This window comes from Culicoides brevitarsis, chromosome 1, assembly GCF_036172545.1.
Source record: "Culicoides brevitarsis isolate CSIRO-B50_1 chromosome 1, AGI_CSIRO_Cbre_v1, whole genome shotgun sequence".
Lineage (NCBI taxonomy): Eukaryota > Metazoa > Arthropoda > Insecta > Diptera > Ceratopogonidae > Culicoides > Culicoides brevitarsis.
The window spans coordinates 10,120,274-10,177,991 of record NC_087085.1 but is presented as its reverse complement, the minus strand read 5'-3'; the positions used below and the strand labels follow the sequence as shown (position 1 = coordinate 10,177,991).

General features: G+C 25.7%; 2 protein-coding genes across 2 annotated transcripts; one reads left to right on the top strand and one right to left on the bottom strand.

The window, feature by feature from the left end:
* The first annotated feature begins 21,837 nt into the window (after window positions 1–21,837).
* LOC134828506 (inositol oxygenase) lies at window positions 21,838–24,593 on the top strand. The gene is made up of 4 exons (XM_063841489.1): window positions 21,838–22,142; window positions 23,397–23,742; window positions 23,860–24,090; window positions 24,163–24,593. The coding sequence occupies exons 1-4, from the start codon at window positions 21,950–21,952 to the stop codon at window positions 24,269–24,271; spliced, it is 879 nt and encodes a 292-aa protein (XP_063697559.1). The 5' UTR covers window positions 21,838–21,949; the 3' UTR covers window positions 24,272–24,593.
* Window positions 24,594–29,017: 4,424 nt separating this feature from the next.
* LOC134837247 (uncharacterized) lies at window positions 29,018–41,751 on the bottom strand. Its single transcript, XM_063852614.1, has 11 exons — window positions 41,688–41,751; window positions 36,121–37,313; window positions 34,968–35,145; window positions 34,672–34,898; window positions 34,399–34,552; window positions 34,179–34,318; window positions 33,280–33,409; window positions 32,742–32,870; window positions 32,328–32,528; window positions 30,211–30,389; window positions 29,018–29,356 (listed from the first exon to the last, which is right to left on the bottom strand). The coding sequence occupies exons 1-11, from the start codon at window positions 41,749–41,751 to the stop codon at window positions 29,018–29,020; spliced, it is 2,934 nt and encodes a 977-aa protein (XP_063708684.1).
* Between the last annotated feature and the right edge of the window lie 15,967 nt (window positions 41,752–57,718).

The following is a 57,718-nucleotide window of genomic DNA, read 5'->3' as shown; positions in this document are numbered from 1 at the left end:
AGTACGATTTTATCATATGAGGAGCAAAAATCGTACTTTTTTTCTCAAGTCAATTTTCAACCAACTTTTGATGGGTTTCAAAGCTAAAAGTTAATAAATATTCATTCTAAAGTTGATTTTCATTGATATCTGATCGATTTTTGATCAAATAAAAAAAAGTACGATTTTATCATATGAGGAGCAAAAATCGTACTTTTTTTCTCAAGTCAATTTTCAACCAACTTTTGATGGGTTTCAAAGCTAAAAGTTAATAAATATTCATTCTAAAGTTGATTTTCATTGATATCTGATCGATTTTTGATCAAATAAAAAAAAGTACGATTTTATCATATGAGGAGCAAAAATCGTACTTTTTTTCTCAAGTCACTTTTCGACCATTTTTTGATGGGTTTCAAAGCTAAAAGTTAATAAATATTCATTCTAAAGTTGATTTTCATTGATATCTGATCGATTTTTGATGAAATAAAAAAAAACGATTTTATCATATGAGGAGCAAAAATCGTACTTTTTTTCTCAAGTCAATTTTCAACCAACTTTTGATGGGTTTCAAAGCTAAAAGTTAATAAATATTCATTCTAAAGTTGATTTTCATTGATATCTGATCGATTTTTGATCAAATAAAAAAAAGTACGATTTTAACATATAAGGAGCAAAAATCGTACTTTTTTTCTCAAGTCAATTTTCAACCAACTTTTGATGGGTTTCAAAGCTAAAAGTTAATAAATATTCATTCTAAAGTTGATTTTCATTGATATCTGATCGATTTTTGATCAAATAAAAAAAAGTACGATTTTATCATATGAGGAGCAAAAATCGTACTTTTTTTCTCAAGTCAATTTTCAACCAACTTTTGATGGGTTTCAAAGCTAAAAGTTAATAAATATTCATTCTAAAGTTGATTTTCATTGATATCTGATCGATTTTTGATCAAATAAAAAAAAGTACGATTTTATCATATGAGGAGCGAAAACCGTTGTTTTTTTCTCAAGTCAATTTTCAACCAACTTTTGATGGGTTTCAAAGCTAAAAGTTAATAAATATTCATTCTAAAGTTGATTTTCATTGATATCTGATCGATTTTTGATCAAATAAAAAAAAGTACGATTTTATCATATGAGGAGCAAAAATCGTACTTTTTTTCTCAAGTCAATTTTCAACCAACTTTTGATGGGTTTCAAAGCTAAAAGTTAATAAATATTCATTCTAAAGTTGATTTCCATTGATATCTGATCGATTTTTGAAGAAATAAAAAAAAGTAAGATTTTATCATATGAGGAGCAAAAATAGTACTTTTTTCCTCAAGTCAATTTTCAACCAACTTTTGATGGGTTTCAAAGCTAAAATTTAATAAATATTCATTCTAAATAATTAGAAGTAATGACAAATTAAATTTTTGAAAAAAAAATATAAAAAATTATTTTTTTTTATTTTAAGCGTTATTAGAAAATGCCTTTGGATGTCTTTAAAATGGTTCTCAAGCTTGAAAATTGAAAAATAAAAAATACGTAAAAAATATTATTTAATAAAAAATTAATTCATTTTCATATATTTTAATGAAAAAAATAAAATTATTCAATTTTTAATTAATTAAAAATTTTAAAAAATTATTATTAATTAAAAATTATATAAAATAAAATTTATATACTAAATTTATAAATTTTATCAAATTAATTTTTTAGCAAAAATTATTTATTCACAAAATAAAATTCTAATAATTAACAAATTCCAATTTAAAATTTATTTTTCTATAATTGAATATTTTTTTTTTAAATTTTATTTTCCTTTGACTCTAATTCTATTTCAATAATTATATAAAAAAAAATTTCGATAAAAGAAAAAAAAATAATTAAGCTTGATTAAGTATGCAACTTTTCCTCATTAGGAACGAAAAAAAAAACTAAAACCAAAGAAAAATAAATTTATGACGAAAATCCCAATGAAAATAATTAAAAATCAATTACGAACTCTATATTTTATGATTATTATTATTATCACTTTATTAACTTAAAAAAAAATAAAATATCTGATTATAATTGAGGCAAAGCTATGTGAACTCACGACCGATATTGGTTGCAAAATAATGACGATATAATTATTTGAATATTTAATTGGATAAAAAATGCAAAATTTTAAGCGCTAGCTTTAATTTTCATCAAATTCACATAAATAATAATCTTCGTGTCGCGCTGTTTCTGCTCCTGATTATGACAACAAGAGCTTTTATTTATCATCATTATGGCGATAATTTGCATTAAAACACACAGAGAACAATATTGATGCATTTCGTGTTTTATTTAAAAAAAAAAAAATTAAAAAATTTTAAGAGTTACGAGCATCATGTTCATTTAATTCTTTCACTTTTCTCTCGAGTGCGCATTTTTTATTTATTTTTTTTTTTTATTTAAAGTTAAATAAAAATTCAAGAGAATGATAACTTTTGAACAAAGATAAAAACATTAATGCGTGTGTGTGTGCAGCCTTCGTGAAAATAAACTCATTTCAACAAAATACTAAGTGCATTTTACATATTTCGCATCATCATTATGCGATATTCCTCGGTGCAATCTGTATGTACCTCATTTGATAATGTGTGTCATCAAGCGCGCAAAAAATGAAACGAGTGAAGATGAAAAATGTAACTTTGATAATTAGAATAAAATTTTTAGTCGTTTTGCATATTTCATAATTAATTGTGTAAGCAAGCACGTTTCACTGAAATTTTTGTGTCTCTCTCGACACAGATATTTTATTTTTTGAACGCAAAAGATGATGATAAGTATACAGTTTTAATGTGGTAGCAAATATTTGAACAACATTTATTTTTCATAGTTTTTTAGTGGAAAATGTTTCAAAAGTGCCTCGTTTTTGTCTCTCTTTTTCAGAGGAATTTTGTGGATGTCGCTCACTTACGCAAGCATGTAAATAACATTTTTTGAAGTGTTTGTTAAATAAAATTCATGTTGTGCCGTTATATAAACTCCGGTGACGCAAGGAAAGGTTAAAAAGTGTTGTGTAATTCCATTCCAGAAGGAGCGACGACGACGACAACGCATCAAAAGTGAGTCATAACGAGAAAAATTTGTTACATTGACGGAGAGAAGCAAGATAAAAATTACGGAAAAGGGTCGCCTTTCACTCTTAAATGGCTCAGAAGAAATTAAATTATGGCCTGAAAAATACTCACGCTCCTCACAACGAAACGTTTCGTGGCCAAACGCACACAGTTATAATATGAAATGTGTTGAAAAAAAAAACAAAAGGATCAGACAAAAATTGTTTCAAAAGACTCGCTTCGTTAGGAGAGTTATGCAAGTAAGTGTATTTTAACGAACTTGGAGATAAGCTTTTACTTTGTGAATTATTCTTGATTTTTTTTTTTTATGAAAATTGCATTTAAGACTAAAAATATTAAATAGCTTAAATTTATTTTCTTAAAAACGTTAAAAAATAATCAAAGAGCTGTAAAAAGAGGTAAAATTTCATTTATTAAAAAATTATTTAATTAAATTTTATTTAATTTAAAAATTAATTAAAAATTTGAGAAAAAAGAAAATTTTTTTAATTAAAATTTTTTTTTTAATTTTCTAAGATTTTAAGTTATTGAGTTGTATTAAATATATTCTCAAAATAATTAATAATTTTTATAATTTCGATTTATTAATTTTTATTTGATTATTTTTTTTTTTTAAATTATTTATAAAAATATTTTAAATTATAATATTTACAATTTTTTGTAAAATATTTAAACCGAATTTTTAAAATTAATCAAAGAAGAGAATAAATAAATTAAATTTATTAATTTAACTAAATTAAATTAAATTATTATTTTTTTATTTTATAATAATTTATTTTATTTATTAATTTTGTTTTTTTTTTAATTTAATTCATTTTCTTTCTTGATTATTTTTGACTTTGATTTAAATATTTTACAATTATATAACAATTTTATAGTTTTATAGTTAAAACAATTTTATAAAATTTTATCAAAAAATGGTCAAAAACTTTAGAATGTTAGTATTTTTAAGATACTTAATTTAAAAATAAATCATAAAAAATCTACATTTTTAATTTTTTTATGAAAAAAAATTGGAAAAATTAAACAAAAGGTTAAATTTCTCATTTTAATAATCTCAGATTTTTTAATTTTTCTAAATATATAATAAAATTTTAATTAAATAATATTTTTACTTATATTTTAATTAATTTTTACCACTTATTAAAAAAAATAGACAAAGTAGTCGTCTAAAGAACGACATACTGTACCGCATTTCGATCTTTTTTGTACTCCTCAAGTCACATGTTCATTCCTCTCATTTCACATTTATGTACTCCTCATGACCATTTCACGGTTACATACACCTCACAACCCAAGAGACTGCCCACAGACCTTCAGGGTCCTCAAATAACTAAGAATTAGGTACCAATTTTTGAAAATTGAGCTAGATCACGGTTCTCCGATTCAAAATGAAGGTTTTGGCATTAGAAACAACTTTTGTTTTGGACTTTTTCTAAATTTTGCGTTTCCGATGTACAGGAGCCATTTAAAGATGTTAGCAAAAAAAATTGATGAAAAAAAAATTAAGTCAAAATCCTCTTATTATGAGGGCTCACATACCGATTTTTCAAAATTTTTTCAACTTTTGTAGATCACGGTTCTCCGGCTCAAATTGAAGGTTTTGGCATTAGAAACAACTTTTGTTTTGGACTTTTTCCAAATTTTGCGTTTCCGATGTACAGGAGCCATTTAAAGATGTTAGCAAAAAAAATTGATGAAAAAAAATTTAAGTCAAAATCCTCTTATTATGAGGGCTCACATACCGATTTTTCAAAATTTTTTCAACTTTTGTAGATCACGGTTCTCCGTCTCAAAATGAAGGTTTTGGCATTAGAAACAACTTTTGTTTTGGACTTTTTCTAAATTTTGCGTTTCCGATGTACAGGAGCCATTTAAAGATGTTAGCAAAAAAAATTGATCAAAAAAAATTTCAGCCAAAATCCTCTTATTATGAGGGCTCATGTACCCATTTTTGAAGATTGAGTTAGATCACCGTTCTCCGTCTCAAATTGAAGGTTTTGTCTTTAGAAACAACTTTTGTTTTGGACTTTTTCCAAATTTTGCGTTTCCGATGTACAGGAGCCTTTAAAGATGTTAGCAAAAAAAATTGATGAAAAAAAATTTCAGCCAAAATCCTCTTATTATGAGGGCTCACGTACCTACTAATAAAAATTTTGGGGCACAGTGTTACTGACACACACACACAAACACACACACACGACAAGTCGAGTTTAATACCGCATTTTTTCTTCGAAATGCTGTAAAAATAAAGATATAAAAAAAATAATTAAATTTAATTTAAAAAAAAAAAAATTAAATTCAATAATAAACTTAAAAAATGAACAAATTTCTTGACTTTCCTTTACAATTTTTATTAATTAGAATTATTCATTATTTTAAATTTTATTATTAAAATTTTAATTTACCAAAAATATTCATACAATTCTGAAAAAAAAAATCACAGACAGATCCAATTCCAGCATATCTCATTTTTCCATCGTAACAAAAAAATTCAAAATAAAAAAAAATGAAAGAAACGTAGAAACACAACGGAAAACCACATTAGATAAATAGCTTTTGCTCTTTCTGTGCCAACCTCTTCTTTTCACATTACCGTCCTCTCAGGCGTTAAAAAATTATTCAAAAAATCTTGTGCATTCTCCCTCCTCGCTGTGCGAAACTCTTCGTATTCATGCGAGAACTGGCCATGCGTTATTTGTTCGTTCGTGTAGAGATGCGAAGGGACCAAAATACCAGCAAAATAGCCTATTTATTTGCATAGGAGAGTCTCGCTAGTTAACACAGCATAGCACACATTTTGTGCGATTGTGGCAGAAATACGGCGAGAGAAGTTACTGAATTTGCCAAGCATTTAATGTTCAGTTTTATTGTTCGCTCGAATGATACAAACAGCAGCAGCAGTTTTTCGTTCAAGCTATTATTCTTTTTGTTGATTCTTTTGTTTGTTAACACGTTTACTTATGTTTTTAAAAAATGGCAGAAAAAAATTGTATTCATGTATTTTTGTGATAGTGAATTTTTTTTGCGTTTCTTTTTTATTTTCCCATTTATTTTATTTTATTTTTTGGAAATCTCAGTGATGGAAGTCATAGAGTGGAAAAAATTGGTTTCACATTCAAACGCACACACCGAACATAAAGTAACAACAGACAAGTCGGGAGTAAAACCAAAGACCGGAGAGCGCAGAAAAAAAGTGGCATCACACAAAGAAAGCAAGACGAGGCCAGAAACGTTAAATATCATGTTATATTTATGAATGTTTAAACGGCGGCATGGCATGGCAGCAAAGTTGCACAAACATTTACCGAATTTTTAATGAGATATTTATTATTTGCAGAACGTTCGTCGTGCAAATGCCCGAGTAAACCTTTTTGCTCATCTCCTTTTTTTTCGCTACCCGTCGCCCTTCTGACATAATAGAGCGATGATAATAATAATTTTAAAACATTTACCTCTCATTCTCGCTGTTTGTACATAATTCTCCAACGGCGATAAGCGAAAGTTGTGATTACATTGTTTCTGTTACAAATTTCAAAACTCAAACTCGAGAATGATACGACAGAAAAGACGGCGGCGGAGGAATGTAGGTAGTTAAAATTAAATGTTGTGCTGATAACCTTTGATGGAACTAGGTAATAATTTTTCATTTAAATTCTACATTTTGTACCATTTTCAATTTTCGTCTCTCGTTTGTACTTTTTTGCCTCTTTTTCTTTTCTTCTGCGTGATGAAAGGATTAAAAGTCATCGTCAACGTGATTATGTTTTAGGATTTTTGAGCAAATTGGTCAAAAGTTACTTTAATGTGGCTTTTGAGGCAGTTTTGTTCAGTTTGAGTCATATTTGAGCCTGAAAAAAAATAATTTATTTTTTTTAATTAAAAATTTTTATTTTAATTGAATTATTTTTAAATAAGTAATTACCTAATTCTAAAAATTAATTCTTTGAGATTAAAAAAAAACTAAATATAAATAAATTATTTTTATATAAATTAAATTTTAATTTAAAAAAAAAAATTAAAAATTAAATTAAATTAAATTTTTAAATTAAATAAATTAAATTTAATTAAATTTATTAAATTAAAAATTAAATAAATAATTAATTTTTTTTATTTTTGTATTTTTTTTTATAGTCCAAAATTAATTAATTTTTTATTCTTTTGTTTAATAAAATCTTAAATATATTAATTCTTAAAATAATAAAAAAATTAAATAAATAATAAATATTAAATTATTAAAATTTTTTTAAGGTAAAATATTTTAGATTTTTTAACTCAGTTGATTTTTTTTTATTTCAGTCTTAATTTATATTTGTGAATGTGAAGGGGCCTAAAATTATATTAAGAATCTTATAAATTGAAAATTTTCTCTCGTTAATAGAAACATTAATAGTAATTCTAAATTCTGAATATTTTTTAACATAAAAGCAAAAGTTCTTAAATTTACACAAAAACATTTAAATTTAAAAAATTTTTTAGATATTAAACATTTTTGTCGAAAAATTTTTGGTTAAAGTTGAAAAAATTTATTAATTTTAATTTTATTAAATTAATTTTTTTACGATTCTTCTTTTAGTTTTAATTTTTTTTTTAACAATTTAAAGAATAATTTTAATTTTAATGCTAAAATTAAAATATTTTTTTCTTTTTAAATATTTATTTGAATTTCCTCTAAATTACTTTTAAAAATTTGATAAAATTTAAAAAAAAAATAATAATAATAAAATATTTTTTAATTAATTAAATTTTTCTTTCAAAATTTTGTATTTTCAATAATTTTTTTTAATTAAAAAAATAATCAAATAATTTAAAAAAAAAAATTAAATAACTAATTTTTATTTTAATTAATTAATTAATAATTTTTTTCCATTAAAATTTTAAAAATTTTATTTAAAAATTTTTTTTAAAAATAATACTTACCTAATTTATTCCAGCTAAAATTCCTCAAAAGCGATTTTTCACCTCTTTTGCTGAGTAGAAATGCATTTGAATAATATTCTCCGCACAAAAAAGCCATTTCAATGAGAAATGCACGACAAAATGATTCGTATTTTATAAATCTGAGCATCACGTTTTTTTTTTTATTTTTGTATGCAATTCTGTAGCCATTGTCATTGCATTGTTTGTACAAATCACATGCAAAATGAGCAAAAAAAGATTCTAAAATGAAAAATCTTCCCTACAAAAAGGCATCACACACACAACACAAGACATAATGAGGCACTGGTAGCTACTGTAAATTTCCCGCATCTCGCACCGAAAAAGAGGATAATACACGACATCACGATGCTTTTTGGACCACATGATAATGCAAATACACCCACTTTTATTATTAGTATTATGCTTTTTTTGGGAGAGAAGCGGAGAAGCCACGTGCATATCGCACCAGAGTGGATAAAAACGTGTGCGGAATAATTTAAACACAAGATGAGAAACGAAGAACATGCTTATCAAGATCTGATTTAAATGTTTAGCCATAAATTTGAATTAATCGTTATGTCGCTCGTCGTTTCTTTCTCTCTGTGGATGAACGCATGAACGAGAGATGAACATTGTTTTCATTGACAAACAAAAGGATATATAGCCATTAAAAGCTATTTCTCATTTAAATTGCGCCATCTTTTTAGCGTTATCTCGTCGTTCGGTAGCGCTTTGCCGAAAATAAATAATGAATTGGCATTATTTCGGAAATTCACTTAATTAAGGACATTATATCCGCATTGCATTTCCTTTTTGCTGATTATTTGCCGAAAATGACACGATTTTAACGAGAAACTTTTTAATTAGATGTGTCCTAGCAACTTCTTATTGAATTTCGCTTTGATGGCGATGTCGCGCAATGAACTAATCAAAATCCTTGTCGAACAACAACGAAAATAAAAAATGCAATTGCATTTGCTAAATCGAATTAGAAAATCTCACGGAACGCATCGCAACGATAACGACATGCATATAAAGAGCAAATAAATTAAATTTTGTCTCAATACACAAGGACAGCTTTTTTTTTTATCACATCGCATTTATTTTGTCCCGAAAGCTTATCCAATAACATTGAAGGATGAATGTTATCCTATTATTGTGTCACAAGCATTGTGTGAGATGTGGAATCATGTTGTCGTCGTCTACTTCGGCTTCGTCGTCGTCGTCGTCGTCGAATGAAAGACATGCATAAAATCTAATTAAAAGTTTTTTCTCTCCATTTTATGGCATTCCGCACGTTTTTAAGCCGAAATCTCCAGGAGTGTGTCGCGTATGTACGAGAGACAGAGATAAAAACCGAGATAAACTCGGTCGTTGTAGCCCAAGTTTGTTTGTAAGATGTTTTGCAAAAAAAAAAGCAAAATAGGGAGAGAAAGAGGAAGAAAAACTATAAATGACTTTTTTTTGCGTTTGCTTGCATTAAATAATGAGGAAAAGTCGTATATTTTACGTATTATCTGGGTTAAATCAGGAGGAAATCCATGGCAATGTGTGTCAATGAGGGCAATCGCTTGGGGCTCACTTTCTATTGCTGCTGTGAAAAAAAACTCAATTTGAAAAAATGCAAATATTTGGGCAGGTTAAATTTTTTAAAATGTTTCACCTTTTCTTAAACCCCCAAAATATTTAAAATTATATTTTTTTTTAAATAAATAAAAAATTAAAAATAAAAAAAATTGAGTGAATATTTAAAAATTTTTGGGATATTTTTAATTTTTTACAATTTTTAACTATTTTTTTTTTGTTAAGAAATTAATTTATTTTCATAAACTTTCAAATTTAAACATTTAAATTAATTAATTTTAATTTTTTAATTGAATTTAATTCAGTAATTAATTTTAATTTTAATTAATTTTTAAAAAAAATTGTATATTAGATATTTTATAAAAATTAAATTAAATTAACTGTCAACAATATTTATTAAAAATTTAATTTTTTTTAAAAAATAAAAAATAAAAAGTAAATAGAACATAAAATATATAAAAAATATTTAATTAAAAAAATAATATTTTAAAAATTAAAACAAACTAAAAGTATTAAAATTAACCAAGTATTTAAAAAAAATATTTAGTTTATTAATTTTTATAAGATATTTAATTTTTAAAATTTTTTAAAAAAGTATTCAATTCAAATTAAGTAAATTTAATATTAAAGTATTCGATTTTTAAATAATTTTTTATATCAAATAATTTTTGAAATTTTTTTTAAATTAACTACAATTTATCTTAAGGTTATTTTACAAATTTTTGTCAATTTTTTGTAAGATATTTCATTAAAAATATGTTTGAAAAATTTTTTCAAACAAATTTTTGAAAATTCAAAAATAAATTCAATTTAATTTAATTTTTTTCTATTAAATTATTTTTTTAATTAATTTAAAATTAGAATTAATTTAAATTAATTAATTAAAATTAAATTAAATTAATTTTTAATTAATTTAAAATTAAAATTTAAAAAATTTAAAAAAAAAAATAATTTAATTTAGTATAATTTAGTCAAAAAATTATTAAAAGATGAAAAAAATTTTTTTTACAACTTTTTCAATTTTTATCAATTTTTCTTTAAATTTTCAACAACTAAAAAATTTGGTTGAATTAAATTTGAAACATTTTTAAAAATTGTACTTACCTCAAAAAAAAAATCACCAAAAAAAGCGATAAAATCTAAATAGCAAGTACTTCAAACCATCACTTCCTTCTCCTCATGTTCGAAGGACTCTCCATCCTTTTTTCCTCCGATTTTCGAGTGATTTCGTGTCAATATTTTTTCCACTCATTCCTAATCCATCATCGCGAGTGTGAACCCAATTCCTTGATTGATCACCGTTTTTATTGGATATCCGTACAAATACAAGAAAAAAAAACAAACTTGTCTTTGTCTGTACAAATTCCAATATAATGGCTGCTTGTGCTGCTGCTCAACTCACATAATAAAACATTATTTTAATAAAGGGCCTCTTTATATATGAAAATGGGGGGAAATCCATTGTTCAAGTCCCGACTTTTATTTTTTAATGTGGAAGCAGTGTCATTCCATATTAACGTTCCATTATTTTATGGCAACACAGAAAAAAAAAATAAAAGGACAAAAGGAATGTGACAACTTTTTAATTAGCATGAATAAAAAAAAATTATGCTAATTATGGCAGGGGATTTGAGTCACAGTATTATTAACTCACTCACTCTCATTTACTTCAAACTCTTGCAAAATTTCACATAATTTTAAATAATCTCTCGAGGAATTGAATTATTCATTTGTGAAAACACACATACCGCCAGCGATTCACGGGAAAAATGGGGTAAAATATTTTTACGCATTTTTAATCAATAAATGCCAGCAGTCAAATAAGTTGTTGTTGTTCGATTTCATGTCGTCGTGTCGATGTGTGGCAGAGAAAAATACGACAGAAAAACTTTTTTTTTTTTTTTGGTTCGAAAGATGTTTTACTTTTCTTGTTCAACATATCTTGACTTTTGTTTGAGATTTCTTTCTCCAACACTTGTTTTGCGACAAGCAAGCCGAGCAACAGCGACAAGAGCAACGACATTAGACGACAAGGAAAAAAAAATCGTAGAATGAGATTTTTATCTTCGCTCATTGAAATACTTTCCGAAAATTGAAGTATATTACACAATTGATATCATTAAACTTTAGTAAATTACACAATCTTTACACATTTCAATTCGACAGCACAAAACTTTTTTCCCTCTCTTCTCTCCGCTTTTCGTGTTTCGAAGGTGCTCCAATGTATTTTTCCATGTTCCCTGTCATGATTTGAACACATTGTGCTTGTACTTATGTGCCAACTTTTTTTTCCTCGTTTCTCACATGTGTACAACCGAAAAAGTTTTAAGATTTTACACGGGAAATTTTTTGGGGTAGAAAAATTGCTGGAATGAGCTCCAAAAAAGTTTCAATGTGGATTAAATGACCTAAAATTGTTTTTTTTAAATCGTTTTCTGAGAATTTTTTTTGCCTCGAGGTTTTCTACAAGTCGACACCTAACAAGAGACGACACCTACGTTTTTTTTTTATTGGATTCGATTTTTCGTGATTTATGAAAGAAAAAAAAATGTTTTATGAGCATTTAAATGTCTAAAAATTTTCAGATGAAGTTTTTAAAGTATTTATAAAAATTTTAGAAAACGTTAAAAATTTTAGAAAAGTCCAAAATTTTTTTTAAGTCATAATTTTTTGAAAAAAAATTTAAAAATTTCTTTTTAGAAAAATTTTTCAAGAAATAGATGAAGTTCGAAAAAAGAGAAGTTTAAAAAAATATTATAAAATTAAGTTTTTAAATATTTGACCTTCAAATGTCCTTTGTTTAATTTTATAAATTAAAAAGTGACAAATCAAAAAATAAAATTTTTTCTCACTATTTAAGTTTGATTTACTCCAAAAACTAAAAAAAAAAATAAAAAAAATCATTAAAAAAATTTTTCAAATATTTTTTATCAATAAAAATTATTTTAAATTAATAAAAAAATATAAAATAATTTTTTTAAAATAAATTTTACAGCTTTTGACAAAATAAGCCTCTTAGAATCTGAAAAGATGAATAAAGCAAAAATCATAAATTTAAATTGAAAATTTTTTTGCTTTACTAAACTTTTATATCCTGTTATAAGTAGAAGCTTATTTTGTCAAAAGCGATAAAATTTATTTAAAAAAAATAATTTTACATTTAAAAAAAACTGACCAATTTTTTCACTTTTTAAATTGTGTTAAAAAATATTTAATTTTTTAATTTTTTTTTTTAAATAATTGTGTTAAAAAATATTTATTTTTTTAAAATAATTTTTTATTTAATTATTTTATTTTTAATTTATTTTAAACCATTTTTTTTTTGAATTTCTCTATGTTAAATTTAAAAAAAAAAAAAAAAATTTTTTTTTCAAGTCCAATTAGTTCAAGTTCATATGAAAAGCACTCTCATCTCCTACACTCGACGAGTTTCCAACTGTTATTTTTTGTCACCGCCTGTGCTTAAACAATCATGTTCTTTTTTTCCTCCCGTGTGTTTTCCGTCGCGTCGTCGTTTCCATTGTCAACTAAGGGATAAGTACACACTTAGGGAGTCCCACACTGCGAGCAAATACGCAAAGCGACATTTAAGGAATGGTAAGTACGTTGTTTTCACAAACGTAAATGTTCTTAAATTATTAATCAAATGGTGCTTCTTTCACCTTACAAACAAACAGACAGCACACTTGTTAATGACATGTAAAAGTGTGTTTCGTTTCATTATTTTCACGTAAATACAATTTTTTTCCTCTCTTTTATCGGGCGCGAGTTTCTGAAAAAAAAACACGAAAACATATTATTATGATGTAAGGTGAAACTGTAAACATATTTTGTTAGTATTTTCATGTTTATCTCGACATAAAAACACGACGACGCAAGTAGTAGTAGACGAGTCGAGAAGAAAAAAAATATGAGAAAACCCCCGCCAGCTATTTGGTGTTCTGGATAAGGATTCGTAGCAACAGAAACTTTTATAGTGCCTCGTTGTTGGTTGGATGGAGCAAAGTTTTTTGTTTGACGTTGTTCCCTCTTACATTTTTTATATATTTTTTTTTCGAAAAGTTGTTATTGTATTAAGCTCTTATACAATTGTAAGGGCGCTCGTTTAAAATTAGTTTTCATTTAACAGGTAAGTGGTTGCTAATTATTTTATTTTTTTTTTGTTGTGACGTTTGGGTAATGCATGCTTCAAATGGCAAACCAAACCGCTGGAAAAATTAAATAAAATGTTTTTATATGATGTTTCCTTTTTATTTCGTCCTCGTGCGGTTTTTGTTGTTGCCCATGCACGTAAAAAGTAAACGCAATAAAAGTAACAGAAATTTTAATTGCGTTGCACGGTAATTATTAAAAGGATAATAATTACATTAAATACTTGAAGCCATTAAAAAAAGAATGAATTGACGCAGAAATTAAAAGCCTTTTATGAGCAACTGGTCATTCCTATTGTCGCACAGAGACACCCGAATCTACGACGTCATTTCAAAGGAAAATTGTCTATTGTTCAACTTTTTATCTAATTTCACGATCTAATATAATTTTTGATTGATATAGACTCCTTTCTTCGCACTCTAATCTAATCTTGTGCCACATCATTAATCCTTGTTAAGGTTCTTCATTGTTAAAATAATAATAATAACAATTTTTGTTATCTCCCGTTCCCATTTAGGTCTTGTCTTGACGATGCTGCTAAATACATATACGTCGGCTTGCATCAATTGGCACACAATAATAATAAAAATAAAAAAGGAAAGACGGAGAAGAAATTTAATCAAGTGAGACTCAAAGGATTCGTCAAACATCACTGATTGACATAAATTGAATTATGTGTTGCTTTGCCAGCTACCTATATTAAAACGAACATGTCTGCACGACAACGACGACGCGGCATGTGAATTATGTGGATGAGGATGAAAAGTGGAAGAGAATACTACCGTATATTTGGCACAAGGAGACATTTTGCCAGCGAGAGAGATCTATAGAAATGTAATGACGTTGAATGTTGGCTTGTCTATTTCATCTCATGGCTTTGTGTGGTGCGCTTTCAGAAGAAACGTTTTGTGGCATTCAAAAAAAAATTTAAGGGATGAACTGGATTGTCTGTCCGAGGACCTATTTAAAGAGTATCATGTCAAAACTAAGGTAAGAATATAAGTTTGAACTGAATTTGAACTAATATATATTTTATTTTATAGGTTGAAGAATTTTTTTGACAAAAGTTTCAAATGTAAGACCACAGAGAATTTAACTATATTTGATTCTAAAAGCTAACATTGAGCTGAGGAAACTATGCTGTCAGAGGCAGAATCTTAAGAACATCCAAACAATGAAAGACATTCTGTGATATAAACCCAACCAAATTCGCTGCTTTCTATGAGAAGAAGACTGCCATTGATAAACAAGTTAAATGCAAGCAATTTTTATAACACGTTACAAAGCTGCAAAAACACTGTGTACGCCAACCAATTTTCTAAAATATATATTGTGAGCAAGTATTATTCTTGTTAGCTTAACAAAGAGTCAGTTAGAAAGAAGCTCTAAAGAATCAACAAATCAATCATACGTCACAGCTTTAAAATTTAAAAATATTTGTATTCGGCGAGAAGTTTTCATTCATTTCTACAAAAGAAGCGAAACAAAAGTAAATTTAACTATCTTACTTAAATGTTGGACCAGCTGAAGGACTGAAAATATATTAAACAAGTATTTCTTTCCAAAAATTTTTTCCGACAATTATCGACTTTCCATAACTAAGACATTTAAACAATTTGTTCGGGTTCAGTATCGATTTCGATGAACTCAAATTAAACATAAGTTTTTAAGCAGCTTATAAGATATGAACTTAAGCATAGTTTTTCAAAACCTGAAAGATTGCTTTTATTCGAAGTTTTTAAATATTTTCATAAAATTAAGAAAATTTATACTTAGTTGAAAATTCTAACTGAAGTAAAAGAAGTACTTCAAATGTTCATTAAAAAAAATGCGCTCACGTAAAAATTCCAAAACATCAAGTCTTTGTGGCAATTTTTTTCCAATGCACATTATTTTAGTTTATCCTTGATCAAGTATGTCGACAATTTAGAGTGAGTGAGATTGTGTCTTTTTCTCATCTGAATCTATGTCAAACTCTCCTACACATCTCATGCACAAAAAACTAACATTGCCTCTGACGAAAATTCCTACCGATACAAGAAACAAGTAAATCGAACGTTTGCTCACAACTGTGTTTTACTTTTATTGATATCATCGGTTTGGAAAATGGTACAAAATAATGTTGTTTGATATCGTTCTACATTTTCCCTACAAATCGAAAAGAAAAAAAAAGTACATTCAAAACTCTTGCATAAACTTATTTTATTTTACTTATCTTCGTTTTTTTGTGTGTGTATCTGATCCATCCAAAACTATATTACGTCGTGAATCAAGTTAAATGGGATACAATTTTTATCAGTATTTTTTTTTCGTGTATTCGAGACAATTGAACATCGTTGTCGTCATACATGGTTTTTTTCCTTGTACAATTTTTTTCGAATCTCCAGCTATGTCATGTTGAACATTTTAATGACAAGTTATTTCACATAATGTCGAGTTCTTTTTTTCCCGTGTAGATACGCGTCAACTGCAACACTTTCCTCTCTCTTTCGCATACACTTGAAAAGTACTTGAAACTTGATGATGTCAATTTGTCTCCGTTATTAGTTTTATTAAACATCCCCGGAACAGCAGCAGCAGCACATAACGCGTTCAATATACATTTATCGATGGCTTTTTTATGCGTGTGTTCGTTATGTTTTGACATTTATAAAAATTTAAGGAGATGTCAAGAGCAGTGCAAAGTGGTAATTCTAAATAAAATCATATTAAACGAATAATAAAAAGAGGGTTCACAATCAGTACGAGTTTAAGTGCTTTTACAAAAAAAAAAGAAAATATTATTATTATGCTTTTATGAAATCCCGCTTTTTGATTAATCATGTAAATTAACGGAAACACGCAGGGGATGAAAAGTTTTTGATTTATCTTTCATCTACGCACGTCGTCGTCGTCGTCATCGTCGCTGGTTGTCGTCGTGACATGGGACAAATTACAGGAAAACTCTTGTCTTTTATGTGTGTTTAAATTTCCATCATCCGTTTGTAAGTTGTTTTACGACGCCACGAGTCGCAACTATCTCGAGTGTTATTTACCCGAAAACTTTTTGGCACACGAAAATGTATTCAAAACTATCGCATTATGTGTCATAAAATAAAATTATAACAAGCACAATGATGTTGTTTCAGAAATCACATCACCATAAACAATTGTTAAGATAAAATAAGAATCGCTTTTTGCTACTCCTTCGTCTCCATTTCGTCACATAGGCTGTCCATATTGCTTCGGGGACCCATTTGAGGCAAATTTTGTAATCGTTTCGCCCTAAAAAAAACTTATATGTCGTACGTTATTATTATTATTATTGTTATTGCCATTGTCTCCGTGCGTCGCTTGGTGAGGAGCAAAAGAAACAAGACATTTAAAAGTAAAATATTCAGAAAAACATGACATCAAAAAGTCAGAACAATAGCAAGTTCACCATTGTTCTACTTATCTCTCCTTACATATATTTTATTTTTCTGCCATATAATACTCTCAAGTGCAATTTATTTTCTCCAATATATTTATATTTTACACACAAAATTATATAAATTTTAATAAAACAATAGCAACTCACAATGGTAATCAGGTTTTCAGACTTTCCTAAAATGTGTTAATTATATTAAAATGGGGCGGGCGTAAGACATTCTCCAGGCGAAGAATTAAACGCAAATATAAAGAAATAAAAAAAGCAATTTTATATAAACATGATTCTCGTTTCTCTCAAGGCCCACAAACATAAAATACATGATTTCAATCTAATCCAACAGCAACAACAACAAAGCAGGGTCGAAAAAACTTTTTAAAAAACTAAATGCTTTTGCTTAAGTAAAAGTCAAAATTAAGTTCCAAAAATTAAAATTTTTCGAACTTCGAACAAATTTCTTGAAAAAATTGAAATATTTGGAAAAAAAAGCTTTTATTTTTGAATAACTTGACTTTTTGACTAATATTTTTTTTTAATTGACTGTTTTTTTAAAGTAAAATTTTTAAGTCAAATAAGTCAAAAATAAAAGCTTTTTTCCAAAAATTTCAATTTTTTCAAGAAATTTGTTCGAAATTCGAAAAAATTTAAATTTTTGGAAAAAATAAAGTTTTTAATTTTGACTTAATTGAATTAAAACTATGACTTAAGTAAAAGTAAATTAGCTTTTACTTTTGATTTTTAAGTCAAAGGTCAACTTAATTTTGACTTTTACTTAAGCAAAAGCTTTTTTGACAGAAAGTATTTTGAACCCTGCTACAAATACGTTCAAGAGAGTGTGCGAGAGAAACAATGAAAAAACACCCGAAAATTTATATAAAATGAATAAATAAATAAACATTGTCCTAATCTATTATTCCCGAACGTATTGTTTCAAAAAGAGCAAAATTAAATTTATTTTATGTATTCAACAAAAATTTTGGTGCATTAGTTTTATTTATTTTTTGTTAGTATAGTTTCGGTATACAAAATATTACAAGGCACGAAGTCGGCTGCTGCTGCTGTTGCTGCACTCAAAATACCAACAACAAGTTACAATGCACCGATTATTATTAAAATTTTGATAAACAGGCAAATATGCATGGAAGCTTCATACAAACTGGCAATTTTATAATAATAATGGAGGATAATCTAATAGAGTGATGCTCGGCAACAACAATAAAAGCAACATTATTAATGCGGCTAAATATTAATAGATTGCCGTATACTTGATGAAATAGTTTATCTTCGTAATGAATGTCATTGTTTTTTTCGCACAGCATGGCGATGGCGGTGTTTGGTTACATTTTAATGATTTTTGATAAATAAATAGTCTCTCTACCTACACAGGTTTCGTTATTAAAAGATTATCGCGCGCCACAAAAGAGATGAGAAGCTTTGTTCGTAATCAAAAGCTGTAAATGACTTTTGTGGCCTCAGGTAATTAAGATCTTTCACGATGATAAGGTTATTAAGGAGAAAAACTATGGAAAATTTTCTATGCGCTTTCAAAGTTTTTGCTTTTTTTCTGCTCAAAGGATGGAATCATTTAGGAACAAAAATAGAAGAGTAAAGGTCATTTGCAGTACCTTTTATTTTTCTTCTGATTACAATTTCTTTTTTTTTCTTGTGCATAAAAAGAAAAATAAAAGAAAATTGCTTCTTGGTAACTGAAGGGAAAAAATTATAAAATTTATATTGTAAGAAGATTTTGCAAAAAGGAATATTTTCATTGTATTTTGAAGGAGTTTTAATTTAAAAATTTAGCTTAAAAAATATTTTTTTAACAAAATTATTAAATTATTTTTATTAAAAATTTTATTATGAAAATAATTATAAAAATTTTAAAATTATTTCGATAGAAAATTAAAATTTTTTTTTATTAATTTTTAATAATTAATTTATATATTATTAGGTAATAATAATTTTTTATTTTATTTTTATAATTTTATGTTTTAAAAATTAAAAAAAAATATTTCATTTTTTAAATTTTTTTTTTTTAAATTTAAAATTAATTAAATTTTTTTTATTTATAAAAATAATTTTATATTTAAAAATTCTAAATAAATCTTAAAAAATTAAAACATTTTAATTAATTATTAAAAATTTTGTTATCAAAAAAATTATAAGAATTTTGAGATCATTTCTATAGAAAAATAAAAATATTTTTTATTAATTTTTAAAATTTTTAATAAATTTTTATTTTAATTAATAATTTTATGTTTTAATTAATAATTTTTAATTTAATAAATTTAAATTTTATTATAAAAATTAATATTTAAATATAAATCTTAAATAATTTTATTTAAAAATTTTTTTATCAATTATTTTTTAAAAAAAATTATTTTTTATTAAATTATTAATTAATTTTTAAATTGATTAAATTAAAAAAATATATAAATAATTTTTACAATTTTCTGACAATTATAAGGAATATGAAATTTATTTTTTAAAATAATGTGCAGCATTTGAACGATATTTATTTATTCATAAGTTTTTTTAAATCACAAAATTTTTTATTTGAATTAAAAATCCTTTATTTAAATTTATTTCAACAATTTTCGCATCAAAAAATAATCGGACTTTGAACTTTTAATTCAAAATTATACATCATAAATAACAAATAAATACTACTCACAATCGTCACAATATAGCCAAAACATCAATTTTTGTCATCATTTGTCATCCATCGTCGCTTTTATTTATTCCGCTGCAAAAATTCACAACATTCATTAATTAGCATTCAGTAATTTCTTTGACCCGTTAACGTTATCACGAAACTTACACACTTCTCATTAACTTGTAAAAATAATAAGCATAAATAACGAGATCGAAATCACGTTTTAGTCCATCAGACGTACCACGTGCACCAGAAATTTCGCAAATTCATTGTAAATATTTTTAATTTTTCAAGTTTACCGACCGTCATTCACAGTAGCGAAATTCATTAAAAAAAATTATTATCATTTGTTATGACATTCATATCACACAAATGAAATTAATCATTCACGAGAAATTGCTAATTGGGTTACAAATATTTCTGAATTACTCCCGAAAAACTTCATTAACGGAAGTTTTATTGACTGTCTTTGCCGAAAAATTGCTCAAAAATTGATAATTTTATTTTTCGATGACTTTCTGTAATATTCGCAAAATTCATTGTTCTTCGTTTCGCGTCGTCGTTGTCGTCGACGTTCGCATTGTGAATTATTCGAACGGAAGTTTTTCCTTAATATTGAAACAATAAATGTCATGCCTGACTGGTATCACCAACAACGACGACGTTTCCCAATTAATTGGTAAAAAACCGACGGAAACAACGAATAATACGCTAATTTGTTAAATGGTGACAATAATTTGATATTTAAAAAAAAAAAATGAGTTGATTAAACTTTGTTCGGGCTTTTACGGAGAAGACGAAAATTTTTACTTTGCGCACAATAGAAGTTTGATTAAAATTAATGATATCGGATTTACAGGCAACAAAAAAAGGGAAAGAAATCTTATTAAAAAAATCAAAATATTTAAACTAATTTAAATTCCTTTCCGTGCGATGGAAGTGCTGAGTCATTAATGACAAATTTGCAAACAGTTAGTTACCCCCTTGCACCGTGTGTCAGCGACACGTCTTCGTGAAAATGCGGAAAACACTTGTGTAAATAATTGATAACACGTAAAATATTGAATGTATGTAAGGTAGGAAGCATAATGAATTTTAAAGCTCGAAATTTTTAAAACTCGAGCTTCGAGCTTTAAATTTAAAAATTTTCAAATGCATTTTTTTTTCATTTTTAAGTAAAATTTTTGTTTAAAATATTTTTGTAATAAAAAAAATTAAATAAAAAAAATAATAAATTTTAACAATTAAAAATATTTAGGTTTATTTTTATTAAATATTTTTTTTATAAAATTTTTTTTTTCATATTAATAATTTTTAATTAATTTTTTGTTATAAAAATTTAAAAAAAAATATTTAATTTTTAATTTAAAATAATTTTTTAAATTTTAAATTTGTATGAAAAAAAAAATAAATTTTTATGAAAAAATCATTTTTTTAAATAAAAAAAAATTAAAAAATAATTATTTAATAAATATCAAATTTAATTTAATTTTAGTTTAAATTTATTAAAATACTTAATTATTATATTTATTAAAATAATAATTTTATATAAGCTTATAAAAGAAAAATAATTTACTGAATTTTTTAATATTATTTTTTTTTCATAATTTTCAAATAATTTGTAATTTTCAACATTTTCGGATAATTTTGCATTAATTAATTTAAAAAAAAAATTATTTTTAACGCAAAAAATAAATAAATATATTTTGAATAAAATACTTAAAAAATAAATTTATTAAATAAATATATTTAAAATAATTTAAATAATTAAAAATACAATTTTGTAAAGTTAAATATTTTTATATTTTTTTTAAAAATTATTTAAGTTTAAAAGTTGACTTTAAATTCTCTTTTTTTACGTGATCGAACAATAAAACAAAAAACTCGAGCTTCATAATCACTATCGGTACATTAGATGTCGACAAGCAACGACTTATTATCATCATCAAAATGTAATAAATGACGTACACATAAAGCACGAGCACATCAAAATAAGAAAACGATGAAATGTATAAATGTTGATTAACAAAATAAATTACGTTCAGTTCAAAATTAAATTTTGCCCGTTACAGATTCCTCAAAAAAAAAAATATAAATAAAAAAAAACCAAATCCGCAAAAAATTAAATTTATCACGAACGAAAAAAAAATAAAGAATGCGAATAATTTTAGAAGAACATCCCCATTTATTGGATCCATCAGAACTTCTTCGTCCGGAACCGCTTTTTGCTGACAAAGAATTATCCAAATTCCGTGATTATTCGGTGGATGAAAATGATCCGATAAAAGAGCGTGTTCGCCGGACTTACCGCCTCATGCATAAAAATCAAACGGTGGACTTTGTGAAGAGTAAGTTGGCAAAAAAGCAAAAAAAAAAACAGTTTTAGCGGAGTGAGTGTTTTCGACGCACGTCAATCTGACGGTAAACAAATACACTTGTTTATGGGAGATTAAAGGCTTGGCTTCGAAACGCACGTCATTCCAAGTGAGATATGGGGAGATTGATTGAAAATAATCTCCAGTTATATTTTTTTATGGAGTGTGCAACGGAAAGAGCCCGGGTAGATAGATAATCTAACGCCATAAATTGTTATCAGCTTATCAAAACGACCTTGTTTGTGAAGAGACTTTTTAATTTGTTTATTTTTCAAAATCAATTTATGTATGGAGTACGGAAAGAAAATAAAAATTGGGTTATGCAACTTTGTTTTCTCTCCCAAAGGTGAAGTTTTTAATGAAAAAATTTTATGTTTTTCTCAGTGCCTGATAATCCGGTCTGGATTTATGGAAAGAGAAAAAATAATAAATTTTACACAAAATCTGAATTTTTTATTCTTTTGAATAATTTTTAACATGCAAAACTAAATTTAAAGTAATTTTAAATTTATTTTTAAAGATTTTGAAAAAAGTTTAAATTAATTTTATTTTATTTATTTATTTTTAGTACTTTAAAAAATTAGAATAAATTTTTTTGAGTTCTCAAGAATTTTTTTTAATAATTTTATAATTTTAAACATACCGACTGAATTTTTTTAAAATTAATTTTTAATGAATTTTAAAAGATTTTTATTCAAAAAATATTTTTTTTTTAAATAAAATTTATTTTTATTTTTAATTCAATCATTGTTTTTAAAAGAATATTTATATATTAATTATCTAACGTATTTTAATAAAAATTATTTTTTTTTGATTTTGATTTTAATACTTAAAAATAAAATAATTACTTAAAATAAAAATAATAAAATAAATAAAAATATAATTTAAAATTATTTTATTAAAATTAAAATTAAATTTAAAAACAAATTAATTAAAAAAATAAATTCAAAATTTTAATTAAATTTTAATTAATTATTTAATTATTTTTTATTTTTAATTAATTAATTTTTAAATAATTTATAAGAAATTATTTTAAAAATTATTTTAGGCAAAAAAATTTTAATCATACTTCTCTTAATATTATTTTTAAACTTTTTCACGTTTTTAATTAAAAAAAATCAACATAGATTTGAATGTGTGTCAAAAGTTTATCTCTCACCTAAATTAATTTCCGCATTTGCTGAAATTTGACCTTCAACTAAAAAAAAATTTTTTTTTCAAAAATAGGTCGACATGATGAATGGCTCTCATTTGATCATTGGGAAGGCACAATTCGCGAAGGTCTCGAAAAACTCAATGAACTCGTCGACGAATCCGATCCCGATATCGACTTACCGAACATAATCCATGCATTCCAAGCGGCAGAACGTGCACGAGACGAATTTCCCGAATTAGATTGGCTCCATTTGACAGCTTTAATTCACGATTTGGGCAAAATTATGGCATTTTACGGCGAGGAACAATGGTCTGTGGTAGGAGATACATTCCCGGTTGGTTGCTTGTGGTCCGACAACATCGTGTACCGGAACGATAGCTTCGATGGCAACGACGACGGAGAAAATCCAAAATATAAGTAAGTAATTTCATCTTTTTTTTTATGTGTAGACAAAAGAAATTAATGGCTGAGGTAAACTTACTTTTTATTTTCCAACTTTTCAACACACAACATCATCAACAACAAAAAAAAAAGTACAAAATACGGGATGTACGAGCCAAACTGCGGCATACAAAATTTAATTATGTCTTGGGGTCACGACGAATACATGTACAGAGTTTTAAAGCACAATAAATCAACGTTGCCAGATATCGCCTGCAACATTATACGTTATCACTCCTTCTATCCGTGGCATTCGTCGGGCGACTACCAGCACTTTTCCGCACCTGAGGACGAAGAAATTAAAAAATGGGTGTTGATTTTTAAGTAAGACAAACTTTCTTCTCGACTCACACACACTTAAATGCTTTACTGATTAAACATTTCAAACTTTTGCAGTCGCTACGACTTGTACACGAAGAGTGCAAAGGTGCCAAATATTGATGAACTATGGCCTTATTATCAAAGTTTAATTGACAAATATTGTCCGGGAATCATCAAATTTTAAAAACACACACAACTCTCTCGTGTGTTATTTAATACTGTTGACTATATTTAAGCTTTTTTAACTTTATGGACTACGACGACATGTTCGGGTGATGTTATTAATGTGTAAAATTAAATAAAATAAAATAAAATGAAGACTTGAACAAACATTAATTTTGTTGGAAAATTAAAACAATGCAGAGCTAAATTAAAAATTTGATCTCTGAAGAGAATTTTGGGGACGACTATTTTTTTGTGTGTTTGTTTTCTATCTCTCGATGGGTTTTCAGTTCATTCATTCATTAAATTGAATTTTGGATTTGAAGTTTTTTTTGGTGTGTGTGTGACATTGTCAGTTTGAAATGAATGTTTCGTTTTTTTGGATTAAAAAAATATATTTAAAATTTTTATTTGAATTATTTATTTGTTTTAATTAATATTTTATATGTTATTTTATAAATTAATAAAAATAATAAATAAATTTATTAAAAAATAAATTTAAAAAAATTTAATAATTTTAAAAAATTAAAATAAATAAAAAATAATAAATTTATTGATTAATTTTTAATTTTATTTTTTATTTTGAAAAAAATAATTTTTTTTTTGACTAAAATAATAATTATTTTTATTTAATTTGAGTATAAAATATTTTTTTTTCAAATAATTTTTTTCAAAATTATATTAGAAATTTTTATTTACGAAAAAGATTTTTATGGGAATTACTTATTATGAATATTATTTATTATTTAATTATTTAAATCGTATTAATAATTTAAATTAATTAATAATTAAAAAATGTTATTTAATTTTTTAATTATAAATATTAATTTTTGCTTGATGATTTTATATTTTTTTTAAATTTTAACCAAAAAAAAAATAATAATAAAATTAAAAAAATTAAATAAAAATAAAAAAGTAAATTAAAATAAATAAATATGAATTAATCAAAAATAAAAATTTCATGAAAAAATTTTTTGGATTGATCGGCATTTGGAAGTACATTTTTTTGTTTTGAGTCTAATTAAATTATAAAAAAATAAATAAAAATATTTCTTAATTTTTTTAACGAAATATTTATTTTTTTAAATATATTTTTACTCAATATTTAAAATATTTGATACCTACCTATATTAAATTTTTAACAAAATTAATTTGTGAAAAATTTTAAAGTTTAAAGGTATAATTGACTCACCTTACACTTTTAATTAAAAAATCAATAAAAATACGCTCAATTTAAATTTTACACCCAATTTTCTAAAATTTCTACATTTTTATGTTTTTCGTTTAAATTCCGTTAATAAAGAGTTTTAAAATTTCCAAGCCATAAAAAAGGTATCAATTTCGGCATCAGCCTCTGCATCAGTGGTTAGATGCGAAGGCGCACGAAAAAATTTCACTTATCACTCTTTTTTCGGCTATTGAACGTACGTCATACAAACCGAGAGCTTGCTTTATTGTCGAAACTGTTGATGAAGCGAAAATAAATAAAAGCTCCTTTTATGTCTCTATGTGAGCCATTACTTTTTTTTTGTTCTTCTTTGTGTACGGAGCAATAAATAGCATCAGCTCGGAGGGAGCATAGACCAAAATACATGCCATAAATATAAGCAAAAAGACAGTTAAAATGCTGGTTGCCAGACAATAAACTTTATATTGCACTTTCGTACGACTCGCACACACACAGAAAAAAGAGTCATTTTATTATACGCGACACGTGTATATATTTATTTTTTCACATATCGAAACTGTTTGCAATAAAATGAAGTTTGGCTTTTTTTATGGGTGGCACATATTATTGCGATACAGCGATACACAGATGAGAGGTATTAAAAAATGGCTTCTGATAAATTGTTATTTTAGTTTGATTTTATTTATTGCTTTTTCATTTGCAGTTCGGTTTATCGTACACAAACACACACACACACACACAGAAAGCAGGACACTATTTGCCAAGAGCAAATTTTCATATTTATAAATTAAATTTAATAATAAATAAAAAAAATGTACAGAGACAACACAACAATTAACAGAAAAACATTTAAAAAATCTGACTCTGACACCAATCACGTGTGTGTCGTCTCTGTTGTTTTCACAAAAAGTTTTTTTTTCTACTTGCCCAGTTGTAAAAATTTTTTAATTAATTTTTCCTTTTCAGAATATTTAAAAAAAAAATATTAAAAATAATAAAATATTAAAAATTTAATTTTTAAAATTAATATTGAAATTATAATTAATGAATTTTTTAGTATTTTATTAATTTTTATAAGTTTTTATTAACATTAAAGTATTAAATTTATTTAATAAAATTTAATAGAATTAGGTATTTCAGTTTAAAAATTTTTTAATAATTTGATATTAAAAATACTTAAATATTAAAAAATTATTTTTTAAAATTAATATTAAAATTTTAATTAATTTTCATTTTTTTAATTTTTATGAATTTTCATTAACATTAAAATATTAATAAAATTTAATAGAAAATTAAATAAAATTAAAATACTAATTTTTTTTATTATTTTTTATTTATAAAAAATTAAATATTTAAATAATTTATTAAATATTTTTATTAATAAAATTTAATTTAAATAAAAATTAATAATGAACTGATTAAAATTTTATTAATATTTTTTTTTATTCACTTTTAAATACTATTTTATAATTTTAATTCTTTTAAAATTTATTTTTAATTTTTTATGTTAATATTTCTTAATATTTTTTTAATATATTTATTTTAAAATTTTTTTAATTTTTAATAAAAAGCATTGTTAAAGTTTAAAAATATTAAAAATCCAGCTAAAATCGTTTTTAAACGAAAAATTCTAAAATTAAAATTAAAAATATAAAGAAAATGATAAAAAGAAATATTAATTTAATTCACTCAATTAGATAAATTTATTTCAACCTTTTGTCTCATTATTTTAAATTCAATCATTTTTCCCCAAATTTTTTTAACTGGATTCGATAGGTAAAAACTATCATCCTGAATTTCATAAAATACAGTATACAGCGATTTTTTTTCACATTTTGTATATATTTAATTATTTTGTGATCACTCCGTGAATAATGTTGATACGATAATTTTTCTCTGCGTATTTCATTGTGACTCCGTGTGTCACAACAACAATTTATACAAATTTTGGTGGTTTTTAAAATAAAAAAAAAGTATTTTTTTTTTATAAAACTGATCAATGTAAAAAAAATCGTTGAACGTCCAATTTATTCATGTTTTCTGGTGAATTAAATTTTATCGAGGTAATTTCAATTTAAATTGAGGTTTTTCATGCACAGTTGACTTTTTTCCGATATGCCGCGCCGCCGCTCGTACACATGTAAATTGCAAATCATAATTTTTTGATGGAAACGTGTCACATCCCATTTATTATTTTTTTTTATTAGGTTTGGGTCAATAAAAAAAATATTTTTTTTTTTATAAAAAATTTTGTGACTAATTTTCTTCCGCTTTTCCGAGAAAATTGCATTTTTTTCTACTGTTATTATTTTCGCATATTTTCCCCGAGAAATACGAGGAGCTAATGTACGAGAATTGCAACAAGAGAAAAAAAAGTAAGATTTTCTTCAAATCATTTTCCGCCATATGGTGCCAGCTCATCAATTATTTAAAAATTCATACTTTTTTATGAGATATTTCCTCACATTATATATTTTTCTGTCTTAACACGAAGTCGACGAAGATAAAAATATAAGAAGAAGTAGAAATGCTTGCGCTCGCAAACTTTTCACGTACAAACCTATGCATTTATTTAACTTTTTTTTTGTCTCAACGATGAATTTCTCGATGTTTTTAAGTAGAAACGTCAACTTATTTTGTATATTTTGCAAGGTTGGGGAGCATCAAGAACCAACTTACGATTTTTCTTCATTTTTTGCCTGCAAAAGTTGTTCGTTTTTTTCTATTTTATTTTTTTTTGTTTTTAAACAGCAGCATGTCGGTTGTTTGAAAGGAGGGAGAATGGAAAATCTTCGCCATTGTTTTTCTTTTTAAAATAAAGAATCATAATTTATTTAAAAACCTTAAGTAAATGCGCGTTGGCGGTCGTTTACATCTCTTTTAGCTGCAGACAAAAGGAAAAGATGCGAAGTTGCGGGAGTAACAGCGCGGAAATGAGCTTATAATCAAAAGGAAATGAAACACAATCAAGTAATTTGTCACTGCATTTTTCATTTTTATTATTTCTTTATTTTATTTCGAGTATACATCACACGCTTCTTTTATTTATTTATTTTTTTTTGTCTTGTTTGTTATTATATTTATTTATTTTTATTTGCTTTTCGTTCAATTTTCAAACCAATGTTTTTTTTCTTTGTTTGTTTCTTGTATGTATATAATGTATAATATATATATAATTTTTTTATATATGTTAATTTTTTTTATTCGCTGTGTTGTTTCTGCGTATTTTTGTGTTATTTTCTCCTTATTTGTTTATTTATTTATTTATATCTGGTTGGTGTATGAATAAAAATATCTACAAAATAATCTTCTTGGTAATATTGCGATTTACCAGTTGTTGTTGTTGTTTTTTATTATATTTTATTTATCTAAATGTCATTAGAACGAACTTTACTTTAATTTATTATTATTTAATAATAATTGGTAATATATATATATTTATAACTACTGTTCATCTGTTCTGTCATTTCTCCATTTTTTTTTTATGAAACTATAAATATTTTTATGATCAAATCACGTTTAATATTTTTTTTATATTTATTTATATTTATTTAGTACACTTATACGTAATATCTTGAATTAACCATATAAAAACACGTTAACAATAAAAAGATAGGATAATAATAGTAACGTTGATAGTACATAAATAGTAGGATTTTTGGGGGAAGCGGAGAGACCGAAGCCGGGAATTTCGTGAATTTCTTCCGGCAGCGATAACTGCTCATCCTGATCCACGGAATTGTGCAGTTTATTCGATTTCTTGTTGCCGTTGTTTCCCTTGTGTGTAAAGTTAACATTGAATATGATTTCGGCGACGCCAGTTGGCGATGATACGACAAAGAAAAACTGTCGCGGAACCTTTTCGTGCATGTGAACATATGTTAGACGTGCCTCCTTGCAATACGGCGTAGGGAGATCCTGCGAAAAATTTTGTCGAATGAAATAAAATTAAATTAAATTGGACGTGAAAATAATCGGGAATGGGGTCGGTTTGTAACAAAATTTCAATTCTCGAAAAATATACCGTAAAGTAAGTAATTCTAATGGAAAAATATAATTTTTTCTGTTAACATTTTTAGGTAAAAATATATTTTTTTACAAAATTTTGATTTTTTAAAAATATTTTTGATTAAATTTATGAAAAAAAATATTTTAATGAATTTTTGTTATTTATTTTATAATTTTACGAGAATTTTAAAAAAATTCAAAAAAAAAAATCTTAAATTAAATTAGTTTAATTTTTTTTATATAATATTAAAATTATTTTAAATATTATTTTAAATTTCTTTAGAAAATTTCCATTTAAAAATTTAAATTAAAAAATTTTTTAATTATTATTTTTTAATTTAATTAAATTTAATTATTTTAATATTTTAAACATATTAATTATTTTAAATTTAATTTAAAATTTACATTTTTATTGTATTAATTTTTATTAAATTTAAAATTATTTAATATTTTTTAAAAAATTTTTAAAAAATATTTCAAAAAAAAAAAAATTAACTCTAATTAAATTAATTATTTTTTTTATTTAATTAAATTTATTAAAAAATATTTTTTTAAATAATTTAATTAATTTTACTTTATTTAAATAATTTTTAATTAAATTTAAATTAATTTTTAAATTAATTAATTATTTTTTTTTAAATTTCATTTAATTAAAATAATTTTTTTAATTTTTTTTAAATTTCGTAACGAATTTTTTCCATTATCTACTTTACGGTAAAAAAAAATAAAAAAAAACGACTTTAAATAACAAGTTAAGAACTTACAATGAATCCGTAGGCCAGTACATCGGCACCATACTGCTTTCCCGGATGATAAATTCGCTCGCCATGCAACCAACGTGCCGCGTATGCCGGCGGATTTGCACAAAACTCCACAGTCAAGTGTAACGGAGAGCCAGGATGTGCAACTGGCGTAACATTTTTAGCACTCACAGTTGGTGGGCCTGTAATTTAGAGAACATTTTTGAACGTACGAACGTAAAACACCCACAAATTTTCAACAATATCATTGTAATTATGGTTCTCCTCATAATACCCTAAGGATCCATAAATTTATCATCAATGCTTTTCTTCTCTTCTTCGATTCGATTCGATTTATTTTATTTTTTTCTGTGTACTTGTAAATTCATTTCCGTAGCCCCCAAAAGTAGATGTCAAGCGCACTTTAACTAACCAGAATTGACATACTCTATTAACGCATTTTATTTTTCTCTTTTTATCAGATTCGATGTTGTTGTTGCCATGTTCGAACATCGGAAAGAGGAGACAAGTGTGTTCTATGTTGGCGCAAATACGAAATAATAAAAAGAACACGATACGTGGGTCTTTGCGAAAAATCTCTGTAACAATATGTACATTTTAGCGATTTATTTGAAATTATCCCCTTGGGCATATTCACTTTATCAAATGTGATGTGCTTAATATTAAATGTGAATAGAATTGAAATTCACTTTACTTTTGCTACGAATTTTTCGGGCAGCAGAAAATATAGTGTGCCAGACATTGGGGAGATGCGAGACAACCGGATTGGATTATTTTAGGGATTAGAATGGACAACGTAAAAAATGAGGGAAATCCATGAAAGAAAGTTAAAAGTTCTTCTTGGAAAAATGTATCGACTTTCGATTGTGTTTCTTGGAAGGATTTTGTATTTTTCTTGAAAAAATTTACTTTAATAGGTATAATATTTTATAAAAAATACAAATATTTATTCTTTTTTTTACTAAAATTTAAATATTTAATGATATATCATTTCTTTTAAATATTTTCTGAATATAATTTATTTATTTTTTTTGCAGTATTTTAATTTAAAATATTTTCAGAAAATATTTTTTAACATTTAAAAACAATTTTAATATCATTAAAAAAATTAAATTTTAAAACAAAAATTGTTTTAAAATATTATTTTTTTTAATTTAATGATAAATATTCTTAAATTCCATAAATTGGCAGAAAATATTTAAAGACAAAAAAAAAGACGATTTAATTTTCTTTTTTTTGTTATTTACATAAATATTTTTTTTCGTCAACAAATTTTTGAAAAATTAATAAAAAAATTGATAAATAAAATTTAAAAAAAATTGACGTTAGATGGCGCTTTAAAATAAATGAAAATAATTTTTGAGTATCAATTTTAATTTATTTCATATTTTGAGTTCTTTTAAAAATTTAATAAAATGTCTAATCAAGTAAAATTAATTAAGTATAAATTAATATGAATTCCAATTTTGGGTTGTAAATTATTTTTTAAAATTTATTTTAAATATATTTAAAATTAATTCTAATAATTATTTTTTAATTAAAAAAAAATTGACGTCAGATGGCGCTCAAAAATAAAAAAAATAAGATTTTTATATTAAATAAATTAATTCAAATTTAATTAGAATTTTCGAATTAATTCTTCTTATTGTAACTCGTCTCTAAGTTAATATAAATTTTTTAAAAATTTTATTTTTTTAATTATTTTTTTAAAAATAATTTAAAAAACCGGTTGCTTTAAAAGCCCATCTCCCGCACCCCTACCAATATAGATCAACAACAAACGAGACGATATTTTATATTGGCAAAGAGCTCTTGTTAGCAATCATATCGAAAAAGCCAAATCGAAATGGAAAATAAATTGTATACAAAATCGATTTAAAAGTGCGTGACTTAATCTCTCATTTCACGATTTTCATCATTCTCTCTCTTATTCGAGCTCTCCTATCCTAATATTATTGTAAAACTGCCAATGATAATAATAATAATGAAATGACTGTAATAACATTTATCCTCCGTTCTTCTGTTTTTCAAGTTTTTCCGTGATTTCCCGTTATTGCCTCCGCCGTGATTTTTGCCATGTGGCGATTTTTAATTAAAAAAAAGGAAAAAATTGAACTTACCTTTAACAGAAACTGAAACCGTCTTTAATACTTCTAATTTTTTCTTATTGTTAACACTTTGACCAATACATTTATAACTACCAGCATCTGAATATACAACATCTTTGAGAGAAAATTGACCAGTTGGGGCATAAGAGCCAGTTCCCAGACCTTTTAGGCGAACCGTGCTTGGATCGAGATGTGACCAACAGCCGAGGGAACCTTAAAGATTTTTTTTTCATTAAAAATTTTTAAAATTTATTTAATTAAAAATTAAAAAAAAATTATTTAATTAAAAATTAAAAAAAAATATATTTAATTAAAAATTAAAAAAAAAAAATTAATTAAAAATTTTTTACATTTTTTTTTAATTAAAATTTTTTATTTTTTTTAAGTAAATTTTTTTTAATTTAATTTTTTTTTAAATTTTTTTACCTTGCGGGCATTGTAACGTTACAGATCCGCCAAATTCGACCTCCATTTGGTTGGTCTTGTACGGATTGTGGATGGATGGCATGGAGGATTCCTGTTCCAAAGGCTCCGACGTTACGTCAACGGTGTCAGCTAAATGTCAGCAACAGAGAGAGAAAAATATAAGGAGAATTAAGTGTCCATTTATTTATTTACTCGTCAATGGAGCGAAAGAAGAGAACGAAGGACGACAAGAACCACTGTGATTGTGACATTTATTGTGACGTGACAAACATTACGTTCTTATGGTTTGTGATAACGCGCAGCACGTACGTCACACAGACACAAACATAAGTGGCGAAAATATTTTAAAGCCTCAAGTAGCGTGTTTGTTGAAAGATAAGTTGAAAGCAGTACAAAGGACACTCAAGTCCTTCATTCTCTCTGTGACACAATCTTTCGCTTTAATCTTCTTTTTGCGTGTTTGCGTCATCACTTTGCGAGTGAGAGAAGATAATCAAAGCAGAAATTGTCGCCGTAATTGAGGGTGTTAGCTACTTACATCTGACACTCAAGAAGTAACCGATGCTTGAATATTGATAATTAAGATGACGTGAGGTGCATTTGTACCAGCCAGCATGCTCTTTTCGGATAGATGTGAAATTGAGGAAGCCGTCGCCGTTTTGCATTACCTGAAAAAATTCGTTTGAAAAGTAAGTTTTAAATATTTTTTTTAATAAAATATTTTTTAAAAAAATTCTAAAAAAAATAAGAAATAAAAAAATATCAATAGAAATGAAAATTAAAAAAAAAAATTAATAAATAAAAAATAATAAAAAAAATAAAATATTTTGATTGAAATAATGATACTGATAAATTTAATTTAAATATTATTAATTTTAATTATTTTTTTTTAAAAATAAATTAATTTAAATGAAATTGAAAAGATTCATGATAATCAAATAATTTATTAAAAATAATTAATTAAAAAATTTATTTAAAAAATAAAAATTTAAATTCATTTTTTATTCATTTTTTTTCATAATATATTTTCAATTAAATATCATTTCAAAATTTTTTTTAATTCTTATTATTAAAAAAAATTATTTAAAAAAAAAATAAACAAAACGTTAAACATGATTTCAGATTAAGAATTTATTAATTTTTAAATTAAAAAATTATTTAAAAAAAAATATTAAAAAAAAAATTATTTTAATTTTTTCTTATTTTAAATTTTAATTTTTTAGAGAAGAATTTAAAATTTTAATTAATAAAATATTAAATAATTAAAAAATTTTTAAATTAAATTTAAAAAAATTAATTAAATTAATAGAAAATAAAAAAATAAGAAAAAAAAATTTATCGTCGAATATTTTTAAAATTAAAATTTAATTTCAATGAAAAATAATTTTTTTTTTTTAATAAATTTAAATAATTTTAATGAAAGAAATAAAATCTTACCGGCGGATCTCCGTCGTCTTTTTGCCACATTGGAGTACTTGGTGGATTAGAGTCCACATCACATTTCAAAGAAACCTCGATGCCTTCCCGCAACGGAAACCCGAAGCCCGGAGATCGAGTGATAGCGAAAGATGGAGTATCTGCACGAAAGAAATTCGCAAAAATAATTAATAAATCCAATTAAAATAATTCGATTTTCGCTCGTTCTCGCTCAACTTACACTGAACATCGAGTAATATGGAAGCATTTTGTCTCACTTTTAACGTTGGATGTTCCATTACGCATAAGATTCTCGCATTATGGTGTGCTCTATATACAACAGGAAGTCTCGCTTCCGATATAGCACCGGTGGTAATTTTGAATGGATCCTTATCCTATTGGTTGCCGCACACACAGAGGCGAAATATGAAAAGGAAAGAGGCAAACAAATAAGTTAAATATTTATCGAGCAAAAAGTTTTTTTTTGCAAAAGAAAAAGTTTCTTTTTCCTTACCATTTCACTTTTAACTTCTTGCAGCTCGAGCAAGTCGCTCGGAAGCTTTTGAGCATGTCTGTCGATGGAGGGACTGAGCAACACTTCCCACGAGAGAACGGGCTTCGGATTGCCTCCCTCACTGATACACGCTAAACTAAATTCTGAATTTTCTTTTACAGGTACAAAAATGTTTCCAGCATCTAATCGACGTCGATCGATCAATAAGTAAGGTGGTTTAGGCGGGTCTGTCACGGGAAAGAAATTTGAATAAATTTATGTGTCGCAAATTGTCTCCGAGGGAAAATAGGCCTTACCTAACACAACTAATTTAATTGGTCGCGCATTTTCTACATATCCTCTAAAATTTTCCGCCTCACATTGCCAGATGCCGTCGTCTTCGAGCATGACATTCGTTATTGTGAGACTCCCTCGTGGCTCCCTATAAAATCGAAAGTCTGCCGAGCGTGAACTTTTATCAACGACATGCACAATCTACGAAACAGAGGAGAAAACCAGATAATTTGTTAAAATATTATTCACATAATAAAGTAAGGATGGTACAAAAATTAAAAATGTTTTCGATTTTTTTTTTAAATTTAACAAAATTAATTTGAAAAAATACATTTTTAATTAAAATTTCTAAAAAAACATTATTTATAAAAAATAATTAGTTTTTAAAAATTTTGAAAATTTAGAGAGATGAATATTTTTCTTCACAAAATATTTTTTCATGAAAATTTGAAATAAAACAAGAAAATATTGACTTTTGAGCTAATTTTAACAAAAATTTTAATATTTTCATATCTTATTGGTTTAAAATTTTTCATTTTTTAAAATTTCATCAGAAATTAAAAAAATTTTGACTTAAACTGACGCGCAAATAAGACTAAATTAAATCATAAAATTTAGACAAAAAATTTTTAATCTTTTAAAAATATTTAAAATAAAAATAAACTTATTTGACTTATTAATTAAATAAAAATTTAATTTAAAAAATATTAAATAAATAAATTTTTAATTTTTTAAAAATATTTTTAAAATTTTTAAAACTAAATTAATTTTTTTTAAAATTTTATTAAAAATTTAAAGTTAAATTTAATTTTAAAAATTAAAAAAGTGATACGTAAATGGTTGAAAAATTAATTAACTTTAATTTATTATTTAAATTAAATTTTTTAAATTCAAAATTCTTTTGTTTTTTTTTATTCACGTTAAATATTTTAAGTTTAAGGGCTTAAGTAAAAAATTTTTTTCAACTAAAAATTTTTATTTAAAAAAATGAAAATGTAAAAAAAAAATTAATTTAAACGAAATCTTTTTTTTTGTTTTTGATAAAATTATTTAAAATGCACTAAAAGTTAATATTTTTTTTTTTTTCATTTTTTAGATATTCAAAAAAATTATGGAAGAAAATCGAAAACATTTTCAAATATTGTAACGCCCTAACAAAAAAAAAAGTTTTCTTACAATGCCATCCTTCATCCAGACACTCGACACGAGATCCAAGTCAACTTCGCACGCTAATTTCACGGGCGCCCGTTGCTCGGCATACACGATATGCACTTCGTTCTGCGGATCATCTTCGAACGGACCACTGATAATCGGTCTCAGGGGAAGCGCTCGTGGCTCATCGACATAATCACCTTTATCGTCGACGTGTCGCACCGTTTTGCGTGGCAGCGTCGCGGGAGTAATTGCCGTTACTGTTTCCTCAAACAGCGCGTCGTCGGAATCGGCATTGAGGATAATTTCCGTCTGACGGTGATTATCGATGTTTTTGTTGTTATTCGAGTCGATATCGAAGGAGGAGGAGGCGGATGTCATGTTTGAACTGTTGGTCAATTTATTGAGTGTTGGAGTGTTGTTGATGTTGTTTGTTTTGTGACTCGTGTCGATACTTTCGTCGTTGACGATGACAAGTGCATCAGTTTGGGGGGAACTTCGTTTGTGCCGAAAACTATAGTTTTTAGAGTCCGTGCGAGGCAAAGTTTGCTCGAGTGACGGAGATACTTTGGCAATTTTATTATTAATATTCCTATGGTTACGGTAGTAATTACTTTTATTCGGCCAGAGATATTTCAGAAAGTGTTGCTTCCGCTCCTTTAACTTTTTATTACTCTTACTTCGTCGTACGACTTCTGACGCGCGTCTCTTATCTTTTGTCTTTGGCGATGCGGATGACGATGATGACGATAATGTAGCAGGGATACTGTTGTTTGAATGACTGTCACTACCATTGTAATTAAATTTATTACTATAAATATCCGTTGTATAAGACACTGAATTCATATCATTTTCATTTATAATCCTACTGCTTTTGCCATAATTATTATTATCACTATTATCATAAATATTAGTCTTTTGAGTGGTGTCTGTTTTTGTCTGTTGATGCTGTAAAGCAGCGTTGCTGCCATCATTTTTCCTCGCCGCCGCGTTCTCCTCCCTTCGACGATGTCGAAAGTTGTCACTGCTGGCATGCGACACGGAAGGTACAGCATACTGATGCTCATTTTCACCAACATCGTCACGCAATTCGTTTGCATGAATGAATAAAATGTTTTTAGTGTCATTTAATTTGGCAACATTTGGAGCTGCGTCGTCGTGGCTGATGCTGATGTCGAGTGCGAGTGTGCCATATGGAAACAAGTTGCATAGTGAACCTACGGAAGAGACACACGAAAAAAAAAGACGAATGAAATTTAAATAAATTTTACATTCAAAGATTATCACACATAGGGAAAAAATTCTCTCTCTGTTTTTTTTTTGCGTCGGTTTCTTTTCCTATTTCCTTGTTGATGTTTTTTTTTGTCTTTTTTATGGCATTTTAAGGAATTTTATGTTTGTCATGTTGTCTGTCTGGTTTTTGTTTTGGAAATAAAAGAAAATTTTATTAAAATTTTTTGAAACCTTATAAATTTTCCCTCGAGATTTTCTTTTAAATTTCTTTGAAAATTATAAAAATTAATTTTAAAATTAAATTTTTAAAAAAATATCATAAACAATTTAAATAATTTTTTAAAATTTAAAATTTTTTAATAATTTCTTTAAAAAAAAATTAACTAAATCTGTTCATTAATTTAATTAAAAATATTTTTATTTTTTATAATTATTAATTAAAATTATGTTTCAAATTTTCATCTTAAATTTTAGATCTTCTAATGAAATAATTTTAAGAATTTAAAAATTAATGACAAATTTAAAAAAAAAATTAAAAATTTATAAATATTTTTTTTTTTAATGATTAGAGAAGTGAAAAATTTTTTTATGAAATAAATCTCTTAAAAAATTTTAAAATTCGTAAAAAAATTAATTATTCAAAAAATAAAATAATAAAAAAAATTTTAAAAATTTTAATAAAAAATTAATAAAAATTTTTAAATTTTATTTTGAGTTAAATTTCTAAGTTGAAAATTTCATGAATATAAAAAATAATTTATTTAAAAAAAATTAAAAATTATTTAATTAAAATAAAAAAAAAATAAATTAATAATTTAATAAAATTTAATTTAACTTTTAATTATTTGAATTTAATTTTTATTTTTTTTAATATTAATATTAAATAATTATTTATAAAATTTTGAAAAAATCAAAATATTTAAAAAAAATATCAATAAAAATTTTAAAATTTTTTAAAAAAATTTTTGAAATGCGATAAAACTCATCTTTTCATACAAACTTTCAAATTCCGTCTTTTTTTTTCTTGCATTTGCTAAATTTTTCATACAAAGACAGACACACAAAAAGTTAAGCCAATCCCGGTTTAGTCATGTGTGTAAATCATGTCGTCGTCGTCTCCGTTGTCGTCATCATCTCAAAAACACGCCGAATGTAAATTCAATTATAATTGATTTTAGATCATTTTATGATGATGTGACCTAAAATCGAAGCAATGAGCAAACAATTTTTGGACAAACGTGGTTGTTTCGTAGCAACTTATTCATATGCTGAATTTTAATGATTTGGTCGTAAGTTGTTCTCAAAAATTGATACGAGTTCGAATTTATGTTAAACTTTAGTTATGTGACCTTATCACGGTTTATAACGCACTAAGACGACATTTTTACGACTAAATATCGCCTTAGTTGTCACTTTTGTCGACATTTATCCCATTTTTCAAGCTTTTGCCTTTTTGCCCTATGCGAGAAAGTTCTTATCAGCATGCCGCCACAACAAACCCTTGCTCAACATTCTTTCGATTTTCTTGCCGAACCTTTATCAATCATGGAGCGATAACTGCAAACACTCTAAACGGCTTAGAAATAAATATTTATATAAGCAAAAATAAATCTGGGAACACGGTAAAATCTGACCAATCAGCCATGATAAGATCTGAGCATTCCTTCGTTTTAAGTCTTAATTGGTTTTACGCGACATGAAAGACATTTTCCTTTTTGTGTCGTTTGCGTTTGAAAGGAAAAAGGACAAAATTGACTTAGTGGCCCATACATTTATTCTCTTTTTTTTCTTTCGCTTTTTTTTTTGCACTGATGTCCTATTTAGTTGGCGTATCTCGTTACGTGAATGAATGGTCGAGTGTGCGTGTGTCGTTCCTCCAGTTATGGATAAAAGCCAAAAGCATTGAACCACACCGTAACTTCTTTAAATGGGAAAAAAGGCAGAAAAAATCACATAAAAAAGGTTCTTAAGACAGAGACGACACGGCGCAACGCTCGTAAAAACAAACTTTTTTTTTCCTCTACAATAGTAAAAATCAAACTTCCTCCGTCTCTGATTTGCCTTAAAGATCTTATCAAAATGTTATCGTTTCTCATTCTTCGTCTTCTTCTACTTTTCTTTTCATTTTTTTTTGTCGAGCTTCTTCGGTTTTTTTTTGCCGTTCTACTTTTATTCTGATTTATTACTTTCATTCCCCGAAGCTATGTTTATGTTGCAAACACTGGTCTAGTTGCGCGCGATGGAAAATTTTCTGTCTATTCTTGTGTAATTTTACAAATGACTCATGTAAAACAGAGATAGACAATATTTAATGTGAAACAGGCAATCTCGCTTGAATTATGTGAAAAAGTTATGTAGATGGAATTTAGCAATGTGTGTGTGTGTGTGCGGAATGTTATGCCATGCCATCGTGGTAGGTAACGAAGGATATCGCAGGTACATTTATTATCATACGACAACAAAAGGGAGAAATTTTTCTTTTTTCTTTATTATAAGTGATGGGTAGGTTAAATCACTTCTTTTTTTTCCTTCTTGCCTTTCAATTAGTTTAATTTATATTTTCAACGCCCACGTCAGTTAGAAAAACCGACAGACAATGAGGGGTCCATTCGACGTAAGTTCACTTGAGTCACCTTTCTTGAATCCCGCAATCCTGAAAGTCTTGCAAAAATTCTCGTCACGTTTCTTTATAAAGACTAATAAAGTGAGTGTGTGTGTGTGTTTCTGTATGTCACACATCATTTTCTTTGTTCTTGTCGATCTATGTGCCTTAATGCTACTATTGCTTCTGCTCTTTGGAACAAAACAAATAGAAAGGACATAACATAAAATAATTATGACACAGCTGAATAAGCAAAACTATGCAAGATGAATTTTTTCTCTCGTCTTCGTATTTGGCTTGGGCAGGGGCGTAGATTCTTAAGAGGGGCAATTTATATTCGTCATTCATGTAATTAATTAGGTTCTAAGTAATTTTTTTTGCGAAAGTCCTTTCTTATTAACTTTTTTCTTTGTAATTTTGGTAGCTACTATTTGAGTCTTGCTGTTTCAGCTATCTGAGAAATGATACAAGCATCTTCTTATTTGCTCAGTAATGAATTATTTTGTCTTTAAACAATACATTTCTTTTTCCAGTTAAGATGAATTAATTAATAGGTATGTTCAAGGTTGACAATTCCGCTGAAATGAACTTAACCTTTGTTTCGGTTTCTGTCGTTAGTTGGCATGGGTTGCCTTTTCTTCTCTATTTGGTGCATTTATGTCGTTTTTAGAACTTTTTCTTGAAACAAAAGCAAATTCTGTAAGCACTTTTCCATCGATTTGTGTAATATAATCGTGGGGCTCTTGATAGATTTCAAGAATTTGATCAAAATTGTATGGTTAAATATTTATAGTTATGTGAAATTAACACTTATTGGTTTGACTCATAATTCTCTTGCTTTAGTTGGGTTTACTTTAGATGATAGGTATATTTTTCTTCGTCCAAGAAATAAGTGTGAGAGACTTATAAAAGTTTTGACCAGTTGATACTAAAAATCCATTCAGTTTCCTTTGAACTGTGCTAATTGTTACTTCTGCTAATAGTGCTTGGATCCGTGTTTACTTTATGAAAAAAATAGTTTGGTTTATTTGATCGCTCTTAATATTCCTCAATAAATAAGATTCAAGCTGTAAAAAATAAAATTTAAAAATTAATTAAACTTAAATAAAATAAAAATTTTATATTTTCAGCCAAAATCCAATCAAAAAATTTTTAATCAAAAATTTTTAAACAAAATTTTTAAACAAATTTCTTTTAAAAAAATATATTTTCCTTTAAAACTTGAAACAAAGTATTATTGATACGCCCCTGACTTTTTCATCATCTATTATATTTTCTATACATGATGATAAAATAATAATGAAAAAAGATAAAAACAATCCGAGGCGTATGAAGCGCAAACATAAAACAAGAGTAGAGACGCTCGTTAAAGTAAATATAAAGCAATCTTTGTCTTAGGTTCTTGTTGTTATTATTATGATTATCATTAAGTGTGAATTCGTGTATACACTGTGGGTCAGCAAGTTCGGTCAATGGTCTTGCTCGCTCCCTCATCACAATAAAAATAATAAAATAACAATTTTCTAATAAGTTCTTTTGTGCGAAACAAAAAAGCCGATGATGCAAAAAGCGAGAGAGAAAAAAATTCAATTAAATTATAAAAATAAATTTTTAGTGCGATGCAGTGAGTTAGAAAAATAAAAAAAATGCAAAATTGCGCTAAAAAACAATGAGAGGACATCAATTGGAGTTTCCCTCTTGAAGCTCGACAAATGATGACAAAAATTTATTTATTTTTATATCAAGTGTAACAAACATGGCAAACTAATAACGATCTCTTTGATGTTATGTGCGTTTGTTTGCACATCGCCATTTGCCATTGCTTTGCCGCACATTGACAAATAACTGTTTGTTGTTTGTTCATACTTTGTTACAATTCATACGCGCCGGCATAACTAGGATGTTTGTAATATTTAATAGATTGATTGGAGAGACACAAACACACAGAGCAATTGAAATATTTGCAAGTCAGTGACTTAATTTTGTCACGTCATGCCCTGGATGCTGTGAAGAGAGACAAATGAACTTTTGCGCGCTTTGAACAGATGTTTGTGGCAGGGTCAACTTTTATGTTTTGATGGAATTTCGTCGTCGTGTAAATAATGGATGAGAAATTATTATGATGATGAGGTTTTTTTCTCGTTTTGTACAAAAGCGGAAGATGAGGAAAATGTTTTTATCTGTTTACCGTCTGGGATGTTTGTTTCATAAGTAAGTAGGAAAATAAAGTTCCTTGAAGCGTGTGATTAGAAGAAAAATGATGCGGAAGTGTTGTCATAACATAAACAATGAGAAGAAGAGGAGGCTTTGTGGTATTGTTTATGAACTTTCAGAAAAAGAGTCCGAAGGACATTGGAATAAACAAGTTGTACGACAAAAGCTTGTTTTCGAATGGCAAATGTATATTTTTGCTAAACAAACACAAAAGAGGGCGGCTACAAAGGATGTTTAATTTGCAACAACCGTCAGATGAATTGGTTTTTCTTTGTTCGTGGAATTTAGTTTGATACGAGCGCAACAACTTTTTGGACGAATTTTTTGGAAAAGTTAATTAAAATCTTAAATTCCTGAAATATTGATGATAAAAATAAACTCAATGATAAGAAGAAATACTCGAGAATTACAAAAAATTCGTAAGAAAAATTGTACAATCTTGGATTATCCACAATTATGGAAAATTTTGATTCTCAAGAACTTAAGTCGTTGTCAAGGTCAAAAACTCCATAAAACAATTTATTATACTTAATTTTTTTCTAATCCCATAACCAACTCAATATTCAATATTGTTCGCATAAAATAAGCGATAAAAACAAAAAACAACCAATTAGCTGCTAATCCTTTTCAAGCATGTAACAAAATGAACAACTCATGAACATTTATGGTAAAGAAGTCAAACTTCATCAAATTTTCATATATATTTTCATGCGCGCCCTGTCTGGAGCCAGACTGACTATCATCCCAATAAAACGACTTATTCTCACATTGTTCGTTTATTTTTATTTTTTTTATATATTTTCCACAAACTGAAACGTTTTCATCTTTTCACAATTTTTTGCTACTTATTTTTTTTCTGATCTCATGAGAAACATAAATTCAAAACGTCTGAACCAAAGCGCAGTTCTGTCCTAAAAAGACGTTTTCATTTACTTATTTCTTTTCTTTTTTTGCCCAAACAAACATTAAATAACAATGAACAATGTAGCGAAAGAAGACGACAACGACGGAGATGAGTTTAGTGACAACAAGAAAGGAGGAGATGAAAAACGAAAACAATAAAAAAAATAATAATTTTCTATATGAAAACAATAAAAAAAAGACAAACTGGAGATTGAATTAAGGATTCTCTCGTCTCTCATCAATTGCTTGGTTATGGATGAGATAACCTCGGAGAAGAAGAAAAAGGAAAAAATTTCTGCTCAATCGATCAATCTTTGAAATATTATCATCCAACCATTTATTCCATTTATCATTAATGGATTTCCATCATTATTTATCATATTTTCATTCATCACACTCGTTTGAACTCAACTTCGTAACACGAAAAAAAAATTAAATATCCAATCATTCAAAATTTTTTTCTTCATTTTTTTCGTGAAAACTTAATCCTTCTTTTCCTGCTTTCTCTGAGCTTCAAGAGATAACGTTCTATGGATAAAAAACGGGTTAAATTTACTTCTTGGGAGTTATTTTATCTATATGGAGTAAATTTTTGTCCAAAAGTGTTAAATTAACCCCTCAAAAGATCAAATTCAACTTAAGTAATTCCTTGAAGAGTTAAATTAATCCCTTTAAGAGGTAATCCCTTAAGGAGTTAACTTAACCCCTTAAGTGAATTTTCTAACCTATAAGGGATTAAATTAACTCGATTCAACTCCTTAAGGAATGGCTTTGAATCCTTAAGAGGTTAGTTTGATCCCTGAAAAAGGGATTAAATTAACCTTTTAAAGAATTTAATTAAACTTAAAGGGGTTAATTTAACACCTCAAGATATCATCTATATGCAAATGAAGCGCGTTTCATCATCATAAAATAACATCCTGTCCTATGAGAGAAAAATGAGTCAAGTTAACCCTTTCAAGGGCCTTGTTAACCCCTTAAAGGATTAATTTAGCTCCTTAAGGGTTTAATTTAACTCCTCAATGGATCAATTCAACTCCTTAAGAAATCAATTCGACTCTTTAAGAGTTTAATTTAACCTCTATTGAAATTTGTCATCCACAGACCAAAAAAGGGATCTAAGAAGGGATTAATTTAACCTCTTAGAAAGTTTTGAGTGGTTAAATTAACCTCTTGAAAAGGTTAATTTTTTGTTTTGGTTTGCGGATGAAAAATTCCAAAAGGGGTTAAATTAACCTCTTAAGCTTAAATGAGTCAAATTATTTCATTGAGGAGTTAAATTAGTCCCCTAAGGAGAAAAAATTTAACCCTTAAGGAGTTAAAATAATCTCTCTATGAGTAAAATTAAATCGTTAAGGAGCTAAATTTATTATTTAAGGGGTTTAATTAATCCTTGAGGAGTAAAATTAATCCCTATAAGAGTCAAATTAATTTCTTAGGGAGTTAATTTAGTCCCTTAATGAGCTAAATTAATCTTTAGAAGTTAAATTGATCCTTTCAAGAGTTAACAAGACCTCTCAAAGGGTTAACCTGCCTCATTTTCCTCTCATAGGGCAGGATGTTATTTTATGATGATGAGACGCGCACAAATGGAGGCATATAGATGATATCTTGACCTGATTATCTTCAATTGAAACATTAAATTTAACTGTATTATAGCGCAGTAGAAACGAGAAGTGGCGCATATCATAATCATCAGCGTTAAATTTTTTCATTTGCCTTTTTTTCTTCGCTTCTTCGAAGGACATTATTTTTATAATAAACTTTGAATCATTAAGTGGATGTGCTTCTTCTATCTGTCTGATTGTACTTGCAAAGAGAGCGCAAAAAAAATTTGTACATTAAAGTAACTGCTTGCTACATCATGTTTTTAACCTATTCCATTACGACGCGCGTACTTTTACACAAAAGACGACTCATTTTCTTTCAAACACAAAATTTCTCCCCTTATTTTCTTTTCTTTTTTTTATTTGGTTTCTTATCTGTATCTGAAGTAGTAGAAGAAGTACGGTATGTCGGTAGTAGTAGTAAAAAGAGTCTAGGCGCATATACGACGCACAAGAAGAAACAAGCAGAGATACGAAAATCGATTTTTTGAAGCATATGAACATAACATTCACATAACAAGAAGAAGACAAGAAAAGAACGACGACGACGACGCTCGCACAAAGAAAGTTCGCTTTTGTGCACGATAGACGATGAAATTTCCGATTTCATCACAATTCACACAACAAAACCTCGATTCGATCTTCTTTCATTCCTTCTTTTTTTATTTTTTTATTAAACGTTTTGAGTGACACGTACAAAATTCGTATTAAATTTGCATTAAAAAAGATTAAAAGACCATTTGAATAGAAAAATTTGTGTCTCTTCAATTTTCTGGCTTGATTTGAACCCAAGTAGAAATTGAAGAAATCAAATGAGAAAAAAAAATAAATTTCATTTAAATTACGGAATTCTTTATCCGCTTAAATTTATTATTTGTTTTGTACAGAGACAGATAAGGGTGACATATGGAGACACGTGCAGCAGCACTGATAACGCACCAAAAATTCTGTCATCTATCAAACGCTCGCTGCCTACCAATATTACATAACACTTCATTGAATTGAATTAGCTTCACACACTAAAAGACACACACAGAGAGATACTGAATAATGTACAACAATAAATAAAATAGGGATACACATCAACATCACATCATAATGTGGATGCGGAGGATGGCAAAAGCATTGAATTTCAAAACACCATGTAATATCGATTAATGCTTGGATGATTTTGTTTACCCATTGAACTGCCACATTATAGAGCTCGGCTATAGAGACATAACTCTCTCACTCTGGCTGGCTGGCACAGTTAAAGAGGAGATTGGAATAGTAAATCTGATCTTCGAACCGTTATTTGTTCTTCATCAATGGATTGTTGGTGCGCACAAAATCAAAAGGACACAAACAGGAGGAAACGAAGAAGGAAGGAAGGCCATGAGAGGATCATTTTTGATAAATCAGAAGGACATATTTTGAGTGAGAATTTTGTGTTTCGCGAGATTTTTTTTTAAAGAAAATTTAAAGTTAAAATTAATTTAAAAATTTTGACGAAAATATTTTAGAAAATTTGAAATGAAATATCATTAAAATGATTTTTTAAATTTAATTTTATTTATTTATTTTTTTATTTTATTTATTTATTTTTTTTTTTCTTTAAATTATAAAATTGATAAAAAATTATTTAAAAATCTCTACAAAAATTCTTATTTCAAAATATTTTTAATAAAATAAAAATTATTTTTTAATTTATTAAATTTAATTTTGTTTAAAATGTACGGAATAAAGCTCTAAAATAAAAATAAAAATTTTTTTTATATAATTTTTAATTTTTAAAAAATTAAAAGATTTACTTTAAATTTATTTACAATAAAAATAATAATTTTTCGGCTAAAAATCATAAAAAAATTTTTAAAAATTAAAATTTCAATTTTTTCAGAAAAAATTTTATTATAAATTTAAAATAAAAAAAAAATTTAAAATTACCTTTCTTAAATTTTTTTTAAATTTTAATTATATTAATTTTAATAAAAAAAAATAATAAAAATTAAAAATTTATTTTTTAAAATTTATTTTAAATTTATTTATTTTTTATCTATATATTTTTAATTTATTTATTTAATTAATTTAATTTAATTTATTAAATTTATTTTATTACTTAAATTAATTTAAAAAAAATAATTTTATTAAAATAAAAATATTATTATTTTTATTTTTGAACTTTTAAAAAATTTTAAAAAAAAATGTTTTTAAAAATAAAAATTAAATTTCAAATTAATTTTGAGATTAATTTTAGCTTCAAAATACATTTTTTCTAAAACGCTTTAAAAAAATTTTTTTTCTTAACAAAATATAACTTTTTGATTTTTTTTCTCACAAAATCCCCCCCAAATAACTTCAGGGATGCGAGACATAAATTCATTCGACATTAAAAAGAAGGTCATCAAATTACATTCTTATATGGTCCGAAAACTGGTTGTTGGATTGGATATTTATTTGTATTAGAACACGCATGAAAGAATCCGAGGGAGAACCTTTTAAAACTTCAATTATTGCCCTGACATTTATTTTAAATTATTTCGATGTGGTATGTTTGTGCGCGCATTGTGAACGATAAAGTTGTAACGTGCGGCAGTCAGTTTGTTTTGTTTGTTGATGTAATAATGATCCGAGTACCAGTATTATTTATAATAAATTGCACACCAACTTTTACTGTGTTGATTTTATCCTTGTTTATGATGGACATTTATTGTTACGGGATGCGCGAAATAAAATCATCTAAGCGTTGTCTGTCTGTTAAAAGTTTTAAATTTATATCAAAAATTTATTTTTAAATTTAAAATAAAATTCTTTAATTTTTAAATTAAATTAATAATTATTTTAATTAATTTAATAATTTTAAAAATTATTTTTTTAATTTTAATTTATTTTAAAAAAATCTTTTTACGAAAAAAAAATATTAAAATAATTTGACTTTCTTTAAAAAAATATTTTTTTTTTTAAATTTTCAAGTTAAAAAAATTAAATAAATAAATTCCTTTGAATAATTTTTTTTAAATTTCAAATAAAAAAATTAAAAATTTAATTTAAAAAAAAATTATTCTTTTTTTATTTTTAAATTTTTTTTTCAAGTAAAAAATTTTCAATTTAAATTTAAAAAAAAATATTTTTACGATCAAGAAAATAAAATAAAATAAATTGACTGCCCTCATTGCTCACTTATAAATTGCATGACATGCAGTAAATAAATTGCTATTGACAGAAATCGACAGAAAAAAAATTATTTCCAAGAAAGTCATTCAATTGCAATAATTTCTCGGTACAAATAACATTGTTTGGCATTTGAAGTTCGTTTTTTTACCTTCCTTTTTTTTGCTGTTTATTTCCCATTTTCTCCAATAAATTGAACTTCAAAGGAATTTCCCTCCATCCACGCGACATCTTTGATGAAAAGTGTTTTGATGTTGCCTCGAATTTCCACGGAAAAACACGCAATTATCGGAAATCCGCTCAAAAAAATATAATTTTACATCCGATTACTTTCACGGCTGAAAATTGCGCGCATTCGTTGTTTTTTTATGTGAAATTTTAGATTGAGATAGATGTGCGGCGTGTGCAATAACAACCAGCATAAAAACCGACCAGCGAGCGAAAAAAAAACTTTTTTTGATTTTTATTATCACAAACTTTTTGATATGTACTCAAACTGAACTAAACTGGCAAATACTGACAAACATTCGTTCTTTTAATGATATTAGATCGAAATTGTTACAATGTTCGCCGCTGCCGAGATAGATCCAGATAGATTGTTGCAAAAACAAATAAAATGAGTGAGACGAGAGAGCTTCATTGCAAATAATTTATTATATTTGCCGATTTTATTTTATCTCTTCTCTGCGTTGCTCTAAACGACCCCCAGCTGGGTGATTTAAGAAGTGTTCGGTGTGTGTGCGGGAAAAGAATAAAAACTTTTGAATTAATCGTTCGGGCACTTAATAATAGTAAGTAATGATGTTGCGCAACACAAAATTAAAAAGCAGGACGGCAAAAAATAAAACAGGAGATTGATACTGTAAACATGCTCGAAAAAATACAAAAGAGGAACGCACACTCAATTAAAATTCACCCTAAATCGATCTCATCGAGGATTCGTTTCGTGCACTCTGGGCCCCGGATTTGTATTTATTTTCGGTGCACAATGCACAAGATCCGTTTTTGTAATCGTTTTGCAATTATGTGTCGTTCTCTCTCATTCCCCTATTCCGCATTTCTATTGATATATGGCAAAAAAAGTTGTCGACGGTGGTCGTCGTCGTTACCGTCATCATTATCCTTGTTAAGTTTGTGTGCATTTGCTCAATAAAAACAGTTTGATTTTCACCTATTTAACACTCGCACACACATTCTCCGAAAAAATGTTTGATTTCGGCAAATCGAATTATGTTTATGGCGAAAACATAAAAAAAAATCGAGAGGTTAGAAAGTTGGCGTGAATGCTCACTTGAACGCATTTTTTTTAATAAAAAAAAAAGAAATTTATTTTTTTTTTTAAATTTTTTTAATTTTAAATTTTTTTAAATTCAGGAAATTTTGTAAAATTATTTAAAAATTATTTATTTTTAATTTAATTTTAATATTTTTATTTTAATTTATTTTTGATTAAATAAATTATTTTTATATATTTTTCTAAAATCGATGCAATTAAAATTTTTAAAATAAAGCATTTTTTAAAAAAAATATTTATCTCTTTAATATTTGATAAATTTGTTAAATTTTGTTAAATAAAATAAATATTCTTGTAGTACCTATTTATTTAAAAATATAATATGTTTGAAAATTTAAATTAAAATAAATTAAAATTATTTTTTTTAAATAAACTAAAAAATTAAAATCTAAAATTAAAAAAAAAAGTATATTCAATAATTTTTATTTTATTTATGGACAAAACGATAAATTTATGTTGAAATATATTTTATTTTTTAAAGAATTTATATTTTTAATTTATTAAATTTTCAATTAAATATTTTTTTATAAATTAAAATAATTTTATTTTTTGTAAAATTAAAATTAAAATTAAAAAATAAAAGTTTGTTCAAAAATTTAATGAAATTCGTTTTTTTTTATTTAATTTTTTTTTTAAGATTTCTATTAAATAAAAAAAGTCAAATCACTAAAAAAATATTAAGAATAAAAATTATTTTTTTAGTTCTATTCCATCATTTTTTTTAAATTTTATTTTTATATTTTTAAAAAACTTAAATATTTTTTATTTTATTTTATTTTTTTATTTAATAAAAGTTATTAAAAACTTTAGGAATTTAAATTGAAAAAAAAAATAAATTTAAAAAAAATAAAAAATAATTTTGTAGATTTTCAAATATTATATGATTTTTTATATTTTAAAAATTTTTAATATTTTTTATTTTATTTTTTGTTTTAATTTAAAAAAAACTATTGAGAAATTAATAAATAAGTTGAAAAAAAAATCAAATTAAAAAAAAAATTATTTAATTTGATTTTATATAAAAAAAAATTTTGTTTTGAAAATTTTTAATTTTTTTTTTTATTTTTTAAGTTTTTTTTTTAAAAAAAATAAAATAAACAGACAGACAAGAAAAAATCTTTGAAAATCAATAAAAAATCAAACGGATGTCAATAACGCGCTCCGTACATACGAAAGACGATTATTTATGAGAACATTCAGAAAAACCATAAGATTTTTTTTTCTCGATGTTCTGATGTCATAAACACTCGATACTCGTCGTGTAGGGAAAGCGGCAATGAAATACGATGTGAATGTGTGTCGAAAGTGCTAACGAGTATAAATGTGGCAGAAAATAATATTTGCTAGCAAAATATGAGCAAAATGAAAAGAGCATTATTATTGTTGTTGTTGTTGTGATTGTTTGTGTGGGCTCCGTAACACACACTCACTCACTCACATTATTCAATATTTTTCCACACGACACACAAACTGAATATCTGTTGTCAACAACAAACATCCCATTCATCTACTCCTCTCAGCCAGGCTGCTGATTTGCTTGCTGGTATCCTTTTTCTTCTCTTCTCTTTTTTCTGTGAAAATTCAATCCGAGAATGCCCATCGTCGAGAAACGAGCTTGGAAACGTGTAATGATTGTGTAGACAACTTTTTTATGTATTCTCCGTCACACAGAGTGCCTGTCCTTGTCACATACGAGCTCGCACATGGTTTTAAGCCGTATTAGGACAAACAAGAAAAAAGAGGATGTAGTTTTGTTTTCTTTGTGCAAATGCTACCTACTTGCCATGGATATGGGGAAAAATACGAGAAATGCGAGAAAAAAAACGAGATTGGTAGCATTTGGTGTTGTTGCTACTTCTCTCCTCCGATATAATAACAACCGAACATAAATAACAAAACTATTATTATTAACATGGAAAGTCTTTTCTCGTGCCACATAGCCGACAAATTTTCATGACGTTTACCAAGAAATTTCATTTACTGGGTTTGTGGCTCAAAAGTTTTTAGTTATCGGAGCGAGAGCAACGCATTTCTGCACTTGGCACACATGTGGAAATAATTTGCCGTTTTTTTTTCCTGTGAAAACATCCGAGAAAAGTCGACAAGAAACTGTGTAGGCGGCAAAAGATACCTCAAAGTAAGCAAAAGTTAAAGTCGTGCGAAGTAAAAGGTGAACATCAGTAATTTTCTCGGAGCAAAAGGTGTGGTTTATTCCTTTGATGCATGTGTCTCTTCCATTTTGTAGGAGCAAAATTTTGTTCATTTTCGAAAATTTCTTATTACCAAAAATAAAATAAAAAAAAGTTAATGGAAAATGTCAAAAACTAATTTTCGAAAAGTTCAAATTTTAACAAGGGTGGCTCGAATGACAATCTATTGACGTTTTTTCTTTTGATGGTAATTTATTTGAAAAGAAATTTAACGTTTGTGGAATAGAGACAAGATCTCGTTCGTTCCTCGTTTATTGTCGCCGCAGATATTGAATTGAAATGATTTATTTTCGGAAAGTATTGTCGTAGACCCGAATATAATGAATAATGGAAATGAAGATAAAAAGTTGTCGGGTTGAGATAAAATTGGTAGGCGAGTAGTTGAACAACATTTTGATACGATTTTTGAACTTCTTTGTGTTTTTTTTTAATTTAAATATTTTTTTTAAATATTTTTTTAATTTTTTCCTCTGATTTTGTTTTTGATTTTTTAATTTAATTTTTAAATTATTAATTATTTTTTATAAAAATATTTTTTTAAATTAAAACAAAATAATTTTTTTTTAAAATAAATTTTAAAAATTATACAATTTATAAATATTAAATATTTAATAAATATTTTTTGAAATAAATAGATTCAATGAAAAATCAATTAAAAATTAATAAAAATTATTTTTTTTATTATTAATATTTATTTAATTTTTTAAAATATTTATTTATTATTAAATTTAATTTATTGAATTTATTTAATAATATTATTTAAAAATTTACTAATAATTTTAAAATAATATATTTATTTAAAAAAAATATTTTTTATTCATTTTAAATTGATTTTTTCTTATTTTAATTTTTTATTAATTCTCCTAAAATTTTCGAATTTTTTCAATTATATATTTTTTTTAATTTTTCAAAAAGGGTTTCATTTTTTTTTTATAGAAATTGATTAAAATTCACCTTATTTAACTTTGTCCATTATTTCCTTGAAATTCTATTTTATTTTGATTTCCCCAAATTAACTCAGTCGAAAAATATTTCTGATTGAAAAATACTTCAAAGCGCCTTTAATGAGAATTCTCCCCCTTTATCTTCAGGTTATCAATCAAAATAATCACCACTTTTGTAATTATTATTATTATCGTTATATCCGTAAGACAAACAACCTTTCCTCGTACAAATAAATATTTTCATCAAGGAAACTACTTTTAATTCTCCCACTCTCCCCTGAAAAGGCATTTCCACACAACTTCAAATAATAAATTGATCACATTTTGTCTAATTGCCCAAGCAACGTTCTGGTCAGAAAAAAAATATATAAATTAATATTATTATGGAAATACTTGATCAAACAGAAACCTTTTAGTAAACAGTAAATAATTGAAATAAACCTACTTTTGTCAACAATGCCGCCATGCACCACAAATGTTCACTAAAATTACAATTTTTTTGTGTGTTATTTGTGCGTATTCGAACCATGATTACTTATTATGAAAAATTGAACCGATTTATTATCATGGCTTATTTTGTAACTTTTATGCTTCTTTTCGCCTTGGTACAAGACAAAAGCAGAAAAATCACTTAATCAATATAAAATTCAAGTGTTTTCCGTGTTTCAGTATGAAACAAAGAAAAAAACAAAAGAAAAGAAGAAAAAGTACAAGACTTTAATAGGCTTGGAATTGGATCGTTTGCTTCTTCGTTACATGAACTAATCCGTTTTATATTAAATTATTCTATTAGATATTTTATACGTTTAATATATTTTAATACACATTTCATGCTAAGTGTTTTGCAGTGTGACAAATTCATGTCTCTCATTAATTTTAAATAAACTAAATTTTATAGCAAAATAAATGACTTAAAAATTCTCTATAATTATAATTTTTGATAAATTTAAATATTTATGATTTTTTTAAATAAAATATAATTATAAAAAAATATTTAATATTTTGAAAATTAAGTTTGAGTTCATTAAAATTCAAACTATAAATTTCTTTTCATTAACTTTATTTTATTTAATTTCTTTTGTATTAAAAAATTTATTATTTTTTTTTATTTTTTTTTTATTTTTATTTTTTTTATTTTATTATTATTTTTAATAAATGTATTTTTAAATTAATAAAATTTTTTTAATTAAGATTATTATTTTTTTATAGTTTTAGTTTTAAAAAATTAATTTTTAAATAAAATTTATTTAAATTATTTATTTATTTATATTATTATTTATTTTTGTATTTCAAAAATATGTATTTAATTTTTACGAAAAATATTTTTACAATTAAATGATATATAAAAAAATTCAAAAAATTAATAATTCATTTTTTGTAAAAATCAACACTTTTCGAATAAATAAATTAATTTAATATCGTCAATTAATGTATGATATATAAAAAAATTCAAAAAATTAATAATTCAAAAATTTTTGTAAAAATCAACACTTTTCGAATAAATATATGTTAGGATGAAAAGATAAAATTTTCTAAATTAATCATTCGAATTATTTTTTATCAAAAAAAAAAAAAAAATCAATCATTAATCAAATGTTTAATTTAGAAAATTTTAACTTTTCATCCTAACATATATTTATTCGAAAAGTGTTAATTTTTACAAAAATTTTTGAATTATTATTTTTTTTTATATATCATACACTAATTGACGATATTAAAATAAAAATAGTATTTTTCCTAAAAATTAAATATTTTTGAAATAAATAATAAATAATTTTAATAAATCCACTATCAATTAGTCTTAAAAAATCCTTAATTCAGCATAATTCTAATAAAAAATGAGAAAAATAATTATTAAAAAAATACAAAATAATCCCTTCCATATCTCACAAAAGAAAAAATTTTTGCAAAACTCAAACTCTTCACAGTGGAAACTTAAGACGCATTATCCACGAACGACAGCAATAAGGTAATCAATGTATAATTATGTCTTATTCAAATAGATTGCCGTTGTAAACATGTTGTTTGTTGAGGTTTTTGTTTCAAATTCATGCTTTTGATGACACACACAGCTACAAACGCATGATTAATTGGCTTCGATTGGCGTCACTCGTGGTCTGTTTTTCCTTCATGTCTTTTATGTCAAAAGCCAAATCAAGAAAATTTAGTCAGTGGCTTGATTCGACTTGACCTATTCGTCAATTTTTTTTCCTTTGTCTCCTTTACGACATGAATATGCTAATGAAGTTTTTCCCCTCTGTGTAAAAAGTTGAAAAAAAAAATAAATTTTTGGGAAAGGTAACTTACATTCTATGAGAATATAATAACAAAATATAATCCAAAATCGATAATCCAGTTTTGATATCATGACGTCATAACAGTTGTGGGTTAATTGGGAAATTTGTTTATTTTTTTAATGATTTAATCATTAAAAATCGCGCACTTTTATATTATTATTAATATTTTTTTTATTATTTTAAACACCACACTGTTTATTTTTTGCTGATAATTATTTTATTTTATTTTTTTTTTGTCAAAAAATTTTCAACTTCTATCTACGTTTTTTTAAACATTTTTGTGTGTAAATATTGTCGATTTTTTTGATTCTCTATTTTTTAATTAATTTCTTTATTTGATTATTTTATTGATAATAAACACTAATTGATTAATTAATAAATTTATTACTTTATTCTGTTACACAAAAGTGTTGTGATCCGTGTATAAAACTGTCAATTTAAATTAAACTTTATTATTATTGCGCGCGCGAAATTGGCGCTTCTCGGAAAAGTTGTTGACAAGATTTGATTAATTAACTTTCGTGTTGTTTGATTTTAGGTCGTTTGATTTGAATTTGAGACGTTGTCACGTTTTATTTGATATACTTGTTTAAATTTGGCACTAAAGTTATCAATTAACGAATATTTTAATGATTTTGCATTTTTTAACGTGTGTCGTTGCGGTTAATTGATGTCATGACAAACATAATAGCAATCGTTAAGTAATGAGAAATAATAAATTATTTGTGGGTTTGTCATTTCTCAGCACTTTTCTTCACCTTGTTCACTTCTCTCTCTCTCTCTCCGTTCGTCGGGCTCGCAAAAGCATTAATAATGCATGTGCTTTGGGATAATTAAATATAACGACGACGTGTGTGTCTGATTCTCTCGTTCTCGACTTTTCATCAACCAACGTCGGAGGGTGTGTGAATGTCTGATATTTAATATACTACTCGCTTTATGTCTTTACGATCACGTGATGGAATTTCATCTGAAAATAGAAGAAAAAAGAAAGCATTAGGTAATTAGTGATAAAAAAGGTTATGAGTTTTACTTTTTTTTCGTCGTTGTGTGACAGAACGACACAGAAAAAAAAGCAAACTGAAGTGAAAGTTGAAAATGAATTATCATAATGGGACACTTTTGAGCATATTTTTGTGAGTTATGTTAATGAAACCCTTTTTAATGACTCCGGATTTTGCCTTTCGGGTGAATTATGAAGCTGTGAGGGGAGGATTATATTAAGATTAGTGGGTGTATTAGTTGTTTTTTTTTGCGCACAATAAATTTCTGTTTAAAATTTGTAAACTAGCGAAAAAGTGGTAATCAGGATAAAAGTTTTCGCTGTGATTTTGCCAAGGAAGTTACATTAATTTTACGTTAAATTTGTAGCTTTAAGGCGAAATTTATGAATAATTTGAATTTTAATTTTGAGATTTTAATTTTTTTTTCATGGTAATACATTTTTCATGAATTTTAATAAATTTTAATTTAAAATAAAAAAAAAATAATTAAAATATTAAAAAATACCTATTGAAAAATTAATCTTTAATTTTTTTTTTAATTGTGAAAAAATTAAAAAATAGCAAAAAAATGATTAAAATTTTTTTTTAATATTATTTGAAAAAAAATAATAAAAAAATTTTTATTTAATAAAAAATATTTTAAAAAAAATAAAAAGCCACAAATATTTAAAAAAAAATATTAAAATATTTGAAAATAATTTTAATTAAAATAAAAAAAATTTTAATTAAATTTTATAGATAAATTTTTAAATTTTGTCATAAAAAAATAAGTTAAAAAAAACTACAAATATATTTTTCGGTTGAAAAAAATTTCTTTTGTATTTTTTAAAATTAAAATAAATTTTTATTATTTGAAAATATATATTAAAATATTTAATTATTAATAAAATAATTTAATAAAAATTAATTAAATTTTTTAAAATATATTTTTTTAATTTTTAAAAATATTTTAAATATTTAATTTTAAAATATTTTTAAAAATATTATTTATTAAGATTATTTTTTACAATTTATTTTTCAATAAATTTTAATTTTGTATTTAATTACAATTTACTCAAATAAATAAATATTTTGATAAAATATTTTATCAAATTAATTTAAAAAATTAAACATTTAATAACAAAATCCAATAAAACTTTCAATTTTGAAAGCACTTAAGAATTTTCAAGAATGCAATAAAACAATATTCAAATTTCTAATCGAATTAATTTAGTTTTATTGTAAATTCTTATCTTTCTTGTTAGACAAACTCTGGTTAACTTTATCGATGACCACACGTAAATTCTTCGTAAAATCTTTAGAAAATTAAATTAATTACGGAATTAGTGTTCCAGACCAAAAATAAATTCCCCGAATTACAAATCCCGTAAATACTGCTCTATTTATTTTAAAGCAACACCTCTTCTTGACTTTGACTGGAAAATGTCGCCGCAAACACATAATGCGTTCATCCAATTTCATAATCGGCTTACGTTTTGCCATAAATTCATGTATTTTCTCGCACAAATTCAATGAATTTCAGTTTTCCGAGAAAATCATTCCTTTTGGCACCTTGGCAACACGCACGGAGATTTTAATTGAAAAATTTTCTACTACTTCTATGGAGAGTTTAAAGGAAGTTTATCACATTCAAATTGATTATGTAGGTACCTTAATTTCCAAAGCCCTAAAACCCCAATTTTATTTATACAATATTAGTAGATTTAAAGAACCCTATGGGCGAAAAAGGGTTAAATTTAAGTTAGTCCGTAAAGGGGTTAACTTAGTGCGATAAGGGGTTAATTTATTCCATTGAGGGACTAAATTAACTCCTCAATCGACTAAGATAACCCTTCGGGAGTTATTTTAACCCCTTTATGGACCAAGTTAATGGATTAATTTAACCCTTCAAGGAATGAAACCAACCCCTGAAGGACTTAAATTAATTCCTTAAGGGGTTAAATTAATTCATTAAAGGGTTAAATTAATTCCCTGAGGGGTTGAAATAATTCCTTGAGGGGTTAAATTAATTCCTTGAGGGGTTAAATTAACCTCTTTAAAGTGTTAATTTGACTCATTTTTTGTCCGTAGGGAAGAAAAAAATGATATTGGCAATACGATGTGGTTAAAAAACGCCCAAATAGCTTCACGAGAGGTAACAAAGAGTTCATGCTTCTGTAAACTTATA

Coding starts and splice junctions, on each gene's coding strand:
- LOC134828506 (XM_063841489.1), top strand. CDS start 21,950: ATGCGAATAATTTTAGAAGAACATCCCCATTTATTGGATCCATCAGAA. Junction 22,143..23,396: donor AACGGTGGACTTTGTGAAGA/GTAAGTTGGCAA, acceptor TTTCAAAAATAG/GTCGACATGATGAATGGCTC. Junction 24,091..24,162: donor AAATGGGTGTTGATTTTTAA/GTAAGACAAACT, acceptor AAACTTTTGCAG/TCGCTACGACTTGTACACGA.
- LOC134837247 (XM_063852614.1), bottom strand. CDS start 41,751: ATGGCAAATGGCGATGTGCAAACAAACGCACATAACATCAAAGAGATC. Junction 34,553..34,671: donor AAGAAGTTAAAAGTGAAATG/GTAAGGAAAAAG, acceptor GGCAACCAATAG/GATAAGGATCCATTCAAAAT. Junction 30,390..32,327: donor GGTTTCAGTTTCTGTTAAAG/GTAAGTTCAATT, acceptor TCTAAATTACAG/GCCCACCAACTGTGAGTGCT.